At 42.6% G+C, this 72089-nt stretch overlaps 3 protein-coding genes across 3 annotated transcripts in view; 1 reads left to right on the plus strand and 2 right to left on the minus strand.

The window, feature by feature from the left end:
• Positions 1-2671, minus strand: part of LOC311051511 (interferon-induced protein with tetratricopeptide repeats 2-like) — a gene marked incomplete at its 3' end in the record, with an annotated part of 3025 nt that extends 354 nt beyond the window's left edge. Inside the window, exons 1-3 of the mRNA XM_084066089.1 lie at positions 2645-2671; positions 1988-2489; positions 1619-1889 (exon numbers count right to left, since the gene is read on the minus strand). Coding sequence (XP_083922215.1) covers positions 1619-1889; positions 1988-2489; positions 2645-2649 — 778 coding nt within the window. The 5' untranslated portion in view covers positions 2650-2671. The remainder of the gene's footprint in view (positions 1-1618; positions 1890-1987; positions 2490-2644) is intronic.
• Positions 2672-5317: 2646 nt separating this feature from the next.
• pomgnt1 (protein O-linked mannose N-acetylglucosaminyltransferase 1 (beta 1,2-)) lies at positions 5318-30563 on the plus strand. Its single transcript, XM_084067824.1, has 22 exons — positions 5318-5410; positions 6003-6285; positions 7045-7147; positions 8953-9068; positions 10114-10179; positions 10438-10551; positions 11249-11366; positions 11569-11667; positions 18355-18482; positions 18795-18865; positions 19199-19274; positions 19423-19506; positions 20290-20331; positions 21047-21105; positions 22647-22719; positions 23525-23653; positions 24174-24299; positions 25054-25118; positions 25220-25264; positions 26598-26733; positions 27105-27214; positions 27864-30563. The coding sequence occupies exons 2-22, from the start codon at positions 6058-6060 to the stop codon at positions 27943-27945; spliced, it is 2070 nt and encodes a 689-aa protein (XP_083923950.1). The 5' UTR covers positions 5318-5410; positions 6003-6057; the 3' UTR covers positions 27946-30563.
• Positions 30564-33267: 2704 nt separating this feature from the next.
• On the minus strand, positions 33268-50763 carry tspan1 (tetraspanin 1). Its single transcript, XM_084066917.1, has 8 exons — positions 50488-50763; positions 50048-50110; positions 45737-45943; positions 42703-42777; positions 37185-37283; positions 34901-35047; positions 34111-34194; positions 33268-33633 (listed from the first exon to the last, which is right to left on the minus strand). The coding sequence occupies exons 2-8, from the start codon at positions 50102-50104 to the stop codon at positions 33574-33576; spliced, it is 729 nt and encodes a 242-aa protein (XP_083923043.1). The 5' UTR covers positions 50105-50110; positions 50488-50763; the 3' UTR covers positions 33268-33573.
• Positions 50764-72089: the final 21326 nt, after the last annotated feature.

Below are 72089 nucleotides of genomic sequence, written 5' to 3' on the forward strand. Positions count from 1 at the left end.
TAAGTTTACTTGAAGGATTGCATATAGCAAAGTTTGCATGTACAGTACCATTCATTGACCACTTTAACTTCATATACTTTGTCGAGCAGGGTCCCCCCAGAGGTCTATACTTAATCCCCTCCTTTTTTTCCCCCCTTCGCAAAATAAAGAGAACAAAGCTGATGGATTTTTGCAGAATGTTCACCCATTATGACATGCCCAGAATAGGGTTCATGTGGTTAAATAGCTTCTTAGGGTTCTAGATTGTGTAAGGATGCCTAATGGATCTACTAACCAAACCAATACCATTATTTTCATTTATTCTTTTGACACCGGAGTTAAAAAAAAGAGTCACAAGAATAGTCGAAGAGGAAACGAGTGATATGTTTTTTTTCTTTTCATGGATTTTATTTTTTACTTATAAGCTGCCCAATAATGAACTCTTGAAGCTTGTATGAAGCTTTCTGATTACATCAGATAATGAAATCAATTGGAATTGTTTAGATATGGAACTGTGTTAAAATTATAAGCATCTGTATGTGCTTTATTCTGCATTCAGTTGGTGCTGTACAATGATGGTCTGTCATAACTGAACCTTTGTTACACAGTGGAGCAACCCGTATACAGCCAATGTTGTTCAGAATAAATGCAGGCAATACGTTTCACACTTTTGTACAGGCTGTACAGTGTATAATACATTTATTACAGAAATAAAATAACCCGCTGTTAGTTGTGCATCTGTGGGTTGTTTTATTGGCTCAAAATCAAAACAATGAAACTCATTCCATACAGATGTAATTACATCACAAATTTAAGTATTTAGCAGATGCTCTCTCAGAGTAACTTTAAAAAGTGTAGGATCAGAACCCTAGTTAAATACTACAAAGTATCTAGGTTAGCATATGAAACCTGACGAGAAATCAAACATAAATCTATCTAATGTACATAGCATCTGAACAAGTAAATGACATGCATTGATATATTCATTCATATATTAATTGTTGATAGACAATTCATATATTCATTGTTGACAGACTGTCCATATATTGATTAATTATATGTTAGTTGCATAATCTTTTGCCACGTTTAAATGTGGAACCTTGCTGATGTCAATGATATGACATTACAGATGATTATTTTGGTGTGCCAGGCTCCTCTTGAAGTGTAGCCAAGAAATGTTGTATTTCTGCACACCTTTTGTCCCTCCCCCTTCTTTGAATTTGTCTCAAAGTGTAGATACTATCGCTACGAAATTTGGAGGGTAGTGGTATTTCTGCTGCCCTTATGTGATACTCTACTGACATGTAGCCATCGTTTCCATGGAAATATAAGTGTTTTGCATACTTGGTGTAAACCATCTGTAACTCTTTTGGCTCTAGCTCACTTAATAGCATTTTCTTATATAGCCGGTCAGCTTTTGCCTTGTACTGAATTGACTCTGCATAAACACTGGCAAGGGCTACATTGAAGAATACAGAGAAGAATGGGGGAGAAGAATGGGGGTAAAGGGAGATAACTTCCTCATAGAGGCTGATGGCCCGATCAGTAAGACTTTTCTTCAGGACAATGTCCCTGCTGGTTGAAAAGATTTTCCATTTGTAGCATATTGCTCGATTCTTTTTCAGATAACGGTTATTACTTGGCCCATGGGGATGCCTTTCCAGAGCCTCTTCAGCCAAGTCAATAGCTTCATCGAAAAGTCTCAGCTTTCTATAAAGTTTCAGTAATGGTCTGATACCACTGTAGCTGCTCACAGGCTTTTGCAAGACTTTCTGAGCCAGCTCACGACGTGCTTCATTTTCAATCACTTTGCCTGTTTTGGCAAGTCGGTCAAGATAGATCGCAGCTAAATACAAATTATTTGAATCGTTTGTCATTGCAGTTTTCAATTTCTTCAAGGTCTCAGCTTCCTGAATTGGAGTGAAGTGCAGTGCAGCGGAGTGCATTGCACTTTTTGCTATGGCCAAGGCCTGGCTAGTGTGCCACTCCACTCTGTCAGGTTCCATACTGATAGCTTTCTGGAAATATTCTTCAGCTTTCTCTCTTTCTCGAAATGCATCAGGGTCCAGGCCTTTTCAGCATAGACCTCTGCATGGAGCTCATCTGGGGATGGATATTCCTGAAGCAGAGCCTCTACCTTTGACACATATTTCTGGCTTTTTGCTTGTTCTCCAAGGTGGAAGTGCAGCCAAGCCATGTTGCTGTAGTTCACCAGTAGCCAGGGACCCTCATCTGAAACGTTGTTTCTAATCTGGCGAAAGGCTTCGGCTGCCTTGCTGAAGCAGCACAAAGGGTCATGTGTAGTGGAACCCAGGGTCTCATTTTGAGAGCCTAATTGGTAGTGAATGTATGCCTGCAGGTTATAGATGTGACCCAGCCATTGGTATCCCACTTCAGCGCCAATGTCCTCTAGGTTATCTCGGAGAAGCAATAGTTTGGGTCTGCTGTAGTCTATCCCCCATGTGAAGTGACACTCCAGTGCCTCCAGCTGGGTCCTTAATGTTGTTTGACTGGTTGATGATAAAAGTCAAATAAAACAGACATTAGACTCATGGTGTTATTATTTGAGAAATGTCAACGGCAAATATTCCATGTGAATAGACCACTTGTCATTATTGTTTTCTTTGTAAAAACAAATACAGATAGAGAATTCTTTAGTGCTTACCTCATTGTAGTGCGTGTTAGTACTTCTTGTCAATGCCGTAATCTCTTGAGTAGGACTCCTAAACGTCTTTTATATCTTTGCCCTGGTCTGGGAGTGGCACCTTAAAAGTTCATGTTTAACTTACTATATGGTGCGATAAAAGTATGGAATTCGATTTGTTAGATTAGATTTGTACGTTGAGATTTAACTTTCGTTTCACTGGGCCCATAACCCGCACAGTGAATCTAACCCGCATATACCCGATTAGTGAGAGAATATACACGGTGGAAAATGTCACACAGGACACATGGATTTGCTCTCTTTGAAGATATAGAGACTTTCTGTCTTTATGTTGTTCCCAGAAATAGGGTTGTATACATTTTACCCCACAATATATCTAATGACCACAAGTCTGTCATTGACCGTTCTCTCATTATGGAGCTGTCATTCCATGTAATAAAATCTTCCTCCACAGCACACGTTGCTTACACACTGTTTACGGTTCACACACACATATATCTTGAGGGTACATCACATATGTTTTTGTAGGCCTACATGTCAAATTCAAATAGTCTCTCAAGTAACAAACAAAACATTTGTGATTGAGAGCACACACAAAAAACACTGCCAAATATCAGAGTATATAACATTCAGAGTATTGCCGTCTCTTTTTTTCACATAAAATTCCTTTTTGCTTTTGAGAAGTCACATCTTGTGTAGGTGGAGGATCGCACTTAGCTCATAGGGACACTTTCAATTCTGAGGATTAGGAACTTGACTCCAACTCTGGAGTTTCTACTCAAATGAAACCAAATCAAATCAGGGAAACTTGTAGAAAATAGAAAAAAAGAAAGGAAGATTTGTATTTATTTATTATCTGTTTGCTGTCACTGACATATTTAGACAGCTATGTATGATGTATACATTTTATCTTACAGCAATAAAACGTTCTTACTTTTTTAAATGTATGAACATAATTCTGGCATGTTCATTGTGAAGAGATTGGAGGGTCATCACCTCTATTCAGCTTTACATTTTTAATGATACACTCAAAAAGTCCTACAAAGTTTTAACATGTTGCAAGCAAGAAGCAATACAGTGTTTGCTAAGTGCTTGCTCATGGGGTAAATATTGGGTCTCTGTAAGAGTATGGTCTTGACCTGATCTAAGCATGTTGTTAGACATTACAACATAAATAGAATTGATTGATTCTAACCTTGTTGCATAATTTCTAGTGCATATTTTGGAAAATGTGTGTATTTGAATAGTAAACTGTAATGCAAGATAGCCTCCATCTATGTAATTTAGTGTATAACTAGACCATACCCGGTGAAGGGCGCAGGCGAAAGTACAGACCTTGCTGCTTGTTTCTCGCGCGAAACCCGCAAAACTTGGCAAGGTTATCTCCCATTGTTTGACACATAATGGCTAATAAAAAGCTGAGATTTTATGAAATTGAGAAAACGGGCTTCGCAGTTAAGTTCAGATGGTAATGGGCAATGGCTGTGTGCAAAATCAGATCAAGTGCTCCAGCCAGTGAGGAGAAACGGGCACACAGTTTTGCTGACCAAGACACCATGGCCACAGAGGTTTGTCAAATTATAGGAGGATATGACAATCACTTAATACTGAGTAACATGTTCACATAAACTCTCATAATCGCACATGTGTAGGCTAGAGTAGCCTTAGTTAAAATCCAACAAGACAGTGAACTGACATGGCCAGGTACACGTTGTGCACCTACACTCGCAAAGTCCCTCCCTTCCAGATAGGATCTCATCCAGCTCACCGACGTATTATCAAAACCTATTGCTTTTAGCTTATCGATCATAATTGGGTAATTAACGGTGTCAAAGGCCTTGTGGAGGTCCAGCTTGACCATGCCGCAAATTGCCATTGTCGACCTCTTGTTTGATATAGTCGTTTCAAATAGAGAAGGCACGTGTCAGTGGAGTGGGATTTTCTGAAACCAGATTCGAATTTGTAAATTAGATTTTTCTTCGTAAGATACTTATCGACCTGTTCAGAAACTTTTTTTCCATGACTTTCGAGATGGAGCTAGCCTAAGAATAGAAATAGGGCGGTAGTTGCCAGGGTCTAATTGGTTTCCTTTTTTGTACAGAGGGGTCACTCTTGCTTTTTTGAAGTCATTAGGGACCCGTCCCTGCCTTGAGTCCAGATTTATAACATAATGCAATGTGTTTTATCAGTGACCTATGGAGTGGTGCATATCAGACAAGATAAGATACTGTATACATTTATAGGCTCATTTAAAAGTTGATACGGCATTGACGTGGATTGTTTTATGTAAGTAATCTTTGGTAACCTCGTACAGAGTACACCAGAGTGATACAATAAAGTACAGCTGTAAAAAAAGAAAAGAAAAAGAAAAAAAAAGAAAGACAATTCTTGTTGTGAACGCAAGGACCTTACTCTAAAAGTAGTCTGGCATGTCTACCAAATTCATGCAGTTTTAACATAATTCAGCACAAATGTGTTGCAAGTTTCAATTCAATTGTACAATGTGTGGCCCTTCACACACTTTATCGAAGTCAGCATGCTCTGGAAATAAATGCTGCCCTAAACCTTAACCAATGTGGTTTGAGAGCCTCTACATTCATTCAGTTGTCAAAATAACTCTATGCTAAAAAAGGACAACATATGACCACTGATGATGACGTACTTTTAACGCGCCGGAAACTTGGAGCATGTAGCAAAAGAAAAACTAGCAAGCTTGCTGCGGACAACGAGAATTTTATCTGCATTTCACGGCTTGTTGACGTTTCTGTGAGTTCTCCAAAAAGCAGCAGGTTTACTCGCGGTGCAGAGGCCACGTCTGTTCATTTACTCTGGCTTGGAAAACCGCCCGGTAGAGACTGATCTTTTTGTGACCATGGATCTGTTCGCTAACATGCTAGCTCCTCCACAGTGTTGCCATGTCCGCTTATAATAAGCCACTTTGGGCTTGTTTTTCTGTGAAGTCGCTTGTAAATATTGTATGTTTTTTTAGGGCTTAATTCGTTTCTAGTGTAGTTGCTTATTTGGGCTTGTTTCCTAATGTTGGTTAAACCAGTGTTTCTCAAACCTTTTCATGTCAAGGACCCTAATCAAATTAATATGTATTTGTCCACGGACCCCCATCTGAAAACATTTTGTCAGGGAACCCCCCCCCCCCCCCCCCAATACCAGATTTGTGTTGTTAAAATCTTTCCAAGCTTGTAGATTGGCTATTTTCAGAAAGCCGACGTAGGCTTCTTTTGGGCTTGTTTTCATAGACCTGGTTGCTTGTTTCTGTCGCAAAACCTGGCAACCCTGCACCTCCTCCTCACCAACAACAACATAGCGTTCTGTATATGTATGTATGTTTGTGTCTTTACAGATGACAATGTGATTATGACACGGGGTTGACAGCCACCACATCACTCCTCCGGTGCATGCACTGTGGACACTTTCTCTTGGTCGCAGGAGGAGGAGGTGAAGGAGGACAGGCAGGAGGAGGAGGAGGTGAAGGAGGACAGGCAGAGAGTCCCCTGTCTACAGGGATGGACACCTGGACCCCGAATCCTCGGGCGAAGCCTTTCATTCCTCGCCAGCAGCGCAGCCTGTATCTCACCTGGAAATACAAACTGACCAACAAACGGTCGATCCGCCGCTTCTGCCAGGTCTGTAGCAACTCACACACAGCTTTTTATGCACTGGTGTGTAAAGCAATGCATGGTTCTCAAACTTTTTCATGTCAAGGACCCCCAAAATGATATGTATTTGGCCGCGGACCCCCATCTCAAAATATTTTGTTCCAGGGACCCCCAGGAGCAAAGATTTTAGTTACAAATGTTGGCTTTAAAATATGGCAGATTTCTTTTTTACTTGTGAAATGGGACATTCTGCATAATCAGTACTTTTACTTTTGGTACTTTTAAGTATATTCTGATGCCGATACTTTTGTACTTTTACTCAAGTACATTTTGAATACGGGACTTCTGCTTGTAACAGAGTATATCTACATGGCAGTATTGATACTTTTACTTAGTAAAACATGTGAGTACTTCTTTCATCACCGCTCAAGAGTGTACAAATGGCACCATTGGTTCCATTTTGTACACTGTCTGTGTACTATCCCTAAGGGTCCATTTGATATTAATCATTTGGCTGGGGACCCCCGGAAGTCTGGAACCCCCTCAAGAGCCCTGGATCCCACATTGGGAACCACTACATTAGACTACCTTGATTTGTTTGGTTACATTTGCTCATTCTCAGAGTTACAAATCAATCAATTAACACTTGAGTGCATGACTATGTTAATTTGAGGAAATTACCTTCTGGGTATATTGATGTATGAAATGTGATTTAGCCAGCCACATTGAAAAGTAATTTAAAAGTGATTAATCTGCTTTAAATATATGTTTGTCATTACTTTGCAGGCAGGTGCCGTTCTATTTCTATTAGTTACTGTCATCGTCAACATCAAGCTCATCTTGGACACAAGAAGAGTAGCCAATGAAGAAGAGGCAGCTCAGGAGTATGGTGAGACAGACAGTTGATTGTCTTTAATTTGTTGTCATTTGTCTGTGACTCTGTTGCTGGATACGAGTTGTTACACTTTCAACCTGGACCCATCCCATTTGAGGGTCAGATGAGATTGTCATTTCATAAAGCAACACACAAAAATGTTGAAGGAATGTTAATTTGATTGCCTGTTAAAGTACGGGGGGGGGGGGGATCACAGGTCTACTTGACCTGCTGAAAGCCAAGGTATATGACTGACCTTCATAATGACAGAAGAGATTCATTCAGTCAGGGGTTTAAGTGTCTTCTTGCAACACTTCGACAGGAACCTGGAAACTTATGTTTCCCCAGGCAGTGAGCTTCTCTACTCATTCAGGGATTATTAACGACAAAACATTTATTTTTTGTCGTTAATAATTTCAATACAATTGGTATTATTAAAGGGGAGACATTATCAACGTTAAGTTTCCAAACTTTTTGTGGGCAGTTTGTTGTTCAGAAGGCAAAATGCATGGCACCTCTTTACATTACAATTCAAATGAAGTACTGCTAAATAAAGTAACTGATTATCACCAGCAGATGGCAGCAGTGTCTAATGTGTAGGTGCACCAGTCCTGAAAAAGCCACATACTGGTGCAATTTAACAGTATGAGGTGTGTATTCATTGTTTTAGCAACAATCCTGAATTACACATTACAGAGATTTGTTCCATTCATTTGCCACTCAGAAATAGGTCCACCATTATCATTTTCCAATATAGACCAGGTTCAATATGCATAACATTTTTAAGACCATATTCATGGATGCAACCCACATTTTTGCTAGTTGCTAGTTTACTCTGTTTAGTCTTAACATATTCACCGCCAAACACGGATATATCCGTCTTTTTTGGGGGGAAAAACGTCCATAACCCAAGATAACGTGATCCGAAGATTTACTGCTCCATCCACTTCCTGGTTAACTTATTACTTTAAAATCCTGTATCTCGGCTCCTGTGTACTTTTTTTTTAACTATGTATTTTTGGCGAAACATGCTATTTTCCACTGGGTATAACAAGAGAACGGGAGGTCACAATGATATTTTTTTTTCATGGAAGCACAGTGATTTCCTCCGTGATTAGCAACCATCAGGGTATCGATCATACTGGAGATAAATATTCTGTGGTTCTTGAAAAATGTGTCAAAATGCTTAACAGAATGCTTAACTGGCAGAAGCTACCTGCCCACATTAGAAAGCCTCTGGCAGTGAATGTGTTCATCTCAGTCTGTTATTTTCAGTGTAATTCAGTAGGTAAAGAAAGTAACCCTTATGATGTCACAGAAATCAGAGCCTGTCATCCTGACAATCAAACGTTATTGTTTTAGTTATTGGCACTTTAAAAAAAACTTTATTGTTTTAGTTATTGGCATCTCACTATGCAACGGATCTTGGGAAATAAGAAAGTCTAATAGTGATGTGGCCTCCCTGTCCAATCTTTAGGTATTGATTACTATTGATGGAGTTACTGTGTGTAGATTGGGAATGAAGCTGCACAAATCACAATGCTGTGTTCAGTACACTACAGGCTGGCTGCGTGTGGGGCCTGTGGGCATGTAGGCCAGTGTGGGGACGTCTCCCTTGGCCAAAATAAAATGCCAATTTTTATAAACTTTATTTTTATAAACAACTGTACTAATAACAAAAGTGCTTCACAAGAGCAATGTTGTGTAACTGATTTTCTGCTACTTGTTGTGTTGCATTCTGAATAAAACCTTATTTATTTTGTTTCCATTTACACATTACTTTGCTGCTGCCTACTAATTTGTGTCTAATGTTCTTACAGAGGATGCCATACCCAACATGGAGACCCCACGCCGGCCGGCCGGTGGACGCAAGGTTCTTGACATTGAGGTTTACTCAAGCCGTTCCAAGGTGTATGTGGCGGTGGATGGCACCACTGTGAGTCTGATTTAGCCATGAAGTTCTTTTAATGTTGGATATTACAGTTGACAGAAAATAGAATATATTGCATTGTTAACCCATTAACACATTCCATGCCAGAGTTTAATCTCATAATGTACTCACCAGTGCCAAGGTTTTATTGTTGTTTTTTTCATGTCGCCATAGACCCCGCTAAATCCGTTAAAAAAATGCGTTCATTTGGTTCTACACACACAGGGGATCTGTGTGCGACGAGCAGTGAAAACCGCGTCCCCTTACGTTCCGCCATCTTGAAGCTACAGCGGTGAACGCTAGACAGTGATCAGTGAGGGGAAAAACAACAACCGAGATAATCGACTTTAAAACCGGATCCCAGACAGGAAGCGGATACGATCGGAAAAAACGGAACCCGGTTAATTTCGTATCCGGTCGTCCTACCGGAACCGGAAGGGGATCAAAAAATTTGGAAAGTGCACTTTTTCGAATTAACGCGGATTTTCAAAATTTCACCAGTTGGCGTAGATCTACGCGATTGGCACGTGGCGGCTTTTAATCGGTTCGCGTAGATCTACGCGACTGGCAGTCAATGTCCTGAAGCCGATTCTACAAATGTCTTCTAAATCCCAACAGTTTTCTGAAAAACTTATGTTTCTATATCAGTGGTGCTCAAACTTTTTCATGTCAAGGACCACCCAAAATTATATGCATTTGGCCCCGGACCCCCATCTCAAAATCGTTTCTTCCAGGGACCCCCCAGAAGTAATGATTTGAGTTAAAGATGTTCGCTTTAAAAGAATATAAATATATTAATTTGCACACATTTTCTACATTTTTGAATAGCCAAAGCGTAAAATAATGCTTTTTAGCTCAAATCAAAAAATGACACACATGCGTTCCAGGTCTTAATGGGTGAAAGCACAAAAGAACATCATCTGTGCTTCACTATCATTGTTTGCCTAACCACTTAAGCCATACTTTGTTGTACGATGAGTAGTGAAAATAGCTGATGCAAGCTCATAATGCGTTGAGAGCTTATAGATTGGTTATTTTTATTTTTTCCCAGGTGCTGGAGGACGACATGCGGGAACAGGGCAGAGGCATTCATGTAATCGTTCTCAACCAAGCTTCTGTAAGCATCCATGTAGCCCTGATTTGTAACTCTTAAGGTTTTATTTCTGCAGAATTTATTTTTTTTGCGTTCTTTGATTTCCAGCGATGATGACTCATGTATTGTTGTGTTGTTTTGTTTGTCTATTTTCTTGTGTTCATTTTTATAAACTATTTTATTATCAAGTCTACCCGTGGCCTCCATCTTGTCTTAATGTCTCGTATTATTTTATAGTTCAGCCTGTAACTATTTTTATTGTTTGTGTGTATTCTTCCATAGGGTCATGTGATGGCCAAGAGGATCTTTGACACCTACTCTCCCCATGAGGATGAAGCTATGATCCTCTTCCTCAACATGGTGACCCGGGGACGTGTCCTCATCTTCACCATCAAGGTCAGTCACTTTCATGCTTTCTTGTGATTTAAGAAGAATGAAAATGTTCTTTACATGGTACATGTTGTCTGGCTCTTCTTTGGTTGTAATTTAGCCATGCCCTAATAGTTTTTCCAGTGGTACGTTTTGTTGATTTATACATTACAACAAAAATAACCTATCTTCAACTGAAAAAAGTTGACGTAACTTGCATGGCTTTATTTTTCTGTTGAAGATGCATAATATTTGACAAACGACAATAACATATGGCAAGTATGAATTAGTTATAAGAGTTTATAGGCCAGAAGCATCGTGGAGTTTCTTTTGATTTAAACACTCGACCAACCTTAGCTAGCCTCTAATGGATCAGTGAAATATTATAAAAAATAATAAATATATTTCAAAAGGAGACCATACATCCTGTAGGCATCATTTTAGTAATCATGTTCAGACTACAGAGTCACATTTTGTGGATTCTTCAGTGGATTCTTGCGTTTGTTATTAGTCCAGTCGGTAGAGCACTTACCTTCCTATGGACCACGTGGTTCTGGGTTTGATCTCAAGCACAACCAACGTATGAGTAGCACCTCAGCAATCCATCTCCCAGGGGTCTAGTGCATTAAACGGGGATAGACACCCTCTTTCTTGGCCGATACCGACAATAAACCACTCTGACCTACTTACTTAACAGTACAGTACATGTTTGTTTTTTGGGCAGGATGAGGGCACATTTCACCTTAAGGATGCTGCTAAGAACCTACTGAAGGGCCTGGGCAGCCAGGTGTCACTCAACCTCGGCTGGAGGGACATGTGGACTCTGGTGGTGAAGAAAGGAGGTAGAGGAACAAACTTACATTTTTTGTGTTCCACCATCCAGGAAGTTGCTTGTTTTTTCTAAGTGATATTTTTACTACAGCTTTGTCTTTTTCACGCAGTCATTCACTCTTGCGCTCACTTACTCCCTCACTCACCTACATAAACGTGTGTGTGTGTGTGTGTGTGTGTGTGTGTGTGTGTGTGTGTGTGCGTGCGCTGCAGGTCAGGTATATGGAGAGAAGCACTCCAAGTCTCCTACGCTTTCTACCTGGGGAGACCCTGTGCTATTGAAGACCGAGGTGCAGCTCACTGCCTCTGAAGGTACGTTAAAGTCATGTCTTTTTTTTTTGTCACTTGGAATTTTTATTAAATTTTTCACACACATACAATGTACAAAAGAAGAAAATAAAAATGAAATGAAACAAAAAGAAGATGAACAGGACCCACAAGACATACAAGGACAAAAACTAAAAGAAAAGACAAACACTTCGGAACCAAACACTGATCATAATTGTCCTTTTGTTACTCGTGTTACTTCACTTAGATAGTGTTCACGTAGATTAACCATTTTGTCCATTTCTTTTCCATTTGTGCCTCCTGGAGCCTCAATCGTAGCGTCATGTTTTCCATAACATATATTTCCTCCACTAGATCTTTCCATTGTTTTTTTGTGGGTTTGTCAACCTGTCCCCATTTCCTTGTGATACATTTCTTCCCTGCTGCCAATAGAATCTTAACCAGATACCTGTCTCTCATCCGTATATTACCCGAGTCTAAGTCACACAGATATAACACTTTACTATCCATAGGTATCTCATATCCTAGTATCTTCTGGAGTTGTCTATGTATCATTTTCCAAAAAGATTCAATCTTATGACATTTCCAGAAAACATGTGAATGGTCTGCATTCTCCTCTCCACATTCCCTCCAGCATTGAACCTGTTTCCCTAGTTGTTTACTCTTAATCTTGGGTGTTATAAAGAACCTAATTAAATTTTTCCAGGAGAACTCCCTCCAGACTCGTGAATTGGTGGATGTTTGATGTGCCCTCCACATATTTGCCCATTCTTCTTCTGTAATTGCTATCTCAAGTTCAGTCTCCCACTTTACTTTTACATAATCCGTTGTATGTTTGTTTTTCATAAATGTTCGGTATAATCCCGATATAACCCGAACTTCCTTACTCGAGTATGCATTTATAATCATTTGGACCACACCATTCACTTCTCCAGAGGGTGTCCCCCGGATTTCCTTTGTATAATAGTCTCTTAGTTGTAGGTACCTATAAAAGTCGTGTTTATCTATATCATATTTATCACTTAGTTCCTTAAAACTCTCCAGCTGCCCCTTTTTCACCAAAGTACACCACGCTGTCATGCCCTTGTTCTGCCATTGTTTAAATCCTTTATCATATTCAACCGGTCTGAAAGCACTGTCAGCGGCTATCCATTTTAATTTTTTAATTTCCTCTTTTAATTTGTATTTTTTAACTATTTTATACCAAATCTCCAATGTAAATAATGTGATTGGGTCAATAAGGTGTTTCTTTTTTTTGAATAAATCAATGTCTCCTAGTAAGCTCTGGATTGGTGTATTCCCAACTTTCCCTTCAATAACCTTCCATCTGGAGATGTAGTCAGGATTACACCAACATATAGTATATCTCAGCTGAGCAGCTTGATAGTACATTTGCAAATTGGGCAGACCCATTCCCCCCTTATCTTTTGGTAGCTGAAGGGTCATAAATTTAACCCTAGGTTTTCCTCCTCCCCAGACAAATCTAGAGATCAATCTATCCCATTGTGTAAATTGGCTTTGGGGGACCTCTACTGGCAGGGCCTGGAATAGGTATAACAATCTAGCCAGAATATTTATTTTCACAGCTTCTATTCTTGAGTTAAGGTCTAGTGGCAAAGTGGTCCATCTTTCTATATCTTTACGGATTTTCTGATCTATTCCGGTGTAGTTGGCCTTATACAGTGTGGAAATACTTTTAGTTATGTTAACACCCAGATATTTAATACTTTTTTGCTTCCAATTAAAGTCATAGGATTCCTTTATGAGTGCATTTGGGGTATAATTTAGTGCTAGAATCTGAGTTTTAGCTATGTTAAGCTTGTATCCGGACAATCGACCAAATGCTTCTAATATATTGGTTAGCACGGGGAGTGAATCATTAGGTTGTCCAAGGAATGTGATTATATCATCGGCAAAAAGCCCTATACGTTGTTCTCTGCCCTGGACCTCAACGCCATGGATACCCTCATCTTGTCTAATGGCCTGTGCCAGGGGCTCTATGAAAAAATCGAACAGCGCTGGTGAAAGGCAACAGCCTTGGCGCGCAGAGCGCTGTAGATAGAACTTTTCGGATAAACTTCCATTAATTTTGATTCTCGCTGAGGGCTGTTGGTATAATGATCTTATGCTTTGTACTGCCTCTTTGTTAAACCCAAATCTTGTCAACACAGCATATAAGAACCCCCAAGAGACCCTATCATACGCTTGAGCAGCATCTATGCTCACTATTAATGTACTTGTTTTTGTCCTTTGTACCTTATCCACAATGTGTATAGCTCTTCTGATACTGTCATGGGTCTGGCGACCCCTAATAAACCCAGTCTGATCTTCATCGATCAGGTCTGTCATGAGATCAGCCAGTCTTTTGGACAAAATTTTTGTATACATTTTGTAATCTACATTTAAAATGGATATCGGTCTATAGCTGCTACATTGTTCCTTATCTCTCCCCTCTTTTGGTAGGACTGTAATTATTGCCTCTGACCATGATGTTGGGATTTTGTGTTTTTTCAGTGTCCAGTTAAAGGATGTTAATAATAGGGGTGCAAGCTCTTCCCTATACATTTTGTAGAATTCAGCAGGAAAGCCATCACTCCCAGGCGCTTTGTTATTCTTAAATGAGCTGATTGCCTCCATTACCTCCTCCATTGTTATGCTTGCTGTTAGTTTATCATTTTGTATTTTCCCAATTGAAGGCAGGTCCAGCTGTTCCAAATATGCTCTCATTTCCCCTTCCTCTACTTCCTTGGGCTGTGCATATAACTCCTCATAGTAGTTTCTGAATATTCTCTCTATTTGTTCAGGAACACATGTCAGTTCATCTGTCCGAGGGTCTCTAATTTGGCATATGCTACTCAAAACCTGCTGTTTGCGTATCCGCTTAGCTAATAGTTTGGTGGCCCTTGACCCTGCTTCATAGTAGTTCTGTTTTAGATACCTATTATTTCTTTCAATCTCGTCAAGTTGTGTTCCTTTTATTTTTGTTTTCAATTCTTGTATTAGTTTGTATACCTCCTCCTTCTTTGTTTTCTGATATTCCTGTTCTAGTTCCCTCAATTTGTCATTGTTTTTCCTGTAGATTTCTAACTTGGCCTTCTTAACTATTACTGATTGCACTATCAATTTACCCCGGATAACTGATTTCATGGCATCAAGAATTACTGTAGGGTCCACCTCTCCATTATCGTTTTCTTCTATATATCTTAGCAACTCAACTTTAATCTCCTCCTTCCTTTGCTCATTATTTAACATTCCCAAATTGAGTCTCCAGACTGTTTGTCGTCTCCTGTTATTCAGTCTCAACTTCAAAGTCACTGGGTTATGGTCTGACACGTCCGCCCCTCCAATCTCGCATTCTGTAACTCTATGACTTTCATTTGTGTTTATAAAGAACTGGTCTAATCTTGAATGTACTTTATGAGCTGCAGAGAAGTGGGTAAAATCAATTACTAAGGGGTGAAGATATCTCCATATGTCTATCAGTCCCATCTCCTCTAGCGATGTGTTTACAAATTTTGCTATTTGAGTTTTCCCCCTTTTTGAACTTGACGTATCTTTTTTATCACATAAAACCGTATTAGTATCTCCTCCACAAATCAAAATCCCACTTGTTTCCAAGGCTATGATATCAAACAAGGATTTGAAGAAATTCTTATCACTTTCTGGAGGTGCATATATATTTACCAAGGTTACCGGTTCATTTTCCAGTTTTCCTTTTACTATAATATACCTCCCCTCTTTGTCTTTAATTTCTTTTTCAAAAATAAAATTGATTGTGTTAGATATCAAAATTATAACACCTCTTCTAGGGCCCTCTCTATATGAACTATAATATGAATTCCTATAACCAAATCTTTTTAATTTCTCATGTTCCGTTTTATTTAGATGAGTCTCTTGTAAAAAATAAACCTGCATTTTTTCCTTCTTCAGTTTTGTCATCACCCTTTGTCTTTTTATGGGGGAATTCAGACCATTCACATTTAGTGACATAATTCCAACCACATCAGTCATCATAGTACCTCCTATCTCTTCTTGTTACATGTAACCCTTGTTCAGTCATTCCATTTTGTTTGCAACCAGGTGTCAGCTCCACATATATAAGACATAAAACAAAAAACACGTAACACAACCTCCAAACACGGGGTAAATCCTCCGTGACCCCTAAACCCTCATAACAGGGTGCGGGGGTAAGCCCCGTCTTGAACGGGGGCCCCTCCCTAGGCATACTAGTACTAGACCCAACCCTTGGGCTTCCCCAGTGCCTAGCCATCCTCCTCTTAATAAGAAACCTCTTGGTCGGTATACATTATCCCATCAAAAATAAAGTACAGAACAAAAACCATTCCGTTTTCATCAAAACCACAATTTGTAATAAAGTCCCCACATTAAGTTGTATTTGTACATTAAACAGCCAATCTTATCGTAAGGGTGGGCTAATTTTCTATGTATTGTATTAATATGACGTCAATTTTTATCATTCGCCTCCTTAATTATTTTATCTTCCCTCGCCATTTTTCTTTTCCCCCCCCCTCCCCCACAGTCACTTCAACTCAATGTTTACCTCTTGTTTCCAGCAAAAAACATTCCTTATCTTCTTTTAAAACTTTTCAACCTTTCCGAAGCTCGATTCTTTGCACCTTTCGCCCGTTCCACTCTCTGCCACTGCTCGGATCCATGGTTCGATCTCGGGCTCCTCTCCGCCTCTGCTGCCGCCGTGGCCGCTCGACTCGGCTCCTCCGCTGGCGGTTCCTCCGCTGTCGGCTCGGCGAGTCCCTCCTCCTCCATCGGCGAATCTGCGCTTGTGTCCCCGATCGGCTCGCTCTCCATGAGGCCCCTCTCCTTCAAGACCCGGGTGACGTCCTCCGCGCTGTTGTAGGTCCTCGTCCCCTCCGACCAGTGGATCTTCATCCTTGTGAACGGTGTATTGAAACGGATTCCTTTATCTTTTAGTATTTTTTTTGCTGGAAGGTAATCTCTTCTCATACGAACGATTTCGGGGGGGTAATCATGATCAAAACCCAGACGCTTGCCTTCCACTTGGATGTTCGCCTCCCAGGCCTTTCTCAATATCATTTCTTTCATCTCAAATTGTAGGAAGTTCAGCACAATGGACCTGGGAGAAGCAGACGGGTCATTCGGCTTCTGTGTGAGAGCTCTATGTCCCCTCTGCAACTGAAGTTGGGTTCCTTCGGGTAGACTCAACTCGGAATGAAATAATTGATCCATATATTTCATTACCGATTCACCTTCTGTCTCCTCTTTCAAATTAAAGACCCTCACGTTGTTTCTCCTGGCTCTTGTCTCGAGTTCCAGTAATTTAGCTTCTAAAATCTCCACCTGGTCCACCATTACCAACAAGGCACCGTCCGCTCCTGATCTCCAATCTTCTACCTCTGAAATGCGTGTTTGGGACTCGTGCATGTCCGCCTTCAGCGCCGCTATCTCTCCGTCGTGTCTTTCCGCCTGTCGGTCTACCTCCATGCGAAAGTTAGTAATTTCTTCCTTCATTTCTTTCATTATTCCTTCTTTGAGCGAAGTTAAGTCTCGCTGCATTTCTTGTTTGAAAGATTTTAATTCCGCCGTCACACCAGCGAGTCCCACCCGCAGCACTTCCTTGATTTCCTCGTCCATGTTTTTTTTCTTCGCGTCTTCTCCCCTTCTTTCCCCTCCGTCGTCGTCGATGAGTCCGATGCTTTAATCCTCTCTTGTGGTTCTTAAAATGTTTCTACGTCTTCTTCTTTTAAGTAGTATTCACTTTTCATTCATTTTTTCCCATTTTGGTTATGTTTCTGCCGTGTTGTTTTAACCGACTCTAGAGAGCTATCTAACTAAGCTGCTCCTCTCTCCGCCATCTCACCGGAAGTCGTTAAAGTCATGTCTATTTATTAAATGTCTTGAATTAACACATTGATTGCCAAGATCGCATTGATGCGTTCTTTCAAATCCATCGCTTGCTTGCCAGCAATTCAAAAGAACGCATTGATGCGTTCTTTTGAATTTTCATTGTTTAATCTGTGATCGCGCGGGTCTGTTTATTTTTCATCAGCACTTTCGTTTTCCACTTACGTCACACTCACCCGGAGCCGGATGTATAACGCAGATTTCGTTTCCGGGTCACATTGTTTTTCTCCGGTCATTTTCGGCCAGAATAGGGAAATACACGTTTTTTCACACGGTATAACAAACAAACGGACAGCTCAACTTCTATTTTCTTTGGTCCGGGTGACTAACAGTCATCGTCGTCGTGTATCGTTTTCAGGCCGATCCGGGGATCAGGGATTGTCGAAAACATAACATCCGGTGAATGACCGGATGTGACGTGGGCATGTTTGGGAGGGGGCGAGCGAGGTGATCAATGTTTGGATTTGCTGCTCTCTACTGGTGGAACTGTCGTATGTGCTTAAAACCACAATCAGAGAATTTATTTGAATGAAAAATTACAAAATTTAAAAAAATAAAAAAACACGCAAATTGCTGGCACAGGGGTGAGTACATTATGAATAAACTCTGGCAGTCAATGTGTTAAAAAAAATCTTCATCTCTTAAGAGCATAGGTATGCATGGATTGTGTGTTTACAGTTGTTTATGTGTTTATATCTGTATACTACATTTCTGTATATAAGAGTTTTGTAGAGGTCAGCATTATGTATAAAAGGAAAAGAACAAAGATTGTGCTCTAATGCCATGTGATGTTAACTGGTACATTCACAGAGGCAGAGTGCCACTGGGCAGACACAGAGCTGAACAGACGACGGAAACTCTTCTGCAGCAAAGTGGAGGGCTACGGCAGCATCTGCAGCTGCAAGGACCCTGCTCCCATCGAGTTTAGCCCTGACCCCGTAAGACAGCCACTTCAATTCTCACTGCTTTAGCTCTTTTCTAGGTTATGCACATGGTGCCAATTTCAATGCCAAATTGATCTTAAATTTCATGGTAAAAAGTCTCTTCATAAAAGTTAACAAAACAACATAAACTACATAAACATTTCATGTTATGAAACATAAAATTACATTGAAATTGTGGAAATGTGCTGATATTTTTCTTTTTGCTATAGTGTCACGCTGTGACCTAATGGTATTTAAAAAAACATACCAAGTTATAGTACTTGTCTATAGCAATAATAAGTCCAATTATCATCTTTCTTATTTCAGCTACCCAACAACAATGTCTTCAACGTCCCTGTGGCTGTTATCGCAGGGAACAGACCCAACTATCTCTATAGGTAAGGGTGTGGCAATGATAGTGATAAATGTAAAGGTAATTAAAACGTTATAATGATTGAATGCCGAACCAGAGATTTATTTTGGTCCGGTGGAACCATAAAAGGTCCCCTCTAGCTTAATGAATAGAGAATAATGGTCAAATTGCTGCACAGTGAAATCCTGAGTGTTAATTTATCCATTTGTACACATTTCTACCCTCTCTGCATCAAATGAACACTCACAATTTACTGAGTAGGTTTAAGTGTTTTAAACTTGTGTAAAAGTGTATGCTCTCTCAGCATCTGAAAATGGTTTGGGAAGAAAACGATCCCTAATGGTTCTTCTGTGTTCAGAATGCTGCGGTCACTTCTCTCAGCTCATGGCGTCAACCCACAGACGATCACTGTCTTCATCGATGGATACTATGAGGTACGGGGTGTTTTCCTCTTGTTTCTCGTGTTTCTTTTTAGAAACTTAATGTTTATAATCCAGTTTGACTGGCAGTAACGGTCTGTGTGCATGCTGGATTGCTGGTAACCATAAGTATGTTTTTCTCCTTTGTGTGTGGGTGACACAGGAGCCTATGGATGTAGTGGAGCTGTTTGGACTGAAGGGAGTTCAGCACACACCCATTAGCATCAAGAATGCCAGAGTGTCCCAGGTAATCAACAGTTCTCCCCACTCTAAAAGTTTAACACTTTAATACTCTATTAAACGCCTACGTAGTCCAACTGACGTCCACTCCACACTTTGTTTAGACAGGGTAGTAAACGACATAATTCAACATCATTCAGAACCTGGTCAGTGCCCGTGAGAACTTGGTCCGGCTGTTCATGCACCTCCCAAGATGTTCTGACAGAATCGCGTGTGATTGGTCAGACGTGGCTGTTTGATTGATTATTTTATAGACAGAAATGTAAAACAGCACGAGTACAGTCAACACTTTGTCTAAAAGGATAACGCCAAAAAACAGTACTGACTGACTGAGTTGGCAGGGACTGGCGTTCAGAACTCGGAACTGTTCTGTGGCAGTATAAAAGACTTAAGTCCTCTCTCCAGACTTTCCAATACCTAAAAAAGTTATTGTTCGGTTGGAGTATGTTGCTGCCATTAAACGTAATTGCTTGTAATTAAATCTTGGTAAGTTCAAACTGGAAAAACACTGAATAAAATGTGTACTGTATGTAAATCCTCCCACACAGTTGTACAGTTGATTGTGGATAAAGTTTGAATTGCCATTACCGTAACAAATTGGGATTTCATGTTTGAATAAATAACCAACTATAGACATACTACAGCTGAAAATAAACCAAATAACCAGCAGATGAAGAAGTTGTAACGGTTAAAAACAACTATGCCTAAAATGTAACGCCTAAATGTAACGTTTGATTTTGGAAACACCAACGTCACAAGCCTCCCAACTCATCATCTTTTCCTCCTGCAGCACTACAAGGCCAGTCTGACTGCAACTTTTAACCTACACCCAGTGAGTACTGCAATTGCAATGAATTTCCCTTCTAATGATTGTCACAGCAAATCAAGGTAGTCTAATGTTTGAAAAACAGACGATGCAAATATATATGTTGTTGCTGTCGGGCAGAAACCTTGTAGCTCCATATTTCAACTTTTTATGTTTTTTGCCCCCGTAAATTAATGCCCTACTTCATACAAAAGTGTCACTCAAAAGTTGTGAAAATGGCAGATCTACAAGCTCACAACACGTCGCATTGTAGATCGGCTATTTTCAGTATTATACCACTATAATGTTTTTAGTATAATAATAAAAAAGCAATGTTTTTGGACATACAAGCCAAGGCTTCCACCCAACAGCAACAATATATAAGTGTGTAGCCTAGACATGTACTACTTATTTGAGATGCATTCTCTGCTGTATTCTTTTGCCGCCATGCAGTCAAATTTGTCTGTTGACTAACTAGATCAAACAGTTGAGGATGAAAGGCCAGACCGCACCAATGCAACTAGTCGCAACTCCTTGCAACAAAACTGTTTTAAAGCCAGTTCACCTTGCAACTGCCATTGGGAATAATGGTTGCAAGTAGTTGCATGTTGCAAGCTGTTGCATTGGTGTGAACTGGCCTTAAGATGCAATGTACTCACCTTTTTATAGCACAATCTGACAAGGACTACAATTGGAAAAAATATGTTACAATATAAACGGGTGACTTATTTCTCTTAATCAGGAGGCCAGTTTTGCCATTGTCCTAGAAGAAGACCTGGACATCTCCATTGACTTCTTTAGGTAGGCTGCTCAATATATCTACACAACATTGTGCATTGCTATCTGTATGTAAACACTGAGTTTGATGAAGGGCATATTCTCATTTAGAGGAATCTGGTGGTGGAATTGTAGCACAGCAAGGCAGGGTTGTACTGATACACACTGGCTGAACCTTTCTATTGAGGCTGTAGTCTTCTTATACTGAGAAGAGAACTCATCAGCTTCATTGGAATAGTTCAGAATGGTATTTAGTTGTATTTTGAAACTGCAGTTTACTTGTATGGTCTCATCATACCCCTGTTTAAGGGTCAGCTTTATTCTTGTGTGTTATTTCTTCATCTGCAGCTCTATGTGATGAATTATTGAATTGGTTTTTACATTGAAACGTCTTATTGTAATAAATATGCATGTTCTGATATCAGAGTACATCCCCAACTTCATCTTTAACATGAAGTTCAAAACATTGTTGACCCTTACATGTGATCGCCACCAGGTGGCAGTAAATGCACAGCTGTGGAGCCCACATCAGCTCTGTTATGAACTTCAGTGTCCCTTTGTTTGACAGCCACGGCTTTGAAATGGATTTGTTGCTGTAAATGTGCCAGCTCCCCCGCTGGGACGCACACCCTTTTTGAAGCATTGACTTCAAATGGCTTCCAATCGTTCCCAGCTGTCGTCTGGCTTAGTTTTAATGCCAGTTTGCCTCGGTAAACATGCTCTCTGAAATTAGTTTTAGACATTCAATTAGGAAGCAGCGAAAACCAAAGCTGGCCCTCCCGTGGCGGACGACAAGCCTTTTTCTTTTTTTTTGTTGTTGTTTGTTTATAGCTAAATGCACGGCTCGTCTACATCCACAGATGCGCTTACCGGCACCAGAGGCATGTAAATGTGTTTTTCATAGTTTGGTGTCGCCGTCTGTTCATTGGGGGCACAAAGAGTTCAGGTAAAAAAGTTGGCTCACAGTTTTAACGTTTTGCGCCCCTGGTCATTCGACCAGTGAGCACACAGACCAACAAAATCCAAATGTTGCGTGTTCGAAACCGGTTCAAGACCTGTGTCACAAGTGTGACTGCCTCCTTTACCTGTCTCCTTTTACTGTACTATACAATTTATATCAAACAATACGCTCCATGCAACATCGTAGTGCTTGGTACAAAATTAATTTCCACAAGGACAATAAAGCATCTATCTACATACGTACGTACGCACCTATCTACATTTTCCTCGCTTTTTCCACCAATTGAAATACTTTGTGGTGTGCAGACTTACTTTGATGCTACTGTACTACACAATAAAAAAAAATGCCACACAGAAAAAAAACACATGATGCTGTTGATGATGATGTGGTCGTAATGATGGATTTTGTGGTTTTCTGGGCCAGACTAGTATCTACTCATTGAATGAAATGAATGACTTCTGTTGCGATGGTGATCGATCAATGATAATGATGATATTTCCTGCTGCTCTGAGACGGACACCCGTTCATGATGGCTGTTATTGCTTTTGCTGCTAAGCACTTTGCTGTTATGAACGGTACAATGTTTGCTTCATTGTCGCTTTAGTTTCCTGAGTCAGACCATCCACCTGTTGAGTGAAGACGACAGTCTGTACTGCATCTCAGCCTGGAACGACCAGGTCAGTGCCTGCCGGCTGATTTTCTGAACGTTTTAAGTAGGGCTGGGCAATTAACCGAAAATATGTCGATACCGATATTTAGAACCAATAACTGACTTATAACCGAACAATCGAGAAACTATGTTTTATATATTTTGTTCTATCGGGGGGAAAAAGCGAATAGATTTTATTATCGACTAAATCGATAAGTCTGATTAAACACCCTGTATTATACAATAGTGAAAATAGCCGATCTACAAGCGACGCGTTGTGAGCTTGTAGATTGGCTATTTTCCCTTATTTTATTTTTAATAAATGATTTAATTGTAATCGAGGCAAAAGTTTGAAATAATCGTGATATTTATTTGAAGTCATATCGCCCAGGCCTAGTTTTAAGTCACTGTCTCTGTTCCTGTTCCTCCTCTCTTTCACACATTCTGCTAGAAGAATTCTGCTTCCGTCAGCCACTCATTTTCTCTGTGCCTACATGTCACCCTCTGTCTGTCGACCTTTATACTGTGCCAGACTTCTGTTGACGTTCACTATCCACTGGCTCATGTGATTTGGCTGAAAACGACATAAGCAAATCATCATTTGTTTTGAATTGAATCACATCCGCCATGCTCTCTGGCCAAGTACAGGAGCTGGAAGTTGGATCAATTTCACTTTCTGGCCAGATATTGTTCTCACTACCAGGGGAACTGGAAGTTGGTTTTGTTTCAGTTCTTGTCCAAAATGTCACAGTCTGCATTCATTTATTTTGTGACTCTCAATCACTCATACCTAAAAGAAAACATGTTTTATACAAATATTGTGTGTTGTGCAGGGTTACGAGCACACAGCCGAGGACCCAGCTTTGCTGTACAGAGTGGAGAGTATGCCAGGACTGGGCTGGGTGCTAAAAAAGAGCCTCTACAAGGACGAACTGGAACCAAAGTGGCCCACGCCTGAAAAGGTGGGTGTGTGTGTGTGTGTGTTGCTGCATACATAGTGCATCTCTCTTGATACTGTTTTGTGTCTGTGTTTCATTTATAGTGTATCAGCACATATGTGTGTTTGATTATGGGTGTTTGATTTGGGGTGGCATAAAGGTAAAACACTCATCACTGCCACAGAGGCCGGGTTTCGATTCCCGGCAGCAGGCTTAGCTGGACGCGCCATCATAACTGGCAGTTTTTGACGTGGGTGGGAAGCCAGCCGGCGGTGGTGTCCTTGTTGCTTCACTAGCGACCCCTACGGGTTCAACGGGGAGGAGAACTGAGCAAGGGAGCGCAAAGCTTGTAACACTGCCAGATGAAAAGTAGCAGCTCCATGTGTATCGTCTCGTGTGGTTGTCTAATGTGTACTCCCACCCTGGGGTTGGCAGCCGCAGGGAATGCAGTACAGGGGTGCTTTGATAGCTAAAATTGTGGGTAAAATGACAGTTGTCCATAAAACAATGCGGTGTGTGACTGTGTGTTGTGGTCTTCCTGCAGCTGTGGGACTGGGACATGTGGATGAGAATGCCAGAGCAGAGGAAGGGCAGAGAGTGCATCATCCCTGACGTGTCGCGCTCCTACCACTTTGGCATCATCGGGCTCAACATGAATGGCTATTTCCATGTAATCAAGTTTGCATTTCAAGTCTAATGAATTATCACTATTTAATCACTTGAACCCCATATACGTTGTTGGCTGGAGTCTCCCAGCGTTCTATACTAGGTCCCCTCCTTTTTCCCCTCTACGTCACCAAATATCTGTGCCGAAAATATCCAATCTAAAGTTCGTAGACTGGCTATTTTCGCTGAATGTTTGCCACAGAATAGGGAAGCTAGGATTCAAGAGGATAAAACTGTCATTAGCTGTAATGAATGAACCAATTTTGCTAGTTGTAATTGTGTACCACAATTCACATCAAAGTAGCAACAGAATGTTGTCCTCCCTCTAAAATCCAAGTAATCTGAAACAAGCGATTGATTGATTGATTGACGTTCTTATGGATATATATTTGTACATATCTGTCAAAAGGATGAAACAAAAAAGCTTGAGAGCTTGTTTCCAATCTTGTCCTTTGAGTGCAAATGTGTGGGTAATTGGGTGCCATGTGTTTTATTTTGGGGGGAGCGGAGAGCAGAGGCAAACAGACAATAATCAATACATTAATAGCATGTCAATGTACTAGAATTAGATGACTAAAATGGAAAAAAACAATATGGGTACTGTAACTCAACTAATTGATGGATAGGTCTAGCCGCTATTGCACGCTCATGGTTTGTTCAGGGTTTTTTTGTGCCTACATTTCAACAGCTCACATTGGATATTGAACAACAGAACAGAATTGATAACATTGCTATGTCTTTCCTGTCCCCTCTTACAGGAGGTATATTTCAAGAAGCATAAATTCAACACCGTTCCCAACGTACAGATGAAAAAAGTGGACAGGTTTGTACACTCAACATGTAACGTGTACAGTATGTCCCACTTTTTAACATCATTATCCATGAACTGGCTGATGCTCAAAAGATCTTATACTTGTTCCTCAGCTTGAAGAAAGACGCCTATGAAGTGGAGATCCAGAATCTGCTGAAGTGAGTGAGCTTGAAGGCCTTTACATTCTGATGCACTAGCAACTAGAGCATGTGAGCGGAGTGGAGCGGGTGGAAATGCCGCTCGGCGCTCCAGGGGGCTGGTTTCACGCTCGCTATTCGCTCATGTTGACCCCCCCGCGCTCCGCGTTCCGCTCCCCGTCGCTCATGTGGATTTGCGCACCTCTCGCTCCATGCTCCGCTCAAACCGGGCCGCTCAACAGTAAAAAAAGAAAGACATTTGAATGAAATCTTGATCAAGGACGTGCGTTGTGCACTGCTGGATGTCTGTGTGTCTCTGAGTCCGTGCGACCGGGCATGCTCAAACATTTGGTGTGCGCCCCCCGCCGGAGCGGCTTGGAGCAGCAGGCGGTCCTCGCTCTGAGTAGCACTCCAACCTTTTTATAAACCCGCTCTAGCAACACTAGCAAGAGGCCCAGAGCTCATGTATTTGCTGTGTCATAATATGTATGACAAGTTATAAAGAAAATAAATATAGAGTGTTAGAAACATGATGGCATGGCATGATCATACCAGATACATAGTGCATTATAATGCATTTTGACATTTTCTGATGTGATTATGATATAATATGGCTTAGAATCTCTTACCCAAGGGAAATAATGTATAACCTAATTAAGTAATAATACTCAGGCAGGATTGCTATGTTGGCACAGGTGTGCTGCGGTTGTAGGCACTAAGCTGGAGGCAGAGTGCCGTGGATCATATTGCAATTATACCATAGTTTAATTAATATTTATGATTAGAAAACAGAAACTGCAGAAACAAGGTGGATGCGTTGGGGTGCTTTCATTGGGAAATATTGGCACTCAGACTGCCTCTTAACTAATCACAATGTGAAAGCGTAAAGGCCAATACATGCTCCTCTTTCCGACTGGCTTTCCGAACTATAGTTCGGAGAGTGAGGACATCTGGGGGTGCACAAGTTTTGACTGAGGAAAATATTTGAGACCGCCCAAGATCAGAATGGTGTCAATTTGTAGTTATAGCACCTCTCTTTCCGAAGAAAGGTTTGGACGTTGCAAGGAGAATGTATTGGCCTTAACTATAACACTTAACAGCCTCACACCATGACAGTGATGACAGTTTGTGATTACAGCTATGCTGGGAGTAGATATGCTTATGAGGACTTATAATGCCTTATCATTCCTTAATATTTAATATTTTACACACCATCAACAGAGTAAAGAATTGTGTGGGTGGAGGAGTACAATATAAATGTATATGTCATTTTTTGGTTGTGTGCAGTGCATCCACCGTATGGCTAGCTAACAGTATTGTGTTGACAATAACGGTATTGTGATGAAATCTTCAGGGAGGCTGAGGTGTTGGACCACACCAAGAACCCATGTGAGGACTCCTTCCTGCCAGACTCCGAGGGGAAGACATACGTCATGTACATCAAGATGGAGAGCGAAACGGACACCAACACCTGGACCGAGCTCGCTAAGGTAGACCAGCACAGGGAGGAGTTCATCCACTAGTTGAATCAATCAATTAAACATCAAACAAACATCAAAGGCAAATCTCAACCCTGTGATAGTTTATTATAATTGTGCATTTCATATAGTGCCTTTCTCCAAAACGCTTTACAAAAGAATTGAGAAAAGTCATTTTCCAGAAAGTCCCATTTTAAAATGTTCTTAGTGTGAGGTAGGTTTAGACGCAACATCACATTAATACAGACCAATTCTCCTTCAAGGATTCTACAGCTCTAATAGCAATTTTAACAATGATAAAGAGCCATTGAAAGGCAAAAGTGTTAACTTGGCTCAGTACTGTGAAGGACTAGTGTCATTCAAACACATCCTCTGCTCTCCAGTGCCTCCATGTTTGGGACCTGGATGTGCGGGGCTACCACAGAGGCCTGTGGCGGCTCTTCAGAAAAAGGAATCAGGTCCTGGTGGTGGCTGTTCCCATCTCCCCTTACTCGTAAGTATATGAATATTTTAATTATAGATTGTCTTAACCCATTAAGACCGGGAACGCATCTGTGTCATTTTTATATTACTTAGGCTATTAGAATTTATTTTTTTATTATTGTCAAAATTTACATTTCTTTAAAGCTAACATTTGTAAAACTTTTAAAGTCAAGAAAAATGATACATATTTGGCTGCAGACCCCCATCTCAAAATATTTAGTTCCAGGGACCCCCCCCCCCCCCCAGAAGCAAAGATTTGAATTACAAATGTTTGCTTTAAAAAAAATATATACGTGTATTCAAATATTTGCACAAAGTTTCAAGATTTTTCAAAAATAGCAGATCTACAAGCTCGTAGCGCGGCACTCGGTGCCGCGCTGTGAGCTTGTAGATCTGCTATTTTTGAATAGCCAAAGTATAAAAATAATGGTTATAACTAAAATATAAAAATTACACAGATGCGTTCCCAGTCTAAATTGATTAACGTACCACATGATAACTACAAAAGCAGAATACCCAGACTGGTGTGGCAGCTGACAATAGTTATAATATAAGTGCATCCAGTTCATCCACAGTCTGTTAAATGTGTGTGCCTTCCTCTTTTTTCAACTCTACGTCCTATCTTCCGTTCTATCCCCCTCTCTCTTGTCTTTGTCTAGAGTGAAGAAGCCGGCCAGCGTCACTCCTATTCACCTGGAGCCTCCCCCCAAAGAAGAAGGAGCACCAGTTGAGCAGATGTAGTCCTAACACACACACACACACACACACACACACACACACACACACACACACACACACACACACACACACACACACACACACACACACACACACTGAGCTCTTCTGCTAGAGTGAGCTCCTCTGCTGGATACGAGCATAACACTTCTTCTACCAACCTAGGCCTTAACAACTCTTATTCTAAAGTCCATATTCCACCAACAACCACTAACCGCCCTGCTTAGGGACTCAGGACATGGGAGATTTAGGCACCCTGGGCGGATAAAACAAGGTAATCTAAACACTGGACTCGTTGGTGGTACAGCATTATTTGCAGCACGCGTGTGGACATAAGCGTCTTAAGCAGCTACAGTTCAAATGAATCACATAACTGAAAGGATCGCCACTGCCGGGTCTGCTGTGCCTACATGGTGCCCTTTTCAGCCGGGACCTTGTGCCATTTATGGGAATATCCAGCCCAAACTGTGTAAAAGTGGCTCATTCTTCACACAACACCGTTGTATTGACTGCGTGAATGAAAAGGCTATAGGTTGAGATGGTGCGACGCATGAAAGGGCTTTGGTTATCATTTATGGGACTTTGAAGGGTCTCCTTGATGACTGACGGATGACACGTGGCTCCTCCCTTTCAATCAACACTAAGGGACGAAAGGGCAAAGAGGAGAGGGAAGAATGATGCACTGCTTCATCTCCTCTGCAGGGCGGACACAAACACACTACCACACACTACAGTACAGGGGCACTGGCTGCCTAAGAAAACTGCCCAACCAGAAAACAACTAGCTTTTGTGGTTTTTGTTTAGTTTTTTTTAACTACTGAGTGCTTTGTCCATCCTGTACATAAAATGTAACTTATGTCTATTTATTTTTTGTTGTATAGGTCAACCGGAGGTTTTGTTTGGTTTTACTTAAGTTCATTTTTAAGTCTTTTTTTATCAAGATCAATGCATTTTTTTAAGAGCCTAACGTTTACAGAAAGTGCATTAAAATGTATATACATTGCACATATATTTTTTGATGAAAAATAAAATGGTCGTCTTATTTTTCAACATAAGATAATATTAAGCTAGAGCAAAGGAGTCTATACAGCCCTGTGGGTTTTACTATTACGACTGCTTGGGTCGCCTACCCAACCTCGGATCACTTTGATGAAGAGAACTGGAGACTCTTAACACTTGAACAGAACTATCGGAGACACTGAGAGACTGAGTGAGTTTGGCCAGGATGATCTGTTGTACCCATGTTGTTACCCTTTGTCACGGACTAGAAAGTGTGGAATGTACAATTGTCCTCTAGTCTATAATATTTATATAGATATATGAGATCCAATGTCTTGCAGTGCTAGAAGCTCGCCTCATACTTATTATTAGCATTACAGTGTAATTAAAACTTTCCATGTGACAGTGGAGGCAGCCAGATATCTAAGTATTTATTTTAGTCACACCATGACAGACTAGACAACTACAAAATACATGATTGTTTTTTGTTCACTGTTGGCCGTTGTCATGAACAAGTTTGTCTAAAATAAGACAACGTAAGAATGTCCCCTATAACATTGATACACTAGACCCACTTGGCTAGCATTGCTAGAGGCTGACATGTTATTCCTCTTTTGTTTGTCTGTGGCGGAATTCTCAACTTTCCGCAAATCAGCTATGGAACCGGGTAGTCTCACTCTTAGTTTACCTGTTCTTCCTCTTAGATAGAAATGATAGTCCAGCCATTTCAAAGCAACCCTATTCAGTGCTTTAGTAAGTTTTAAACTTGCCTATCAAATTTATTAATGGTTGTTAGGTTTTAATTGTAACTATATCAGTATTTGGCTATTTGTCATGTTTATTTCGAGTTATTGTTAGCATTTTGTGTAATGGTAAGGCAATAGTGTTGTCACAATACTGGACTTTCTAACTTCGATACAATATCTTGAAAACCATTTTCGATACCACAGGGACATTTGGACAGAGGGCATACAATTTTAGATGTTTATTGAAGGCTGTTAGTGTGTTTTCGTTGCAAAGCTATTCTCCTCGGCTTATCTCTGGTACTATAAGGGAAATATCACGCTTGTTTTCTTTGTGTTTTTTTCCCCTCTTTAGATAAAGCCTAAATTGTCATCTTAAAATTAAGGAAAGTTAATTAAGAGAAGAGAGCATGGTATCGATACTGTGGGAAATGGTTATTGAAATCGATTCAGATATTCTGTATCGATGTGTATTGAAATTTTGACGATGCTAGTAGGCAACCAACCCTAGGTTTGCTTTTCCCAGTTGTGGATGTCATTTCAATCACAATCACTTACTGTGCAGTATTGCGGTCAATTGCCCAAGTTGAGTTGATTGAAAATGAAGAAGCAAGTATCACCATTGCATGGTAATGTTCAATCAACATCTACCTTTTCGTACTTGTCTCATTCATTTTTTATTTTATTTTATTTGTGTGATGATCCTACTTTTCTTTGTTTGTGTGAGCGCATGAGATTCAGTGGAAGTCTGCGAGCAGCTCATTGTCTGTCCAGCAGTGATATGGTAGATCTTTTTGATGATTAGGACGATGATCCGAGGACGCCAATCTAAAGCAGTTTGACATATGTATGAGTTTCTACTTATATCATCCAAATAAATGAATAAAGATGTTCTTTTTCTAAACTGCCGTCCTGCTGCTCCTTCCTAAGGCCTCAGTGGCTTATCCAACTTAAATTATTCATGTTGATGGATGTATTATTAGTGCATATTATTCATGGAATAAAATAAACTTGAGGCCATTGTTATTCTTAGCTTAGATTTTGCTCACCCATGGCCTTGTGAATGCCTACAGATTTCCCAAGAGAGCGTCAGGCAAGGCAATGTCGAGGCGAAATGCGTGTGGCAAGGGAAATGCATGCAAATCTTTGTGGCTTGGTGAATTTCCGCAACCGCTTTGGTTGACCAAGGACAAACGCCCCTTCCTGCTGAGTCCTTTAGAGCTATATATCACCACATCATCTACAGTACATGACTTCATAATGTGTGATGACCCTGTGCAGATTCTCCCAGGCCTGACTCAGTCCAGATAGGTCAGGAACTGGATTTTCCTCAAAATCCAAAGGCCCCAGGTGTCACAATTGTGGGCATATAATAGGCAAACATTCTGTGAAAATAGCAGAGCTACATGCTCAGAGTTGCATTGTGATTGTAGATAGGCCATTTTCAGTGAAGAGATTTGGTGTAAAGGGACAAAAGGGATCAGACCAAGTATAGATCCCTAAGGGACTCGTAGCGTTTAAGTTGTTAAACATTGCTGCTCTGTCATTAGCAAATGATGAATTCACATTTTGAACCAACAAAATTCACAAAAGTGAAGATATATTTCTTATGTCTATAAGTGTTTGCGCCATTATGTTTTATTCCCTCGGCTCCATAGAATAGATTCTGGAATGGTATTTAATCCTTATGATACCAAATCCGTCTGTAGTAGCAGGGGTGGCAGCTTCTATAGGTGCCAGAGAAAAGGTGTGTGTGCCATGGGCTCCTGTGTAGGTGTCGGTGCATGTATTATCCTTTATGTTTATTGTTTACCAACATTTGCATAGGTTGTACTGAGCGGATTTAGCTGCATGTAGGGTTTTGTTCATGGCTTACTGAATCGTATGTGATAAGTATAGACCTGTGTGTGTGTGTGTGTGCGTGTGTGTGTGTGTGTGCGTGCGTGCGTGCGTGCGTGCGTGCGTGCGTGCGTGCGTGCGTGCGTGCGTGCGTGCGTGCGTGTATACTTGGCACCAATCAAGTCCCTCCCCCATCAGTCATAATGCCACCAGGTCATCTTGGCGTTTTGTTTCATATACAGCAATTGTTCCCAGTTCTATGTTTGCACACACACACACACACACACACACACACACACACACACACACACACACACACACGATGAAGCATGCTCTCTCTATCCATATTCCTGGATTCAGCCTGCGTGTCATTATCAGCCCCTGCCTTAAACCTGGTCATTTTGCCTGTCAGTCAAAACCTGCTGGTTCGTATCAAAGCTTAAGTGGTGGGCACAGCGCCTTTTAAATGTCATTTTTGACCTATTGAACATTCTGATGAGCCGGCCAGGGAGGCTGATGGATGGAATGTAGATGGAATATTGATTGGACGGCTTTGAGTCCATTCCTCTGAGAACAGGCGAGGGGAGGGAGCAGAGACCTGGGGGTTATTGTTAAACATATGGGATGAGAGCACACTGGGCATGAGATGATGACAGCTTTAGCTCTAAATACTTGGCAGATGTATAATCGAACTGGATAAAATAAGGGATATGCTGGGGCGTTCTCACCAGCTCATCTTTTGTCTCACTGTGATGCTCTCTCATCTGCCATCTCATCTATGTCTCTCTTTTGTACTTTATCCCTCACCATCTGCACTTCTCTCTAATTCTTTCTGTCTCTCTCTCTCTCTCTCTCTCTCTCTCTCTCTCTCTCTCTCTCTCGCACTCTCTCTCTCTCTCGCACTCTCCTTGCCTCTCTGGGAGAGTTGCTCCGTAGTCAAAGAGACACTGGGGAACAAAGGCATGGCCGCTGTCATGGATTTGCACAGGGATCTGTGATGATTACACTAATTTAGGAGCAATAACCCGATGCACAACCACAACAACACTGGTTCTCTGAATCCCTCTTGTCCATTATGAAGGCTTTTAATGGTCAATATTTACTCAGCTTTGTCCTACAACGTGGCCAGTCTTGTCTTCAAGGGCATGAGATGGAACGGCAATGAATCATAGTCTGCAGTGCAACGGCTCAGAGATGAATTGAAGCGCTGCCCTGCGTGGTGCCCTTTTCAGCCCGGGCCTTGCCATTTATGGGAAAATCCAGCCCGAACTGTGTGTAAAGTGGCTCATTCTTCACACAACACACTTGTATTGAGTGCCGTTTGACGTGGCAGGCATGAGGATCAACCATGACCTTAAAGTCGCCCAAAGGATATGAACATTATTCCAAATACGACACCAAAAGCATTATCTGGAACTTCACCATTGGACGATGCCATTACGTGACAGCTAGTCCACTAAAAGCTGTAGGAAATCTAAGAGTAAACAAGTTTAAGCACCAGACAAAAGGCAGCCACAGTGTGTGTGCTTAAGCCTTATGTACATTTGTGAAATCCATCTGCCTGTCAACACAGATTCCATGGTCTATGAGAAAATCACAGAGCAACACACTGATTATGTGTGCAAATCCAACTTGCCAAATGGTTGATATATTTTATTGGCAATATGAAATATTTACATTCAACATGTGTGGATTTATTAGGTAAAATCATTGCACCATCTCAATTTATATATTTATTATGCTACATCCATGTTCCATAGATAAGTGTCTTAAATTAAAACTGATCATTTCCCTGCAGTAAAAAATACAAACAAACAAACAAACAAACAAAAACTCCTAAGAGGGGAAGCAGCTATTTGTGTGATAGTAGTACAGTGTGAAAAACATATTATGACATAAAATCTAAAATAAGCAAGCTATATTGTGCATTTTAAGTTAAATCAAATCAGTTTTCAGAGACTCGTTTCATTCTACAGACATGCCACAAGATACCCTAATACAGCTAGATTGAGATGAAACAGCATCCTTAGAGTGTATAACATATAGCAGAGTCTCAGCTGACTCGTTTGTCCATTTGACAGTAGAGGTACATTGACACAATCATTGCTGCAATCTAGGGAGAAAGAAACACACTTTTGGTTAATATTCAAATTGAAGATTAAACTTCTCATCTATTTTTGTAATAATTGTCATTCATTATAAAAAAAACGGACTAACTCGAATTACCTGGCTGAGGGCATTTCTAGTACTGTATATATAATGATTGATTCTTTGTGTTTTTAAGTGTTTAGCACTGCGTGTGGAATGGGCAGCTCTCTCGCCATTGTCATTTTAACCACATGAACCATAGCGTCCCTAATGTGGGGGCGAACATTCTGCAAAAGTAACAGATCTACAAGCTCACAATGTGTCTCAATGCGATGCGTTGTGAGCTTGTAGATATTCTACTTTCTGCGAAGAGATTTGGTGTAGAGGGAAAAAGGAGGGGGTATAGTATAGACCCCTGGGGGACTCCGGTCAAAGACGTATACAAGGTTTAAATGGTTTTAACTATTACAGGGAGTACAGTGAGAATATAAACTGAACTTACCTCCAAGATGCCAATTCCTGCTGCTATTCCTCCCACAATATTGGCATTCCTCTTGAGGAGCTCTAGAATCTCTTCAAAACATCCCTAGAGCAAAGTACAGTCAGGGTAAGCCACATGTACAGTATGTGCATATTATGTATGTTTTTTCAGAGGAATTTGTCACATATTCCAAGATGTGTATTCATGATTTAACGTCATAATACATAGCCAAGTACAAATAGATACATTAATGGCCAATGCCCATGACTTTTTAATCTAATTTACAATCAATGATGACCTGAATTAGATATATTTTTTATTAACTGCATTGTTTTGAAGCTACATAAAACTAGCTACGTCACCTTGTCAGAGACAAAGACACAGTGTTACATGTCTTCCTCTTCCAAAAATGTAGTTCAAAAGTAGTTAAACCATAGCTGTAACTGGGCCAAATGGATCATTTTATCCTCCCTTGAGCGGTACATTTCGAGACTGTACTTATGGAACAGTACATTTTCACATCCTCTTGTAATCGGGCCACATAATGGCCGGTAAGCCATTAGATACTATATTATACTATAGAAATGGGTGCCTCAATGGCCATGAATAATCTTTTTTTCCTTTTTCCCCTGTACTTAACCACTAAAGCCCTATTCAAAAATGCTTGTACATGGGCTACTTTCAAAAACGTTTGAAAGTTTTTTTTTAAATTTTGCATCTTTCACCTATAATGGCATGCCTAAAATAGGGACATGTTATGCTATTACTCATAACATTGATTATCATAGATAAGAGGTGTTGTCTTCCTCACCTGTACAGGATTACGCTGTGCCATTGGTGGGCTGCAGGTGGTGCCATTGAACTGGTTGCAACAGCTCAATGGGAGGTAGCCTCCAGTCTGGTTCAGATAATGGGAATCCATAAAGTCTGTGTAGTTGGTAAAACCACAGCACTGCATCTAAAGACAAAACATACAATGGAAATTTTGTGTTACAAAAAAAAACACTAACAAAGGAATAGGGAAGGGTTTTGTAGACTGTGTAACTTGCATATAATTGGACAATCAAAAATGTTCTTAACCATATGTGTGAGCCTGTTGGCATGAAGTTGAACGAGTTCATCTTTTCAGTTTGTACTTCTGGTTGTTATTGGCTTTATATCCATTTCATTGCCTTGCTATTTTGTTCAGAGGAGCTTATTGTATATAGCCTGATTATCAGACTGAAGCTGCATGGAGCTTCAGTCTGAAATTGGCTCCAGTGTCGGGGATTACAAGGGGGAGGGGATTAGAAATTCCCTAAACCAATCTTAAGGGATCCCCACGCCCACCTCCGCCTCTCATTGGACAACGCATTTTGTACCGGAGAAGTCCTAGGTTCACATTTACAACTCCAGACCAAGAGGCAGTCCACTCAGAGAGTGGGCGGGGTCTATGGTATGGAACCAGGCTATATTGTATAAGGACTCTGTGTCCGCTATAATGGCCTATACTTATTTATCCCTCTCACACTGACTTTAAGAAGTTAAGGTCTGCAGAAAGTATACAATAATAAGATGTCTGAAAAACAGCACTTTTGCAACAAAAGCATCTGTTGACATATTGAAGGCACTATACAGGCAGCCACGCCACTAGGGCAGCTAAAAGAAAAAGCATACAATGGAAGTTTTGACACAGACAAACAATAAGTAATAGGGGAGGCCTTTGTGGACTGTGTATCAACATAGAATTTGTCAGTATGTAGTTTTGTCACTTGGATAACGATTGATCCATCAAAAAGTAGTTTCTTAACCGTATGTGTGTGAGCCTGCCATGTTGACATGAAGTTGAACAAGTTCATCTTTTCAGTTTGTACTTCTGGTTGTTATTGGCTTTATATCCATTTCATTGCCTTGCTATTTTGTTCAGAAGAGCTTATTGTATAAGGACTCTGTGTCCGCTATATTGGCCTATACTTATTTATCCCTCTCACACTGACTTTAACAAGTCAAGGTCTGCAGAAAGTATACAATAATAAGATGTCTGAAAAACAGCACTTTTGCAACAAAAGCATCTGTTGACATATTGAAGGCACTATACAGGCAGCCACGCCACTTGGGCAGCTAAAAGAAAAAGCATACAATGGAAGTTTTGACACAGACAAACAATAAGTAGCCTAATAGGGGAGGCCTTTGTGGACTGTGTATCAAAGTGAACAAGTTCATCTTTTCCGTTTGTACTGCTACTGCTGCTGGAAGTTATTGGCTTTATATCTGTTTCATTCACTTGCTATTGCCTTCAGAAGAGCTTGACGTATAAGGACTATGTGTGTGCGCTTTACTTATTTTTCCGTCTCAGGCTGACTTTAAGAAGTCAAGGTCTGCAGAAAATAAGCTGTCTGAAAAACAGCATTTTTGCAACAAAAGCGTCTGTTGACATACTGAAAGTACTATACAGGCAGACACGCCACTTTCTGATGTTAGAGCCATTGTTCAACCACAGTCAAATGAGGAAAGTTTTCTTTAAAAGTTTTTCTTTCAAGCTGTAAAGAAAGAGTTTTGAAAGAAAACAAGTTTTAACCATAGGCTACTAGGTACATAATGTACCTAGTAGCCTACATAATGTACCTAGTAGCCTATGGTTAAAACTCGTTTTCTTTCTACATACAGTAATGTACCGTACATTATGTATGTGTATGTGAAATGAACTGGTAAATAGCACCAGATACAGTGTTGGAATGATTCCGAGGACTTTCGGGGAAGATTTCTACAGTACCTGAAACTCTCCACGGGGCCGTTAAAATATTTTCATGTGTGGTCAACCTAGTCTTTCATTAGGACTCCTTTGAGGAGAGATATTTTACAATTTCACACCAAACATTTTAACGATAATGTACATTTGTGAACGTTTATAATCTGACAGACGGATAGGCACAAGTTCTAAAAGGGAGTACTCTTATTGAATGTGTTATAGATTCGGTTTATTCATAATTAGGACCAAATGACCAGTGCGTGAGTGCAAAATAATAATAAAAAAAAATATGTCACATTCTTTCCTGTTGGTCATAGTGTGCATTGTTTTAAAGCTACAGTAATGTTCATGTTGATGGTAAACATACCTCGGTCATGGTGTTGTTCCACAGCTTGGTAACTACAGGGTCACTGCCGTACTGCTCCTTCAAGGCAGGGGTGGCCCATGCTCTCAAGATGCCCTCCGCCTGGCCAACACACACACACGCACACGCACGCACGCACGCACGCACGCACGCACGCACGCACGCACGCACGCACGCACACACACACACACACACACACACACACACACACACACACACACACACACACACACACACACACACACACACTGAGAGTGATGAATATGCCTTAAGTCGCGTATTAGGGCTGGACAATATATCAGTATTGCAATATGAGAATGGATATTGTCTATCATAAAATAAGTGTTGTCTTTTCCTAGTTTTAAAGGCTGCATTACAGTAAAGTGAGGCCAATTTGGAATTTGTTCACAGAATTATTGACCGACGGTTGGATGGATGGACAGGACTGAAAATGTAATCGCCGCCCCTGGTTGTTCCGGCCTGGCGGGGATAAAAATCACCCAGATGCACACACTTACATGAAGTACACCTGTGGAGCATAGAGCTACACTGACTGCCTGCTGTCAAGATCCACTGGTCCCATATCTACAGGTACACACACGCACGCACGCACGCATGCACGCGCACACACACACACACACACACACACACACACACACACACACACACACACACGCGCGCGCGCGCGCACACAGGCGCGCACGCACATGTGCACATAGGCACACACGCGCACACATTACAGTTTGGGAGCCCCTGATATAAAACAAGGGCAGCTGCTTTTTTATAGGCGAAGACGTAATTCTCCGGGAGTCACCTATGCATCAATAATGAAATAAATCGTCTCTCTCAAACAAAGCACCTGGGAAATAAACAACCGTGGGCCTGGCACCTGGAAAAAATAAAATGACTGAGCCATTATTCACCATTCTTCTCTTCCTTTGTGCTGGTAAATGGGGGACATTTACATATATATTGATGCTCCTGGTCTTTTTTGGTCAGGTCACAGGATAACCCCCCCTCATCCCCACCCTTTATGCTTCATATCCCATACTGTACTGTACTTATTTCATGGACATCACCAAAACACTATCGCCGCTGTCGGGCAGAAACCTTGTATCTCCGTATTTTAACTCAGTATGTTTTCTCGTAAATGAATGGTCTACTTCGTCGTACAAGAGTGTCACGAAAAAGTAGGGAAAATAACAGGTTTACAAGCTCACGACACGTTGCATCGCAAAAGGTTTTAAGCTTGTATGTTGGCTATTTTTTTTTACATTTTCAAAGTGAAAGTGGTTAGGTGTCTCAATGTGTTTCATAAATATTGTACAAGAGCTTGTTATTGACTAAATAATAACTACACTCACTGGATCCACTGGGACATAGGTTCTTTTTTCTATTTCCTGAAAAGTGAGGGTTTTGGACATACAAGGTTTCCACCCAACAGCAACGCTACGCTTTCAGGGAGGAGAGGCTTTTGTGTGGGGCCGACTCGCTGAGGAGGAATGCCTTTATGACACCCAGGTTGGCTTGCTTTCATGGCCCTTCCTCTCCTCTCCTCTCCTCTCCTCTCCTCTCTCTCTCGCTCCCCCATCCCTCCCTCCAATCTGTTTTTTCCCCCCATTTTGATTAATAAGCCCGTCGCGTACAGTCGCACAAAGACCCATTTGATGGGGAAGGAGGGTCTGTGGCGTATATGTGTGTGTGTGTGTGTGTGTGTGGGTGTGAGGGTTTGCCCTCGCCTTCGTGTACATATATGTTTGTGGGCTCGAAGGAGATATTGTCTTTGTGTATATTTGTGCGTGTGGTTTTCCTGTGACTGTGTGTGTGTGTGTGTGTGTGTGTGTGTGTGTGTGTGTGTGTGTGTGTGTGTGTGTGTGTGAGTGTATTGTAGGGGCAGGCGGTGGGGGGGGGAGTGCCCAAGGGGATGCAGGGAGACATGCCACAATTAAAAGTGCCCCCCAAGAAGCAGAGAGAAGGACTGAGATCAGAAGGGTTATTACCAGCCAGCTAATTCATCACTGTCACTCGGCCTGCGCCTCGCTGCATTCCCCTACACACACACACACACACACACACACACACACACACACACACACACACACACACACACACACACACACACACACACACACACACACACACACACACACACACACACACACACACACACACACACACACACACACACACACACACACACACAGATGCAGGTGGACAAGACAAAGCCTGTACTAACATATATAGTGTAGTGAGGCAGGAGGCGATAACACATCTATCAATACAGTGTAGTGGACACACACACACACACACACACACACACACACACACACACACACACTCACAATCACAGCAATTGGGATGATAGAGCTTTATGTGTTATTGATCCAACACGCGTCTGAATGGTGTTTTAAAACACTGATAATCATTGCTATCTTTTATGGCTTCTGCACCACTATAGGCAGTCTTGTCAGTTAATTGGTTATTGTTTTAAAGATGAAAGCAATAATGGTATAAGGCTCTCCCTCCATCACGCCCAGCGCAGTCCGGTCGTTATGAAAAATGTAGATGACAGGTGGCATTATTCACTATCTGTCACATTATATCTGTGTTATTAATCCAAAAGTTACAGGACTACCATTACTCACATTACGTTACCTATTTGGCAATTTCCAAAGCAATCACTCTGTAATCCATAACAGATTACATTTGAAAATGAGAGCTACCCCCCTGCTGAAAGTGGCGTTATTCATTAAATGTCAGATCCGCTCTGTGTTATTAATCCATTGTGAAGTCCATATCATTTCTTTTTTTTAATTGTGAATCATGCACAGTGGTCACCTATGGGCCAATGCAGAGATAGAACAACCATGACTGCTGATGGCCTCTCATAATGCATGCTGGAATTGCATATTAAAACCTAGTTTATTCAGACCACCCCCAAGGTTATTGTCTTTTTTGGTGAGATTAGAAGGGGGGGGGGGGGGGGGGTGTATGGCCAAAAGGCAGATTTACAGTGGGAGATAAGTATGGAATAGATCAACACTATATTTATTGTCCTCATTCATCCTCTACTCCACTGTCTCCCAGTTATTGACACAGGGGGGGCTATATATATGTATATTAGATGTATATTGGTCATTGTCATTATTCCATTGCTATTGTGTTTACTGTCTCCCTTATCAAACAGATTCTCTCTCACACTCATATCAATGATGGAATGGACAGTGTTCTTTGTTTGTGCAATGAATAGGTGGCACTGGAGCTAACAAACAATGATCTAAATTGGCTCTAACCATAATATCTGCTATCTTTTAAAGAAAGAGAAATCTATGATTTATGGCACACGTTCCATTAAGGTAAAAACAATAACCCACATCATCTCTCTCTCGTTTTTGTTCTGGTGGACACACATTCACACAGACAAAACACAGCCAGAGGCATACATACGCGCAAAGGCACGCGCGCACACGTGCACAGGCATACGCACGTCTAGGCACGGACGTGCAGTTGATTTGCCACTCGCCAGATGCCTTTTAGATTGCTAGGCTTGGTTTGGTGGGCTTTATAAATGACAGGCGAGAGATGGGCAGATTTATTTCAACAAAACAACCTCAGCAACTCTCCTAGCTCAGCCTCCAAGGACAAAGGTACAGACACACACACACACAGACACACACACACACACACACACACACACACACACACACACACACACACACACACACACACACACACACACACACACACACACACACACACACACACACACACACACGTTTGTTTTACTAAACTTGTGAGGACGTCCATATTTTAGAACAGCAATTTCATGAGTGCAATTTTTTTTATTATTACATTTTTAACCCTAAACCTAGAGCCGAAAATAGACGATCTACATGCTCACACGCTCTACAAGCTCATTTTGTGAGCTTGCAGATCAGTAATTAGCAACTAATTATTATCAGCTAATTATAAAACAGACATAACTCTAACCCTAACCCATAAACCTAAGCCTAACCATGACCACAGCCTGAATGTTTTCCTAATGGTAAGCGTAACTCCCCCAATTCTTTCTTTATTAAAAACAACCATTTCTCTTGTGAGGACAAAGAAAGTGGTCCTCACTATGTCTATTTCTCATATTCTACTATAATTGTAGGGACATAATGGTCCTTACAAGTATAGTAATGCAAGTACACACACACACACACACACACACACACACACACACACACACACACACACACACACACACACACACACACACACACACACACACACACACACACACACACACACACACACACACACACACACACACACACACCAAACTCTTGCTTGGTGGTTGATGTCTCTTTGTGTGAGAGCTTGCTCACCGGGGATTGGAGAGGAGCAGAATACATTTGTTAACAGAGAGAGAGAGAGAGAGAGAGAGAGTGAGAGAGAGAGAGATACTTGGTAGCCGCAGCTCAGAGTGGTATACCAGGAACACAAGCGCAAACAAATGAGATTCCTGGGCAGCGTGCAGTCCACCCTCCACTCATCACCTCCTCACTGCAGATGGACGTGCATTAGATTATCTTCCCCTCGCTCTCGGGGACTCAGATACACCCTCTGATTGGGGGGGGGGGAGCACTTTCTACTTCCTTTATTAGGAGCCCAGTCTTGGCTAACACCTTTTTACACAGCTCTTTTGAAATCCTTGTAATTATTATACATGACACTAAATGGGAAGGGAGCGTGTGCGTGTGAGGGAACGTGTGCGTGTGTGTGTGTGTGTGTGTGTGTGTGTGTGTGTGTGTGTGTGTGTGTGTGTGTGTGTGTGTGTGTGTGCGTGTGCGTGTGTGTGTGTGAGAGAGAAATAGAGAGAAAGAGAGAGAGAGAGAGAGAGAGAGAGAGAGAGAGAGAGAGAGAGAGAGAGAGAGAGAGAGAGAGAGAGAGAGAGAGAGAGAGAGAGAGAGAGAGAGAGAGAGAGAGAGAGAGAGAGAGAGAGAGAGAGAGAGAGAGAGAGAGAGAGAGAGAGAGGAGAGAGAGAGAGAGGGAGGAAGGGAGGAAGGGTGGCCGACCCATATATGTAAATAGGCTGTTTTGCATATAAAATGCTTTAGCTTCAATATTCCCGAGTAATAAATTGCTCAAAGTGAGAGACATCGCACACGGCCCCGGGCAATCCTGGAGTCATTAAGTAGCCGAATGTACTGAGGCGGACATAAAGCCGGTAATTCAATGATGGCTGTGGCTGTGATGGAAAATTTACATGGAGATAAAAATCGAGAGAGAGAGAGAGAGAGAGAGAGAGAGAGAGAGAGAGAGAGAGAGAGAGAGAGAAAGAGAGAGAGAGAGAGAGAGGAGGTACAAGGGTGATGAGAAAGAAGTAGAGTGAGTGAGAGTGAAAGAAAGAGGTGGGATGGGAGGAATATTATAGAGTTAAAGAGACTGATACAGGATACAGGAGGAGAAAACGGAACAGGGACAGACAGAAAGACAGACAGACAGACAGAGAGAGAGATCAGAACAAACTTACAAATGAAGAGTAGGCCAGGGCCACCACTGCAGCAGCCACCTCGGCGATGAAGATGACCAGGATGATGGAGAAGAACTGCATGGGGACATAACAGCATGTAGTGAATTTGTCTGTGGAAAAGTGGCTATTCATTCTTTAATTGGCATCTAATTGGCTCACATTTTTCGTGATGCGCAGCATCACACAATCTTTATACATTCTGATTTCTGTTAATTCACTTTATTTAAAAAATAAAGAAAAATGTTCTTGCATGAACACCCCACTCCCAACACACACACACACGCACACACGCACACACGCACACACATGCACCCACACATGCACGTGCACACACGTACAGTATGCGCGCACACAGGGCCACTACACCACCCCATGGCCTTCTAATCAGCCATTGTTCCACCATGCAATCACAGAGATTGCCGATCAGGCTCGGCTGATTACACAAAAGGACAATAAGGAACACAAGAGCTGGAATGGATCCCATTCTGTCAGCCCATCCATTCTATCATTCAGTCCATTACAGCTCCCGCGATAGGGAGGCTGTTTCTCTCGGAACACGGGGAGAAAACGGGGCACTAGATAAGCATCTCATCCTGCGCTGTCAGCCGTGCTATAGCTGGCTCCAGTGCACCGTCATCATTCAAGCCCAATGGGAGGATGTGGACGTGATGGGGGCCGTATGGGGGGGAAATGTGCTGCCTCTGCCACTCATTAGACTCACAGCATTGGACAAAGTGGTAGTTAGCACCCATCGTTAATGAGCATAATAATGTTCACGCTCCCCGTCTGAATGTATGGGAGGGTGGGGTTGCTGATGATGTAGGTGTTGCTGGGGTGGCTGGGCTGCGAGCGCAGCCAAGGTTGTGCGACATACCGGAAATGGCCGAGCTGTCTGTGCAACTTCACACATTCTGTGGCATTGTTGATGATGAGGCTACATTTCATGTTGATGCTCATAGAATTTTGACACATAATCATGTAATATATAACTCCCTTCAAGCATTCTACAGCTTCTTAAGATCATTCAGAATTTTGACCCATGGGACAACTCTTGTTTCATTTTTGACAGCATCCGCATTCTCAGAACACTGATGTTCAGCCTTTTCCTCAATGCTGATATACATTTTCCTTCTGCTTCTTAAAGAACCATACCAGTGGTCTGTCATGTTAAGCCCATTGACTATGACTCACAGTACATTGAGATTACTGCCAACCTTTTTTCAAAACATGTTTGTTTGGGGTATGAGGAAGCCATTGGATTCAGTTAATTTCAGTACGGTATGAACATCAACTTTTAACTTTAGCAGAAACTTTTAACTTGCTTGAGTTAGGTAATCCAACACATTAAATATCATTACAAGGTTAGTGTTATGGCATGGCACTGAAGGCACCATCCTTTTAGAATGGGGCCTGTACATAGACCTAATTGCAAGAAATATGCCTGAGTTGTATATAAGTACCACCTGAGACAATGTTTTTCTGTTTTATAATCACTACTGTTACTATCTACGTAAGATAAGGTGTTTTGGTACGAAAACCCACATTTTCAATTTAGCAAAGTATCATAACTTAATGACATGTCCTTCTTCAATAGCCATACATGTACTGTAGATCATCAAGGGAGGCCCAGCTTGTCTTTCTTTTTTTTAAAGACACTTTATTGCCAGTACAGTGGAGATTCTGCTATGCCAATCAAAGCTCACTTTGTTACTACTGTTTACAAATACAAACTGCTGTAAATTGCTAGCAACAGATCGCACAGTCTTGTTTTGACGAAGCTATGTTATCAATGCATTCTAAAATATGGATTGATGAAGGGTAGCTGAAAATAAAAAAAACTAAATTACATTTTCGGTCATTTTATTTTGAAGATTCAGTCGATCTGAAACGTCGTCGCCATCCCTTCAGGCTATGGGACTTTGGAATCTCAATCACTTCTCAGTCGTGCGCAACACGGCTAGTGTTTGTTTACAAGTGAGAGACGGCCAGTGAAGCACGTTTAGTACTACGTGGCTTATTTCTGACCTATAATGTTTTCAGATACATATTTTAGTGTGCAGATTAAGTTTAAAATGAGTAATACACCGTCTGGATGTCATCTTGAATGAGATTCAAAACGGAGTCGCTCTGTAATTAAAATCAGCGATGTTTGAAGAACGTGCAGTTATGGGAATCAAACAGGTGCATGTAATCAAGATTAATTTACATTCATGAAAGCTGTTATGTCATCACGCAGCACGTTTTCGTTTACAGGAAGTAATTAAGATTGGCTTTTTAGGGACTTTTGATATAAAAATACACAAAAATTCAATTATTTGAAGACATCTATTGTTAGGTATGCCTATATGATGACCACGGAGATGCTCTAAAAGTGTGAAAAACATTTTTCATTTCACTACACCTTTAACTGCACTGATGTTCAGGTAAGTTTGGTGATGTTTTAATACATTTGGCCCCCAAAAAGATATACATTCAAAGTAAAGAAAATACAGCTATGTTTATATGGCTGGATTGGGTGTTATGGTGTTATATCAAATATCACAATGTTTTTTTACAAAATACCTTGATATCAATTTTGTGATAATATCGTATTGTGACTATAATATACTTTCCCCCAAACTGTTAAAAAATTGCCAAAATAGCAGATCTATAAGAGAAGACAAAAGTAGACTTTTGTTATTTTTTAAAGTATAAAATAGGTTTATACTAGGATTAAAACCAAGAAAAGACTTATGTCATATCACAATATTTACGATATCCAAAATCAGACTAGAAGAATATCTCAAATAGCTATTCATAATCGTCTCCACATCTCTGTTAATATTCCGAGGGTGATCTGAGACCGATTACATCCCAGATGTCCTCCTGATGGATTTTGATTGACTGTCAGTGTTTCTATCGTTCATAAAATCGCTGAGAAAGTGATCCAAACAATATCGTTCATCACTATCATTGTCATAAGTTGTTGATTTTTATCGTTATTGTTATCGTTATAGTTATTGTGCTTGGCGTGAATGGCCCTTAATCCACTCACTGTGAGCAGCAGACACTTGCTCTCCTTGTGTGCGCCACAACAGCCAAGGAGCCCCAGCAGGACCAGCACACCCCCGATGGCGATGACGAAGAAGCCCACGTTGACGAACTGCGTGGCCTGGCTGGAGAACGGCCCTAGAATCTGGAGGAAGGAGCCCCCGTCCACACTCACCCATATCCCCATGGCCACCAGGGTCAGACCCCCCACCTGGAAGTGAAGACACATGCACACAGGGTGAGTGAACTTAATAACTTAAACTGTATATACTTCGTTAGACCCCAGGGGTCTAAACTTGGGCCCCTCGTGTTTTCCCCTGTACACCAAATCTCGTTGCTGAAAATAGCCAATCTACAAGCTCACAACGTGTCGCTTCTCAGCGTTTTGAGAGCTTGTAGATCTGCTGTTTCCGCCAAATGTTCACCTACTTTTTTTTTTTTTAGAGACGGGAGGGTTCATGTGTTTAGCACATGCACATGTACACACATACTGTAGTCTGTAGTGTGCATGCCAAGACACACAGACACCTACATACATATACATATGTATGTGAATAAATTATATTGTGTGTGTGTGTGTGTGTGTGTGTGTGTGTGTGTGTGTGTGTGTGTGTGTGTGTGTGTGTGTGTGTGTGTGCGTGTGCGCTCACGCCCACACACACATGCACACAAATCATTGTCTCGCACACTTGACAAAGGTATGCAAGGACCAGTGGGCTTTACAAAGCATGTAATCCGTGGCTTACAATGACAGTTAAATTGTCAATCATCCGTTTGCCTGGCGGTCATTTAGATGGAGGGGGTCAAGCCAGCAGCTCTTGATATGATAATAAGTTTTGGAAACGAGAGGCCCCTTTACATCACAGACCCTCTCCTACCATTACTTCTAGTTGACACTATGACCTACCTACCATCCTTTGAGGGGATTCAGAAGAGACTCTTTTGTCAGAAAGGAAAGGGAGAGAGTGTGTGTGTGTGTGTGTGTGTGTGTGTGTGTGTGCGTGTGTGTGTGTGCGTGTGTGTGTGTGTGTGTGTGTGTGTGTGTGTGTGTGTGTGTGTGTGTGTGTGTGAGAGATGGAGAGAAGCTGCCCGGGGCTTAACATTATACATTATATACCCAACTCCAGCTAGAACACGGCCTCTTTTTTACCTCTCTCTCTTAAAGCAAACAACTGCCCTTTTCCCATGACCCCCTTTATCTCTCTACTTATGTCATGGAGGCATAATGGACAGAGGTCCATTCAGGATGATCTTGTGCAGGCAGATAAAGCCGACCTTGGGGCGTACAGAAGTAGGCCATGGGATTATGACATGGACAATGATGGAGAAAGCAGGCAGCTGTTGGAAAGCTGCTGGTTGCTAAACTTTTTAGCCCTCAGGCTGATTTTTTCTTCTTCTTATTTTCTCTTTGTAGAAATTTAGTGCCCTGGGACTGCCAATATGCCACTTTTAAGATGCAAGCCTGCAGTTAACCACTTTAAGCGTGGCGTCCCTATTTTGGACATGTCATTAGAGGGTGAAAATAGCCGAAGTATAACGCTTACGCGTCTAAAGATACCCAGCATGACGTGTAAATGTTGGACGAGGTTTCTGATGATATAACAGATGTGCAGTCATCAGGACTGCATTACAGGAAATCTCTGCTGAGGAAATCTCTGGAAATGAAACACGAGTGGCAGAGTACTGTTTTTGCCCAGGGGAGTTTGAAGCGCATTCATACGAATCTATTGACAAAAAAGAAAACACCTGTAAAACCTGTTTGTGGTGGAAGTATGTCAAAAGTTTTCCATTACCTGGAAACCACCCCACCCTCCACCCTGTCCCCACCGGTGTCCATCTCTTCGTGTCTCTTTCTGTGTCTTTGTCCCTCCCGTCTCTCTCGACCTCTTCATTCTCTGTCTTCCCTGGCTTTTCCCCCATCATCCACCCCCCTCTCGTCCACCTCTTTCTCTCTCTGAGTGGGTCACTGCGGTGGGTTCCTATTCATTTGTCATCCTCCTCAGTAAAGCGCCTCCAAAACCTGATATTGTCTGTCAGGGCCAATCAGGCAGGCTGTAGTCATACACGGAGGGCCCTCTGCTTCCCATCACGGCCCCTGCGTCCTGTCAAAACCGTGATGCCTTCCACCTGGGAATCATATCTCTGTTACCCCCCCTCCGTCTCTCCCTCACTCTCTCTGCCTCTCACTAACTCAATCCTGCATGTCTCTTCCTCTCTCTATCTCTCTCTCTCTCTGTTACTCTGGCCCCCCTTCCAACTCGCTTTCTCTACTTCTCCTTCACTCACTCGCTTCTTCCTCTCTAGCTCAATCACACTCGTTCTCTTCCTCTTTTGGATACTGTTGCTCTCTCTGCCCTCTCTCTCTCTCTCCCTCTTTCTCTGTTTCTGTACCTACACCCCTCTCCTCTCCTACTGTACCTTTCACTCCGGTATATCTCCCCTTGTCTCATCTTCCCCTGCATCTGTTCCTTACCATCAGCGCCCCGCTGGGTAAATGTGATAAGACAAGCATATCCCCCCTCTAACTCCACGTCTGACACCATCATCCTTCTACAGGTATAATTGTAGCAGGCACATTATCTTTTTTTTTTGTTTTGTTCTCAAAGCAGACTAATCCGTTTGATGGCGTGCCATATTCAGGCGTGTGCCCTATCAGGTGAGCACCCACATGGCTAAAGATTTTCCATAAATCAGGTTACTCTCTTTTTTGTCTTAAAGGGGAAAGAAACTGGGGTAAAATGAAAGGTCATACTATAGAGGAAGGAAATATAACCTATTGAGGTTAGAAGAGAAGAGAATGAATAGCAGGCTACATAATAGGACCATATACTGTATATACATATGTATATATAGAGATATAGAGTATGAAAAGGAAAGAGGGGCCATCCTACTTCAATTGAAATTGGAATTGGTGCGCTCTGAAAGGTCTGGGATGAGAAAGACATCAGCTGAGTGTAGCTCATTTTCTGAGGGTCATATTACTGGGAGCAGACAATCTGATTTAGCCGCAGAGCTCAGACAATGATCAGACATGGAGAGACCTTCCAAACGGGAAGACAGCCTCTAATTTCCAATGCATTTTGATGGGTTCCAGGGGACACGCCAATGTAATGCACCGTGAAAGAGATATACAGTCAAAGTCTCACTTTTTCAAAAGCATTTACTTGATACCACAGTGCAGTATTAATACACTATGCCTTCAAAATTTGAGTTGTGTTTTCACTGCGCACTTGTTCACCCCACCTGAAAAAGAAAAGGCTGTAGGATGACAATTGCGAGGACGAATTATCTCCTAAAGCTACCACACTGGGTCTCATTTAAGGGCAATTCTGATTTGAAAAAGAAGACATTTCCCTCAACAGAGAGTGAGATCGCAACTGGAGGAAACTCATCCTCCTGAGATAACTTTGAAGCATCAAACTTTGAATTCCTTCACCGTGGTCATTGGAAGTGCTGTGTCTTTTTACAACAGCGGCTTCAAAGCGCCCCCCCTTTTTTTTGGGTGACGAGCTGAGCGGATTCAGTTCATCATTCTGCTCTGCTGGATAACATTTCAAAGAGACATCCATCACTACCACCACCACCACCACCACCATCATCATCATCATCATCAGTGGTGCTGCCGCACTGAATTTATCAAAGAAGTGCACTTGGGCAGAAATGGGGAAATGGGAGGAAAAAATGATGACTCGCGGTATATACAAGCGTCATCTGTGCGGCCCGTTCCGGTGACAGTGGGAGTCCAGGTGGGCTCGACTCGGCGGACGAATTCAGCTTACCCTCGCCAAAGTTTCCCTCCATTTCACCCACCACATTAGTTATCAGTGTTAGGGGTGAGACGTTCGGAGGTAGCAAAAATTAGAGCCTTTGAAGTTAATGAGATGAAAATTGCTGCGGTGATGGGAAAGAGTGAGAGAGAGTGTGTGTGTGTGTGTGTGTGTGTGTGTGTGTGTGTGTGTGTGTGTGTGTGTGTGTGTGTGTGTGTGTGTGTGTGTGTGCGTGTGTTTGGAGATGGTACTGTAGGAGGAGAGGGACTATCGTTTAGGGTTCCTCGCTCAGTGATTTGAGATGTTTGCATAATGTCTTATGTGTTAAATGTGTGTGTGTGTTAAACGATTTCCTATGCATTGCAGCAATTGCCATTGTTTGTTTCCTCCACACATGGTTTTCCCCGTAAAGATTTCACGCAATAAATGAACAAACGCAATTACTCTCCCCCCACCACCAACCACGACCCCTTGACTCCCCCACTAAACCCCCACCTCCAATGCATGCATGCATGCATGCGCGCAATCAAAGCCGGAAACATACTTACACAGATAAGCAAGTTGAACACGGCCATCATAAACTTGAAGAATGTGAAGCACCCCATTTTAATCTGTAATAAAAAAGGAGAAGATAAATTATTGCATTTCTTCTTTCATCAGCCCACTCCTTCTATCTCTCGCTCACATGCATGCGCGCACAGAGCCACGAAACTGTGCACAGGTCCAATCATCCACACGCGTGCCACACTATTACATTCAGCTCACATCCTTCTTTGAAATTACTCTTTGAAAATTACACTGCTGACAATGGCTCTTAATGATGAAGGGGAAAAAAGAGCCAAGCTCTGTGAACATGTTCAGAGAGAGACGTGGTAAATGGAAAATCTAATGCCAAACAAGGTTACAGGAAAATAATTTGAAATAAACATTTTTCTTTATTCTTTACATTCAGTGACATCATACAGGCATACAAGATAAAAAATCTTACCTTTTTGAATGAAAGCACTTGTTGTTTTTGGTGAATAGGACTACTCTCACTTGCCTAAAATGTTGTTGGTTTGGAGAGTCCCTGTTGACCTCCTCGACAAACAAAAAGTAGCTTTATCACACAAAATCAGAATGCTGTTTCTCTGAGCTTAGTTCAGGTGTGCTGAGGTGAGTTTGTCAGTGGGTGGATATATGTGTGCGAAAAAATATGAGCAAGTGTGCGTGTTTGTCAGTTATAACGACTTAACTACTGGAGCCCGTGGCGTGAAATGTCATGATGGTGTTTTCCTCAGGCAGAACTGTCGGGCGGACTGGGTGTGGTGCTTTGGGAAGGATATAGGTGACAGCAGGTGCCAATTGTTCAGGTTGAGGACAGACACAGTCGGATAATGGCTCAGGTGGCAGGCCTGACCCCTGCAGGTACAGTGTGACATAGTTGTACACTTCACTTGTCAGAGATTTGGCTATCCAGATGATATGACCCCTATCATGCAACTTAAAATGTTATCTAACACACACACACACACACACACACACACACACACACACACACACACACACACACACCCTATCCATCCCTAAAAGGCATGAAATAAATCCCCACAGAGTTTGATGCAACCCATGACAAGGTGTCACAATAAACTTATACTGTCATTACTATAGTGATATACTACCTCTGAGATTATTATGTAATGATTTGTGTACGTTAAATTGTTATGTCACTGCAGTTTTATTGTGTGGGATGAGAGCATGTCTACAGTATGGGGTGACAGTCGCTCAGGAGGTAGAGTGACAGTCTTGGATCCGGGAGGTTTCTGGTATTGTGTCAAAGTGTCCTTGAGCAAGACACTAACTCCACTGAGCAGGCTGGCGCCTTGCATGGTTGCCTCCGGCATCAGTGTGAATGTGTGGGTGAATGTAACGAACAATGAAAAGCGCTTACAAGAATGCACACGAGAAATGCAGACTGTTAAAAAATGTTAGACCATTTACTGTGCATTTCTTACTTATTGTAGGTTCACTAAAAATCCCTTTTGTGTGACACTGGCGATGCATTCATTTAAGTGCTTTGCCTTTATTCACAATGAGGTCACACTGTTATGATAGCAAATTGTCATTCGTTCAGAACGGTTGCAACAGCAAAACTGGAGAGAAAGTGTACTTGTATAATTCTATAAACCTATTTTCTGTATATTTGCTATTTGAATTGCACCATTGCAAAACATCCATAACATTATATATCAAAAAAGAAAATAATCAGAGATATCCACTTTTAAACAATAAACACCTAAAGTAGTTAAATGCTAAAGTGCCATCACATCACATTCTCTTCCACAGGACACTTATCTGTTGCTGTTGCTCTGTAGATTCCATTGTTCACCGTTCGGTCCTTTGTTCTTTTGTCCCCTGAACGCCACAGTAGCCGATACATACCACTAGAGGGGAGTAGTGGTCTATTGTGAGGGCCAACAAAGCCTGCTCCAGTCACACTGTGTTGTCTTGAAGAGTCAACTATTGATCAATGGACCTCCTAGTGAAGGAATGCGCTTTTCTTTGTCCAGGCAGGTTCATGTGGTGGATGCTGCACCAACAAAGGAATGAAGCGATGTTCAGCAGCCAAGCCTTTTCCCCTGCATGAACAACGCTGACGTTGACTGGGTGCAGTAGATGAACTCTACAGTGCCAGGTAAAGTAACCCTTAACAAAGGAGATGTAAAACTGAATTGAAAATGTTTTTGGAGTCAACTTTATAGTTGTCAATTCCAACGTGACTGTTGACCAAATATTGATTTGTAAACATCTCCAAACATGGATGGCCACTGTAATGACTTTGGAATTCAACTGCTATCTACTAGTCGCCTGTACTCAGCTGGCATTTGGACTCAGAACAGTGTAAAGTGATCTTTAAAATGAAAGATGTCATATGCCGGCATTAGTTACCAGTTGTAGAGCACAGTCTATTTGACCACAGCTGTTGATGTGTTATGTATCGAAATTGATCCACATTTTTATAGCCGTGCTCTCCCGCTTTTATGGGGATAATTTACTATGAGCTCAGTGTCTTCTCCAGGCTCCATCAACTTGTTCCTTTCTTCTCTTATCAAGACTTTTGCAGAATTCTGGTCAATTTTCACAGAGGTCGACCATCCCTGCAGGCACGGAAAACCTCTGTGAAAAATGACACAGCGCTACATTCGGTGCCGGCTTGTTGGGAGAGTTGAGAGCACATATCAGATCAGGTCTTTCTCAGTAATATCACTTTAATGGCCTTATTGTGAGTTATGACAATCTCACCCACACCGTCATTAACCCACCAGTCCTTAATCTCGGCACGAAGAGCACCTGTCAGGCTTCGTTAGCCATTAAACTGGTTAATAATCTCCCTGTGTGCGTAAGTACGAATGCACACCTACGCGTGCACACACACACACACACACACACACACACACACACACACACACACACACACACACACACACACACACACACACACACACACACACGCTCTGGACAGTCTTACAGAAAAAGGAATGATTAGACGAACGCTTTTTCATCACGCCTGGCGAAAGTAGCGATGGGCTGCAAAGATCTCTGCCGGGGCCCTGGGTGAGATGGAGAGTGTACACGGGTCCCTTAATGAGGTCGGGTAGATTGAGTATTACCGGTGCCCCTCCAGGGCACCTGCCAGAGTTATACATCTGCTGCTCCTGAGCTGTAGCGGCTGTAACAGACATGGCAGCCGTTGGTTGCATGAATACCTCTTTACTCCAATTTGTGGAGCTCTTCTAGTTATGTGTTTTACCGAACTGAATGCTCACGCAGTACGTCCGACAAGGCCCGTCAAACCCATTCTAAATCCACTGAGCATTCAAAATGAAGTCACTGCAGTTAGCCTGAAAATTAGGAAAGATTTTTAAACCGATTAGTTTCGGGTCAATTGACTTTCGGGAGATACAAGGTTTGCCAGGGTGTGCAGCAGGGCACCGGGTGGCTCTTTGTCATCAGCCCTATCTGGCAGAGCTGGAGACATTTTGTGATATGGAATTCAAAGTTCATGACCCCGTGAACCATAAACCACCAGGACTGGGCCTCTTGACTATGTGGACAGGCCCAGTGTACGGTAAATAGCCTGTGGTCAGTGTGTGTGTGTGTGTGTTACGAAAGTCGGGTGGCGATGATGGTGATATATACCTGCACCCATCCTGACCCCTCATCTCCAACGCCGGGGGGCAAAATTGGTGCGTCTAATCTCTTTGTTGTAGGGTCTGTATGACAACAGAGGGTGGGAATAAAAAAATATCAGTAAGATGAATCGGTTCCTAAAGCACTCATTTGTGACATCCAGTAATAATAGCCTTTTGTTCACACAGCAGTGGGGATCGGTCCCAAAGTTTTTATTAACCTCTTAATTACTTCCACAAGGTGAGAGACATTGAGTCATGTGAGTGATATTATTGTTCGTAATCCATTATGTCGACGTTACAAATGGATAATTTCCTTGAAGTGAGAGATGTCTGTTGGGAGTGGGGTGTGGGTGTGTGTGTGGGGGGGGTGTACTGGTAACACTGTGACCTCTATTGTCTCCCGCTCTTTGAATTTATCACACGGACACACTTGCACAAAGACGCACATGGTAACAAAGATAGGCGAGCACGCACACACACACACACACACACACACACACACACACACACACACACACACACACACACACACACACACACACACACACACACACACACACACACACACACGTCACATACACTCACACGCACAAATGCATATTAATTCACTGCAATCCATTAGGCCATAGGAGGCCTGTGGTCTATAAATCAAAACTAAAGGGCCGACTAATTGACTCGCACACAAAGAAACGGCCGGGTTATGGAGAGGAGAGGAGAGGAGAGAGGAGAGGGGTTGTAAAAAGGGGAGGGTAATGGAAGAGGAAGAAGATGAGAGGAGAGGAAGACGGAGAAAGGCAGAGAAAGAAGACCAGATGGAGGAAAAAGGAAGGGTCCGGGGGGGGGAAAGAGTGAGCAGAGGGAGGAAGTGGGAGCAATGGGTGGAGAGCGCGGTGCAGCGGCGTGCGGCGCCGGCTCGGACCTGCGTAGAGCTCCTTTGTTCTGTGACTGATGGGATGCTATGATGACACACATTGCTTACGAGCCCCCATGGCCACGGGCTTGATCTCACCACCTATAGGGCCACCGTGGAGCGGCATATAGGGGACAATTCTCGCAGGGCTCTTAGCAGTGCTGCTAATTAGCTAAAAGGGGTAATTTGTATGCAGTCATTCTCTCTCAGTCTCACTGTCTTGTATGTCTCAATGCCTGGCGCCCTATCTCTTTCTCTCTCTCTCTGTGTCTCACCCTCTCTTTTTGTTCGTTCACTATCTCGCGTGGACCATTTTCATTTCGTCTCCCTCCTACTCTCTCGAACCCCTTGTCTCTCTTGATATCAATCCATCTCATTCCTATCCCGCCCGCCATTTGTCTCGGCGACAGTAATTGTACCACATCTTAATAATTAGTGTAACTCGAGCTTAATAAGTTTCAGGAAAATGCCTGTTAACCCTAACAGATTAGGGTTCAGTGACACGGTGCCCGCCGAAACTCCAATTTCCTCACCCCCCCCCCCCCCCCTCACCCCACCCCCCCCAGCAATTTAAAGTATTACATTAACACCACCTAATCTGTTAAGTGTCTCTGCGATCTTCTAAGACGAATCGCTCTTGATCGAGCTTTTTATAGACGACAGGCCTTATTAATGTTTTAAGAGTTGTTTTTTTTCTCCTCTTTGTTCAATCGCTCTGTAACTCCCAGCTCTCTGCATCCATCCATCCATCCCTCCCTCTCTCACACAACATGCCTGCGCGTGTGTGTGCATACGCGCGCACTGATACTCTTCTCGTGCGCTCTCATCATCATCATCACCCCCCCCCCCCCCCCCCCCCCCCCCTCGGTGGTGTTACCGGCTCATGTTGGGGATTGATGGAGAGACGGGGGGCTCTCATGCAGTAAATAGGCTGGACATTGGCTCGCTGCCACAGGATGGGGAATCAAGCCTGCACCTCTCTCTCTGTTATCCCGCCCCCACCCACCCTCTCCTCTCTTTATACTTAACTCCCCCACACCCCTCGTTTCAATCTAACCCTATCCTCCTTTCCGGTGGCGTGTCTCCTTCTTCCTTGTCCTCCTCCGCTGCCCCTGTCACCTGAGGAAGTGTTAAGTATAGGCCCCCTGGGGGCGGTGAAGCGAGTGCTTCTCTCTCTCTCTCTCTCTCTCTCTCTCTCTCTCCCTCTCTCTCTCTCTCTCTCTCTCTCTCTCTCTCTCCCTGCCATCCCTCACACTGATGGGCAGAACCATGATGCCAGCCCCTAACAATGAGCTGCCCACGCATTACGCCTTTCCCTCCCTATCATCCCTTCTTCTTTCTCTCCTCTCTCTCTCTCTCTCTCTCTCTCTCTCTCTCTCTCTCTCTCTCTCTCTCTGTCGGTTCTCTCACTTTTCTTCTACACTGTAAAATCCTGAGTAAACTTTTTATTTCACGCTCTCTGAGTTAAATTCATATTCATTATTTTGCAATGCATGTTCTGTTGTTTTCTTGGTCTCTCTGTGTCTCACTCTCTCTCCTGTCTCTCCTCTCTCACTCCTCTTCTCTGCTTTCCCCTGGCTGTCTGTCTCTCACTCTCTGACTTTTTCCCTCCTCTCCTCTCCATCTCTTTTGTTTGCCCACTGAATGAGTTATAACCCCACACATTATTTTATCGGGCATGCAAAGCGTCTCATCTCGGCATCATGGACAATGAGTCCCTCTGGCTCGTGAAAGGTTAATGCGTCGGATGATTGTAAATTGTTTGGCTATTTCAAGGGGCTGCGAAAGGGGTAAGTCGACCGTAAAATTTGATCGGCTTCAGAGGTCTTCTTTCCCTCCCTCCCTCCCTCCCTCCCTCTCTCTCTCTCTCTCTCTCTCTCGCTCTCTCGCCCTCTCTCTCTCTCTCTCTCTCTCTCAATCCCTCTTTTTCTTTCCCTCACCGCTGCCTCTCCATCTGCAGCATCCCCTGCCAGTTACCTTAATCATTTTAATCTTTCCGCCTGTCTTTCTCTCTTTCATTTCCCCATTTTCTCTCCCTTATGCCGTCTCTTTGTCTTCTCTTCTCTCCCGCTCTCCTATTCCTCACATCCTGTCTTTTAAACAACAGTTCAGAGGTGAGGACAGTGAAATCCTGTGTACAGCATCCTCCCTAGTTTTAGGAGAGGACCTTTGTCTTTGGAGGAGGGGGGGGGGGGGGCACCCGCCCCTCCCCTCCTTCCAACCCCCTCTTCTTTAACCTTCCACCACAATTTACAGCCTGGGCATATGGTGGGGAATTACATAATTTTGTCTGTTCAAAGGACCATAGAATGACTTGCATACGCGCATGTGGTTATCATTAAGCCCAGTTGGACTACACAGGACCCCCCGCCCCCCCACACACACACACACACTCCTAATGTCACCCACCATAAAGCAATGACCCTTCAAAGGACTCTTTGAACATGAAGAGCAGCAGTTGGCGTCCTGGTGGCTCCGCTGGCTTGAAGGTGCTTGTCATGTGATGTCGTGAGAGTTGAATCTGGCCTTCGATCTCTCTTTTGTTAATCATCACAGAACAACGCCAGTTAACCACTTTAAGCCCCATATACTTTGTCGTACGATGAATAGCCGATCCACAAGCTTACGATGCGTCGCATGATCTCGCATCTGCTATTTTTGCCAAAAACAAATATAGCAAAAATAGGCATGCCAGTGTGGTTTAAATAAGAATAATGCACTTTAGTATGTTGGGATTTATCTTCTTACATTAAAATTGCCTTGTGAGTGGACGGTGGACGGTGGACTGTGGATGGTGGACGGTGGACGGTGGATGGTGGACGGAAGACAGTGGGCGTCACAAACTTAAGTGTCCACTTAAGTTTCCACTTTAAACTAGATTCCACTTTAGTCCACTTTAAACTAGATTTGAAGGCCGTGCAGCAGCCTGGAAATCTAGTTATGGAAAATGGCTTATTTGAAAAGTGACAGGAAAAAAAGTGTGACTGTGTGCGCGTGTGTGGGTGGGCATGCATGACAGCAAAGTTTATGATCTGCCACATCATCACGAGTGCATAGTATGCCTGTATACCCTATATGCCATAATGACACCTCCATTTTTTATTTATTTTTTACCTTTATGTAAATAGCAAGCCCATGAGAATAAGCTCCACAATATGTGTGTCTGTGTTTACACACATGTATGGAATGTCACGGCTCAAACCTGAAGCAAATGTCACTGGCTGTCACATGGGAGACATGTATATATACACAGCCTGAGGGTGGAATCAGCCATCCTCTTGTCTGCACTCTGCATTCTCCTCCATAGCACCGGGGTGCTGCACACATCAAAAGCCCTCTCCACATGAGTCCAGCAGGCGCAACGTGGACACACATACTTGAATGCACTCAGAATAATAACACTGGTTCTCAAACTTTTTCATGTCAACTTTTCTCATGTCAAGGTCCCCCACATTAATATGTACTGTATTTGGCCGCAGACCCCCATCTGAAAACATTTTGTGCCAAAGCTTGTGTTGTTAAAATGTTTCAAATAAATGTTTTTAAATGAATGTTCAAATTCTTTCAAGATGTTTTGAAAATAGCAGATCTACTGTACACGCTCACCTCGCAGCGCATTGGGAATTTGTAGATCGGCTGCTTACAATGTATGGTTAAAGTGGTTAAAAAAGCAACAATTTATCATAACACGTCGCAATGCAATACGTGAGCTTGTAGATCTGCTATTTTTTACCACATTGAAAATACAAGGCTATCGCCTCCCCCCCTCCTTCCCCCCATGAAACGTACCTTTTTCAACCGTACCGTCATATAATTGGTACTTATTAATGCTCATTATAAGATGGTACCATTTCTGTCTACTCACTCTGCGCCTAACAGACCACCCTCCAACAGAAACCCTCTACCAGTGACATTCCGAACTATTGGAAACTATAGCCTTTCTCTTCCGGCAAAGTTAGCACACTGAAATAGAAGCCATTGTACTTGCATCAATAAAAAATGTTTGAAATGCCCACTGATTATGCTGTGCTCTGGGTCTCAGAGCGAGTACAGAAATGGTACCATCTTATAATGAGCATTAGTTAGGGCCAATTATATGTAGATAGGGTTGAAAGTGGGCGAGGTGCTCCTTGTACTCAGCAAGGATGCACCCAACTGATTTTGTTGACATCATGGCTTTTCATCTGGCATCACCCTTATGTCAAACTTTCCATTTCCATTCAGATTATCTAATAATGAGGCAGATTGCCATGAACCTTGCTGAGTGCATGCACTCAGGATGAACTCCAGCTATTTGATTGACCTCATGACCTATCTTCAAGCACCACCCATGGACCAAAATATCTACGTCTTGATTATGAGATATCTCGCAAGATATCTCATAATCAAATAGGCAGATTTCAGGATGAACCCTACTGACTTTGGTGACCCCATGGCCACCCATAGGACAAAAAGGCGGATTACCATGAAACTCACTGATCACGTGCATGGTCCCCAGAAGATTGACCCAAAGGCTTTATCTCTAGTGTCACCGTTAGGCCAAAAGTTCCAGTTGCACACACAATAACAAAATCTAATGGGCAGATTGCCATGAAACGTGCTGAGTGCACCCTGGTAGATGAATGCCAACTATTTGACCCTGTCATGACCTCCTCTAGTGCCACCCTTGGGGCAAAACAGAGAGAAGTGAAGAAGTTAATTAATTTTTCTGACAGGATGCAACATTCAGCACATGCAGGTTTTCACATTCTTGCATGTAACAGGGATTAACAGTGGCCTCCAGACAGCTGTACAGCCCTCATACCTAAAGGCATTTGTAAGATTAGATTACACTCGGTAATGCACATATCGTTGCTGTTGGGTGGAAACCTTGTACGTCCAAAATCGTTCCTTTTGTATTATTGTTTTAAAAATATTTTTTTTAAATTATGAAAATATATAGCCAATATATGAGCTTTCACTACAGTTGTGTGGCACTCTTGTATGATGAAGTAGGGGATTGATTTAACATAAAAAGTTGAAACATGGAGATACAAGGTTTCTGCCTGGCAGCTACGATATGCACACACACACACACGCGCACGCACATGCACACGCACTGTTTTTATTTACATCATGTGCAATACACCTCCATACATACTGTACTGTAGGACACACCTGCATAGAAGGGCTTGAAGGGCTTGGGCACTCAGGGACGAACACACACCAGATGATAGAAGCACAATCCCAACAGTCCAACCCTGGCTGCTGCTCTTTGAAAGCTAAACAAACAAGACCACCATATCCTACAGTATATTAAATTTGCGTAGTGGTTGGACTTCCGGGCTATCTGCAAAGGGGCGGAGTTTGGGTGTTATCGTCTTTGGGTTATTCTTTGTCTCTGGTACATTGTAGCTACAGTATGTTCTAGCAGACGCCATGTCCAATTTCCTACACATTGACCTAAAATAGAGCATGCTTGGATCGTGTACTTTTAATTGTTCAGTATACATTTGTATTCGTTATTTGGCCCATATTTTGCCTCAGTAGCGAACTATTCTATCCTTCTTCTTCATCTACTTTCCGCCACACTGGATGCCTTACAGCACTTTGCTGCCTCCCACAGTTCGGGAGTAAAACACAGTTGATATCAAGCTGCACATGCGTCGAGTTACTGCTGCCGACTGCCAACTGCCCAACATGGCCACTGCCACACGCTGAAAACTTATAAAGGACTTTCATTTATGGCTTGTGTCCACACACACTGCGTTTTATGAGCAGGAGGGCGCTTTGGATATTGTCTTCATAGCACTAGCACGCAGATTCACACGTGTGTGTGTGTTGTTTGTAACTGTCACCAGGCAGACGTCGACTCATAGGAAATCACCTAACTAACTAACCACACACAACTAAAAGTCTGCAAATATTTTTAGTGCGGGCACTCTGCGATCATCTGTTGTGCGGCCTCTGTTGTTGCATTGCAGATATGTAGCCATGTGCATGCCCACAATAATGTAAATATCTAATAATATTATAGCCTGTAGGCTACTAAATGTGAGGGCCAGGCTACGTTCAGGCCCCTATGCGGCCCGAACCGCTAGTCTAATTAAAATTTCACCTTTGGCACCAAGGAGCTAAGTCTGTAAAATGTGTGTGTGTGTGTGTGTACAGTGTGTGTACAGTGTGTGTGTGTGTGTGTGTGTGTGTGTGTGTGTGTGTGTGTGTGTGTGTGTGTGTGTGTGTGTGTGTGTGTGTGTGTGTGTGTGTGTGTGTGTGTGTGTGTGTGTGTGTGTGTGTGTGTGTGTGTGTGTGTGATTTATTGGACATACAGAGCCGGTTGAGGGCCGTTAATCATATGCCACATATATAGACGCCACATATAGAGCCATATAGTTGAAATATGAACACCATAAAAAGGATGCAAGATGTATGGGAGAGTGGAAAAAATGTGGAGAGACGTGAAAGCTCGTCTTTTGATTGCAAGGAGTGTGTGAGTGAGTCAAGGAGGGAGGGAGCGAAGGAAGGAGTGAGGGAGGGAGGGAGTGAGAGAAAGAAAGAGGGAGGGACTGGAGGGAGAGTGCCACGGAGATGCTCTCCCTTTGTCTCTCCTCCGCTGTTGTCTCTCCCCCACAGTAAAATCCCTCGGTGTAAATTCAACCCCACAGTGTAAAAATGCCGACCCGTTGGGGTTTAAGTAACTTACAGTAATTAATTAAACCCTATATACTTTGTCGACCAGTGTCCCCCAGGGGTCTATACTTGGTCCCCTCATCTTCCCTCCTCTACATCAGATCTCAGCCGATCTGCAAGCTCACAATGCCTTGCAAAATTAGAATAGGGACACTTAAGATCCGTACACACGGGAATGTTCATTCCCTGCGATTAATTTGCAGTTTGCGTTATGAGTACATACATGCACACTGAGTGCGATTATAACGAGGCGATGAAGCAACGTAATTGTCTTTCTAAACGAGGATGAATTTTCACCGCAAATAAAATCACCAACCTGTGTGAATGGAGGCATCACCAAAATAAAAGTTTGATGTGAAATAATCACGACGCATTTTTGTATCATTTATTTGCGTCGCCCCTTATGTGTAATGACCTTTAGGGTTCAAGTGGACAAATAGACTCTTACGGGTACATTTTTACACCCTCAGAGTTAAATGAGCACTAAGAATATGACTGGGATAATTCCTTGACTCTCCCGCCCGGTGCGGGCTGGATGTGGCCTTGCAGCCTTTTGTGTGGCGTCTTGTTTTGCCCCGTCCAATGATAATCCCCCTGTGCTGTGCTTGGGCTGCTCAACAGATGGACAGTCGGCTCATTAACTTTAATATGTCTAACATCAATTAGGCTGGAGGTAATTGGGATGCCGTGGAGGTGATTGCAAGGTAGCAGGCGCTGCATACGAAAGCCTCCTCGCCCTTTAATGAATAACTCTCATCATGCCTCGTGTATGTGTGTGTGTGTGGGTGGCGGGGGTGGGTGGGTGGGGTGTATGCCAACTGGCCAGATCCATGCCAGAAAGGACGGACGGACGGATGGATGATGGAGGATGATGATTTTTTGATCTTTTTTTTAGGTGTCATTTCTTGAGTCTCTGTCAGCTGACCTTGATGGCTTAACACTCCTCTCCACCATGAAGGCCATCATCCCTCATCTACCTTTTCTGTGTCATCTGTCCTCTAAATGTGTTCCCTCTCTTCCCCTTCTCTCTTTCATTCTCCATTTATGTTCTCTCTCTCTCTCTTTCTCTCTTTTCTCTGTGTCTCCTTCTTTCTGGCAGGCAGCGCTAGCTGCCAGAAATGCTTATACCACTTGAACCCCAGCATCCATATTCTGGGGTTAACATTCGCCAAAATACAACCTCAAAAGCAACCTCACAAGCTTGTAGATTTGGTGTAGACAGAAACAAAGCGGTCTGAGTACAGTTGTAACTCAAGTCCGTTTCACGTTTCAAGACATCAGGGTATTATGTGTTTTTTAACATACGTAGTTGAAGATACAGAATGCTACATTTGACTCTGAGTGTAGAAACAAACCTTTACGGGTCTCAGAGTTTAATTGACACTCTGGATTTTACAACATTATGTGTGTCTCTCTCTCTCTCTCTCTCTCTCTCTCTCTCTCTCTCTCTCTCTCTGCATTCCTCCTCTCTATAAGCCCCCTCACATCTTCTTTGTCTTTCTCTCTGTTAGTATATGATGATGCATCTCCCTCACTGCCTGCTTCCTCTCTCTCTCCCGCTCTCATCCCTCTCTTTCTCCTTGCACTGTTTACTTCATTACTCCTTCCTGACCTTTGTTGTAGGTTTGAGAGATGAGCATCCCATCACTGTGTGTGTGTGTGTGTGTGTGTGTGTGTGTGTGTGTGTGTGTGTGTGTGTGTGTGTGTGTGTGTGTGTGTGTGTGTGTGTGTGTGTGTGTGTGTGTGTGTGTGTGTGTGTGTGTGTGTGTGTGTGTGTGTGTGTGTGTGTGTGTGTGTGTTTACAAAGTGCATCCATGTACGCACGCACACGCACACACACACACACACACACACACACACACACACACACACACACACACACACACACACACACACACACACACACACACACACACACACACACACACACACACACACACACGTGCATTAATGCTCGGGTATGGACAAGTGTGTGCATGTGCATTCATGTATATGTGCAGAGTAAGGGCACGCAACGTGTGTGTGTGTGTGTGTGTGTGTGTGTGTGTGTGGTGCGTATGTATTCATTTGTGGACAGCTATCCATGTCTCTGTCACTGTGCTGCTGAGTCAGCCAAAACCCGCGGCTGTGCTTCTTCCACGGGAAGCAGATGCACCTGCCAGCCTGTCCAAACGTGAGACGTAGAAGGATGTATGTGTGTGTGTGTGTGTGTGTGTGTGTGTGTGTGTGCGCGCACACGTGTGTGTGCATGCGTGCGTGTACACCAGTCCAAACATGCGCACACCACACACTTCATTATGGAGATGAATAGCTCTACTCGCTGCAGAGCATTGCTAGCCTTGGAACTTAGAGCAGAGAAAACTGTGTGTGAGGGTGTGTGTGGGAACATTATGTGCACCTATAGGCCCTTTGTACAAGCACGTAAATGAGCACATTATCGTTTCATCAGTGTGTGTGTGTGTGTGTGTGTGTGTGTGTGTGTTTGTTTGTGTGTGTGTGTGTCTGTAGGGTGTAGTAATTTAAGCCGGCTGGTACAAAGTGCCTTTTTTGTTGTTGTCTGTATCTGTCTGAGTCTCTGTTCTTGTTTTCCATCCAGAAGTACCAGTGATGTGCTATAGGATCCGCTGTGCATGTCAACAGAATAGGGCTGCCCACTGAACAAAGCACATTACACCCAGTGGTGGAAAATGTACTCCCATTTTTTTTACTCAAAGTAGCAATACCACAATGAAGAAATACTCAAGTTATTAATGTTACAAGTAAAACTACTGTATTCAACACGTTATGAGCTTGGAGATCGTCTGTTTTCAAGTAGACAAAGTATAAAATAGGACTTAATTGATTAATGCATGTTTTGTATTAATAAAAAGTATAAAGTATTTTTAAAGTAATTTAAATACTCAAGTAAAGTAAAAATACCTAAAAAATGTTTTACTTCATTTAATAATCAAATCAGAAGTACACATACTTTGCTAGTAAAACGATAACAATTAACTGTAGGAAGCTGCATGCACCCACTCTAGCTCAATGGACACAAAGACTGAAGCATGTGATGGAACAATTAACTGCTCATCTTCAATTAAAAATGGACATTTTTGTACAGTAATGTAATACTGTGTACTGTATCTTGGAGTTTGATTGAGTTCCGGCTCCGTTGTTTCTTTTCTTAAGTTAGGTCCTTTTCTTCTTTTATTTTAAATGGAAATAGATATTTGTGCTATAAAGTGTGAATATGCTGTCATGGAACAATCTGTGTGAAACTGAAAAAAACTAAAGAAAAAAAAGTACATTTACTCAAGTAAATGTACTTAGTTACTTTCCACCACTGACTATACAGAGCTTCTTCTGGTGTGTCTCAGGGGTCTGTCCTGTGCACTCTGACAATAAAAGGTCCAGTGTCGTCACGGAGGCTGAGCCTTGTTCCAGACCTTTCCCAGGTGAGGAACCTTCGCTGTGCCCTCGTCGACAAAATTACAACGCAAACTGGTTGGACTCAATCAAATGACGCGGGCAGAGGGAATTGTTCCCCTCTGCGTCCCTCCCCCCAGTGTCATAACACGCATGGAAAGTGGGAATATCATAACCCGTTTCCTAAATCCCTCAATCATTGCACCTTCTTTTTCCTGAGAGAGCGAGAGAGATAGAGAGAGCCGCCTGCCGCGGAAGTAGAGCAGCTTCCTCTGTCTTTGTGTAAATATCACAGCCAGTTTCCCCCCCCAGGCCGTCATATGGGAGATGGAAGGTATATGTGCACTAGCGAGAAGGAGGGATGGGGGCCGAGGAGGGGTGTGTGGGGGGGTAGGGGCAGGGAGAGGAGTGGAGATAACCATTAACAGGGGACTAGCCAGGGTCAGCCATGAATTTTATTAGACAATGGGAAATGGAATCAGGGTGGCAAAGGGTAGGTTTTGTGGACGGTACAGTGGAGATCTCACCACATGGCTGTGTGTGTGTGTGTGTAAGGGGTTTTGTAAATTTATACTTTGTTGCCCCATTGTGAGCTTGTAGATCTGCTATTACCGACGAGTGACAAAAGCATACATTAAGCATTAGAAAGGTGGCCGAGGGGGGTTGGCAATACATGTGTGCATGTGCATGTGCATGTGCATGTGCATGTGCATGTGCATGTGCATGTGCATGTTTATCTGCCAGTGTTGTCCCTCACTGCAGTGATTGATCCGTGTGAGCAGAGTAAGGCTTATTGTTATGGCAGCTTATGTAATATGAGCCTTCTGAGCGTCCGCCAGGCCGCCTTTGTTTTGACCAACAGTTGGATGTCTTCATCTGCACCCGTGCATGCGCATGCACACGCATACACATGGCCTGGGTGCACAATGTGTAACCCCAATGTGTAACACCTATTTTCCACTGCACACTGTCCATATAAAGAGCAAACAATGGCTTTCTCCAAACGGCCAAATAGGTCACGCAACATTTTATTGCATCAGCGCCGGGATCAAATGTGCAGACCTCCTCAGACGTGTGCCACTGCTCCTTTATTCTGTTATACTGTTGCATGGAAGGCAGTAACAGGTTGGGGTGTATTTGTTAATGTTTCCTTGCTTACAGCAGTGGTTCCGGGGACCCCTTGGGGTCCTTGAGAGGGTTCCCAGGGGTTCCCCAGGAAAATGAGTAAATGGCATAAAATCAGTTTACCCACTTTGACTTTATCTATTTATTCTTCAGCTATTACAAGCCCACAACGGGTCGCTGTGCGGGCTTGTAGTTTGGCTATTTTTTAAACATTTTCAAAACATCTTGACTAATTGTACTAATTGAAAATTTCGAAGACAAATCTTCTATTATGGGAATTGGGGATCCCTGGCACAACATCTTTTCAGATGGGGGTCAGCAGCCAAATACGTATCAATCTTGGGGTCCATGACATGAAAAGGTTTGAGAACCACTGGCTTACAGGAGTGCGGGCGCCGGGCGGGCCAAAGTCATGCAGCGGTTCCTCTTAGATATGCAACATGCGTTGCGTCGCAAAGAGAGGCGACACGTTTAGCAGTTAAAGTACTGCATAGTTTATAAGTTGGCATCTGGCTGCAAAGTAGTAAGACTATGGGTCATTTAGACTGAACCCAGTGAAACGGTCAGATGTCTTGATACCCAGAGTTGAATTATACAGAAAGTGAAACATGCAAACATATGCATGCCTCCCACAATGCCCCCGCAGTTTTGAAATTTCCATTTGAAAGGGGTTGTTTTTCATGTATCAACAAAGAGACTTCAACAGCAGTGCTTAATAGGTAATGTCTTGACATTCCTACACAGTCTGTTCACCAAGCCTGCACTGGCAACTGGTATGAACGTCTCTCTCTCTCTCTCTCTCTCTCTCTCTCTCTCTCTCTCTCTCCCTCCCTCAACCCCCCCCCCCCCCCCCCCCCCCCCCGCTCTCTCTCCCTCTCTCTCTCTTTCTCTTTGATACACATGCATGCGAATGCACGCAAACAGACACACACACACACACACACACACAGACTCACATACACACATGCACACACACTCATAGACCCCTTGCAGAGAGATGTGGAACCTCGGCCCTGCGGCTGTGGGGGAATGTGTGGGGGGGGAACTATCCACAAATTACCCTTGTTAGTTTTGGTCAGGTGGGCTTCGGTGGCAGTCTGCCCGCTTTCCTATCTGTGTCCCCAAGCTAGAGGGAGACCCCCTGGGGTGCTGTTAGTGGTGTTTTTCTATGTCCGCCTCATGAGGAAGACTAAGTTTTAGCAACACACAATGGCAGAGCGACGCGTGTCCCCCCACAGATTTCTGAGAGACTGAGCCGCATTACGCAGGTTTCTTCTTTTCTTTGGAGATGCCGCCAGACAATAGGGATGGAAATGCTATAGCAGCCAGGGAGGGGGGGGGGGGGGGGGGGGATAAAACGATGGATTGAGGAAGAAAGCCTCTGCTAGGTAGGTGGATCTAGCACTGGGCAATATATTAATATTATATCGATATTGTGAGATGAGGCTAGATATCTTATGGGATTGTGGATATTGCAAAATGGTAAAAGTGTTGTCTTTTCTTGGTTTTAATCACTTAAGCCACTTAAGCCACTGTTTTTGAAATTTTCCGAAAGAAAATTGATAATATTGTTACAATCCCATATTGTCATAATATCAAGGTATCTGGTCAAAAATGTCTCGATATTTTATTTTGTATTTTCATTTTCTAAATGTGGATCCAACTGTGTCTCGGGAGAGAGATTCCCCCTCTGCCTCTGTGTGTGTGTGATATGGATGAAGAGTGTCAACCTTAACATGCTTCTCCATTTTCACCCGTTAACCCTCATTTAAATGAGACTACATTGTCTGTAGACACACACACACACACACACACACACACACACACACACACACACACACACACACACACACACACACACACACACACACACACACACACACACACACACACACACATATTGTGCACTCCAACATAAATGCTCATAAACATACCCCCACACACATGCAGACACACATGCATGCTTCCTCACCATGTCAGTGAAATAATGAGTATTTTACAAGGCAAACAGTCATTAACCTGGATAGATTGCGAGAATAAACAATTTGAATGTGGCTGTGTGAAGCGAGGAGCCCTAGGGGTGTGTGTGTGTGTGTGTGTGTGTGTGTGTGTGTGTGTGTGTGTGTGTGTGTGTGTGTGTGTGTGTGTGTGTGTGTGTGTGTGTGTGTGTGTGTGTGTGTGTGTGTGTGTGTGTGGCATGGGGTTACTGGGTCGGTTCTGGATGGCTGACTTATCAAAACGATGTACCAGTGGACTTGTGTGCGTGCATGCGTGTATGTGTGTGTGTGGCTATGTGCATGCACGGACCTGTACGTCTGTGCAGCACTGTGTGTGTGTGTGTGTGTGTGTGTGTGTGTGTGTGTGTGTGTGTGTGTGTGTGTGTGTGTGTGTGTGTGTGTGTGTGTGTGTGTGTGTGTGTGTGTGTGTGTGTGTGTGTGTGTGTGTGCGTGCGTGCGTGTGTCTGTATTTATTGCATACCAGCAGAGTGCTACTGGGCCTCCTGCGTGTCCCTGTCCCATCACAGAAACACAATGCCTATTTGCATGTTCACTGACTGTAAAATTGAGAGCTCCCACTGAATCAACCCTTAACCAAGCAAATCTAATGATCTCACATTGGAATCTGATTGTTTCTCTTTTATTTTTTCCCCCTCCGCCATTAGAGAATCTTCTCTGGCAGTTGGTGTGGGACTGGGGATATCGCTATTGGGAGAGATAGAGTGAGTTGAGAGAGAGAGAGAGGAGAGAGAGAGAGAGAGAGAGAGAGAGAGAGAGAGAGAGAGGAGAGAGAGAGAGAGGAGAGAGAGAGAGAGAGAGAGAGAGATGCATTTGGGATGCATGTGGGATGCATGTGGGAAGTGTACATGTGAGAGCGACATATTGAGGATTTGGGATTGTGTGTGTGTGTACGCACGCACTGCACGCATGGTTGCAAGTGACTCAGAGCATCTTCTGGGACTTGCAGGACTGCTAATGATACAGAACACAGCCCAACCAACCAGGCAATGGAGAGTGTGTGTGTGCGCGTGCATGTGTGCATGTGTGCGTGACACCAGATGTCAAGTACTTTCCCAAAACAGCACAGAATAAGACTTCTTTCCATCTGTCTGTCCCATTATCAGCTTCATAGTGTCGTTATTTGTCATTAATGATTAGAATTGTGTCCTCCCACGGTTATAGATGATGTGAGGCTCTTAATGCAGCAACTGGAACAAAGAAATCTGCTTCATACCAGCGGGTGCACTGAGTGACGGCAGCCATGCCATCTCACCACCTCTAGGGGGCAGTACATGACATTATTCTGCAGAGCACAAAGGATCGTTGGCTTGCAAGTGGTGTGTAGCATAGTTCAGTATATAGACCCTATAGAGATGGCTCTCCACTCTCAGTGCAGAGACAGAGAGAGAGAGAACAAAAGAAACGCAGGGGCTTCAGTGAGTGCAGTCAACTCCTTGCCTTTCTCCCACAATTATCCTACACTTAACACTTTATTGTCACGCACTCTTTTGAAACACACTTATGAAACTTTCCTCTCTTCAAACCTCAAAGTTTTGCTGTGATCTTTCGGCCCTGCGGAATATGTCAAACTACTGCTTCAACAAAAACGTCAGCCTCGAATGCCATGCTCCATTATGTGGGGAAAGAAGCAGCATCACAAATACAGTATTCTGAATGTCCTTGCTTTTGTGCCTCTCTGTGCAGGCTTATATTCCCGTTCCTGTTGAATTCACTCATTTGGCTTTGTGCAGGTGCATGCATTGACAGCGTTGGCATGCATGTTGAGCTATTGAGGGGATAAAGCAATGGCAAAACATGAACAATATATCCATCTCTCTAGAGGAATCAGCACAGTTTTTCTTTTGATAAAAGTTGAAAAAAGAGTGTGTGGATTTGTAAATTAATGTAAGTGAAGGCAAAAAAAAAATCTCGATTATACTCTGTCATACTTTTGATTCTTTCATCTCTTCTGGGCGAGCCTGCTATCAACCTTGTTGCTCCAATTCATTTAGAAACTTGAAGCTTTGTCTTTAATTTAGAAACTTGAAGCTTTGTTTTTCCTTAAACGACGACCGACGAGTCTCTGCAGAGATCTCTGGAACAAGGAGGAGGTAAAAGGTTGCGGTCCTCATTTAGAAATACAAGTGCAAGTGCCTTGTTGCTCCAAGGTTGATAGTTTCTGTATTTAAAGAATCGTTAAGTCTATAATGTGAAGTAGCGAAACTTAAAGTGTGTGTGTGTGTGTGTGTGTGTGTGTGTGTGTGTGTGTGCGTGCGTGCGTGTTAAGGCTCAAATGGTTACCAACATATTGCATTTCTTTGTTCCACCTCTCACTGCTCTGCTGTTGTGTGCTGAGCTCCTCTGTGTGTGTGTGTGTGTGTGTGTAAGAGCAGTAGTAGTAGAGTTTTCAGCTCAGCTGGAGGTGTGCCTCACAGCGCTGCAGTGTGTTATGCAACACCACCCCAACTCTGGGATGGGATGAGGGGTTGGTATTGGGATAGCTACGAGGGTATAATTACGCATGCACGCACGCATGCATGCGTGCGTGTGTGCGTGCATACGTGAATATGTAAAATATGCAGAGACTGGCTGCTGGAATGGAGAAGAGTGAGAAGAGAATCTGGGTCAGACTGATGCTCAGTCATATAGAGAAAGACTGAAAGGGAAGGATAAAGACATAGACATAGAGAGAGGCAGGGAGAAGGAGAGATGGCTTAGAATGGGGGAGGAGAGAGAGGGAGAGAGAGATGAGAGACATAGCAAGAGCCAGGAGAAGATAGGAAGGGGGGAAATTATGGCTAAAATCGAATAATTGAAAAAAATATGAGATCAGAAAAAGAACATTATGGTAAAGTCATCCAAAGTTCCTTTCACCTCATTACTGTCCAACCAAGTCTATCACTGGGGTTGATGAGTGGGGTTGTCCAATTTTTAAAAGTCTATATATTTCTTTTATACAGCTGGCCCCCAAAGGGAGGCCATGGACACATCTTTCATATAATCATCTCACATACTCATAAGGTTAATGTCTTCAGAGTTAAATGCGGCAGCATCCTTCAGACTCCTCCTCGTTTCCTTTGCTAAGATCTGGACATACTCTACTGTACTCTACCTAATTTACCGAAAATATATCTAAACCGATATTTAGAACCAATAACCGACGTAATCTGGCTTATGTAGGTTAATTGAATAATTGAGAAGCAGAGTATTTGTTGATATTTTTTATCCTTATATATTGATGAATGAAGATTTTTTAAATCAACTACATTTACTACATTTTATTAGTTTGATTAACCACTTAAACCTGTGGTGGCCTACCGATCTACTAGCTTACAACGCATTGCATCACGACTCGTTGTGTGCTTGTAGATATGCTATTTTCATTGTTTTTATATAGTAATTGAGGCAAAAGTTAGAAATAAGCGTGATATTGATTTAAACAGTTTGACTAGGTAAAACATGCTGTAATTGTAAATTGTAACACATATTGGTGACTCTTTTTAGAAAATGTATTTGATACCACAGAAAAGATTTCAAAACTATTACAGCTAATCAGTTGTTAAAATAAGGATAGAAAATTCTCATGGCCAATTGAACTCGGTTTCCTGCGCAAGTGCTGTAATGTTTACCATTGAGCTAATAGAGCCGACCTTTTTGCTCGGGGGATAAATTGAATCTTGACCATCAGGTCAAAATTCGTATCAGATCCTATGTCTAGGTGAGACATGACCTTTGACACGATCTAAATGACTCAATAGAAGAGCAGGGAGAAATTACAACCCCCCCAATTGTATATAAGTTATATTGTGTTAACATACTCTACCGTACAGATTGGACAAAATTACATTTTATTCATAAAATAATTGTTACATATTGAGGCTTTAAGTTTACAGAAACGTTATAGTACTACTTTACAGTAGGTGTTTTCCTGGGCCTGGTCATGGAACCTTCTGCTGTACAATGGCAATTGTAAATTAAAGTGGGAAAACTACAAAATTGCAGATCTATGGCTTCTACAGTAAATTGAAACTGTAAACTTTCATTAAAGCTGCTCCAGTGCAGTTACACAGGGGTCAACAGTACAGCACTGGTGTTTAGTGGATGGTTCCCTTCCCAGGTGAGAATGTGTTTAGTCATGTAACACTCACTCCACTGTGACAACTACCCCAGGCCACTGCCACACGTGTCCTTAATGGACGACGTTGTACGTTCCAAGTCGCCTTGCTTGAATAAATTGGCTAAATAAGGGTGAAACTGACAGGCGTGTTGCCAATAAGAGGGCCACCGCTGGCCTCTTGCTAGTACTGTA

This window comes from Gymnoscopelus microlampas (assembly GCF_963454915.1).
Source record: "Gymnoscopelus microlampas genome assembly, chromosome: 9".
In the NCBI taxonomy this organism is placed as follows: Eukaryota; Metazoa; Chordata; class Actinopteri; order Myctophiformes; family Myctophidae; genus Gymnoscopelus; species Gymnoscopelus microlampas.

Coding starts and splice junctions, on each gene's coding strand:
- pomgnt1 (XM_084067824.1), top strand. CDS start 6,058: ATGCACTGTGGACACTTTCTCTTGGTCGCAGGAGGAGGAGGTGAAGGA. Junction 7,148..8,952: donor AGAGGCAGCTCAGGAGTATG/GTGAGACAGACA, acceptor ATGTTCTTACAG/AGGATGCCATACCCAACATG. Junction 19,275..19,422: donor TCATCGATGGATACTATGAG/GTACGGGGTGTT, acceptor TGGGTGACACAG/GAGCCTATGGATGTAGTGGA.
- tspan1 (XM_084066917.1), bottom strand. CDS start 50,104: ATGGGGTGCTTCACATTCTTCAAGTTTATGATGGCCGTGTTCAACTTG. Junction 42,778..45,736: donor GCAAGTGTCTGCTGCTCACA/GTGAGTGGATTA, acceptor GTCCCCATGCAG/TTCTTCTCCATCATCCTGGT. Junction 37,284..42,702: donor CCCTGGCCTACTCTTCATTT/GTAAGTTTGTTC, acceptor TGTGTTGGCCAG/GCGGAGGGCATCTTGAGAGC.